Below are 72089 nucleotides of genomic sequence, written 5' to 3' on the forward strand. Positions count from 1 at the left end.
TATAACTGTGATGATTGTATTTTATTATATTGGATTTCAATTTATGCGTCTGAACATGATGTGATTTATGTGGAAAGTATGTGAATGTATGAGATATGTTGGATTCACTATGATAATATGATGATATCTGGTTATTCATGTCTTGGGTTAAGTTTCAAAATGACAGTATGGTTCATGGACGTAATTCCATGATCCTCAAGGATAGGATACATGGTGGTGATCTGGGGGTGTGTAGAATGATTGCATGGTAGCTCAGTTTTGGGGGTTATCCTGAAACTCCAATGATCTTTCTTCTCATTTAGAGAGGATTGAACCATGTGGTGAGGAGTAGCAGGAGGTCCTAGTCTTGGGTGCTTCAGTATGATCCAAGGTGAGTGATAACGGACTAACCTCGTGAGTGTGGTAGGGTGGGGGAGCCCAAGTTTCATAAGCCACCACGAGTGCAAGACCCGCCATAGCTCGGTAATCATTCTAGTCTGGACGAGTCGGTTTATAAAGTAACAAGTCTTGCGATGTCATTTTACCATGTGTATCAAAGTAATGGATGAGTATATATGATGTGATTGTTGTATGATAGTATGAGTGTGTCTGACATAATTATTATCTGAGGTTTGTTGAGTGCATCAAAGTAAATATGCATGTTTCATAAATGATTGGTTGCATGTTAGCTTACCCTACTTGTTTGTGTTTTGTGTTTGGGTATGTGCGATGATCGTATAATTCGTTATACGTGAGCAGATGAAGGAATATCGTCTGACTCAGTGCCAAAGAAGGAAAAGATAGAAGAATAAAGTAGAAGAACTCAAGTTATAATTATGATTTTTTTTACAACATGTATAAACTTATATCAACTAGAAAATTTTAAAGAGTGAGATTACGAGATGTTACCGTAAATGTAATGTTAATATATAAGAATTATGAATTATCAAGTGTGAAATATTTGGAATGTTACAACATTCAGTTTTGAACTTTGTGAATTGTTATGCGACTAATCGTTTTTATTATCCTCTATTTAGTCATTGATTTCGATTTCAGTTTCTATATAAATAAAAAGAAAAGGGAAATTACGCTTGATAAAAACCCTATCAACATTTAACCAGTGCAGTTTTTCCTTTTGAATTGGCAGTTACTTGTGTTTTTTTAAGGAAAATATTAATGTGTGATTTTTTTTTATAAGTCTTTCTTCAACCATCTCAAATAAATAATAAATTGATAAGAATCTTTAATATTATGAATTTTTTTTATATAAGTGTATTTTAATCAATTCTTTTTTTCATAGTTCATTAACTGCATATAACATGTTCTGTAGAAAAATCAATTACTAAGACAAAAGAATTTACATAGTTTTCTCTTGAGAACTTTTATTTTAATTTATATACAATTATTATTATTTTAATTATTTATAATTGTATTTGTAATGTAATTACTAAAAAAATTGTATTTTACAGAAGTATTTACTGAAGATTAATATAACTCTAAGAATGGATTTAAGTAAAAATAGATTTTTAAAGGTTTTTTAGAACCTCTTTTAAGTATCAAAGGTTTATTTATAAACCTCGGAAAATTAGTGTAGGTTTATTTCAAATCCCAACAAATGTATATAATTAAATATATTTTTGATTAATTTTATAAACAAATAATTAAAAAGAAACTATTCTATCTAATTTCTTCCGCCTCTTGCTTTGTTCTTTCACTCGCTTTCTTCTTTAAACCCTTTCTAATAATCCTCAGGGTGTGATTACATTTGAAGATAGATTTGAGAGATAATAAATGGATTTGAAGATATTTAAAAGTAAAATGTTTGTTTTATTTAAGAATTTGAAGTTGATAGATAATGAATGGATTGAAAAGTAAATTTTGTAAGTAATTTGATTGATATTATTAATTAAAAAATATTTTAAAGATAAAAAATAAAGATTACCAAGTTGTTAATATAAAATAATATTTACGAGTTACATATGTTTTGAAAAAATGATTTGAAATATTAAAATGAAAAAAAAAAAAAATAATACAATAATTAAATTACTAAACATACGTCCTTAATCACAATACTACAAATTACTATATCTTTTTACAAAAGCTTCGTACATAAATCTAAACCCATAAATTAAATAACTAAGCTAATTTTCTTTACTTAATTCATGCATGCATTATGAAGTTCTTTTCTGTCCATACCTAGTGTTTGCAATACATTTGAATGAATTTCATTGAACTAATTAAAACCAAAATCATGAATACCAAAGTTGTAACATTCTGACAAACCAAGCAAGACGACACATACTCTGCTACATCCCTCTTCATTCCATCCTACCAAAATATTCTTTTAAATTCTTATATATCTTAATCATACCAGGGGGTAAACTAAGCAACTCTTATGCCCTTCCTTCAATATCATCCTTCTCAAATCTAGTTTCGCCGGAACGCAGACCCTATTCTTGAACCGAAGAATACCATATATCCCTAAGACAAATTCCTTGGCCTGATCGTACCCAATAATTCCACAGTATCATGAATACCAAAGTACCGACAGTCCAACAACCAGGAAAATTACATTTTTTTCATAATAACGTGTCCATAAGTGAAGTTTCCACAACCACTGACACTTTCGCGCTAAACCAAATGCCCAAAGCATAGCTGCAGATAAAGACGAAATATAGCATACCAAAACCTAGAGCTGTCAGCTGAACCCCAACCCATGGGCTGGCCCTAGCCCCATTTAAAATTAAGCCCATTTTCTTTGGCCCATTTAATGGGGGGCTTTTCTGAAGCCCCAGCCCCAAAGCCCCTAGGAGGAGGGTTGGGTTTGGGATAGGGTGGGGCTGGCCCTCAATCCGAAATTCCTTCTTTTCACTCAACATCTTTCGTGGATTCTTCTCTTCCACGACTCGGTTTCGTGGATTCTTCTCTTCCACGACTCGGTTTCTTCGTTCTCTCCCTTCCGCAAGGCCAAGGGGCTCACTTCCTCCATCATTTTCTTGGCATTAATAACTAAAGAATTGATTCGCTATTCACAGCTATTGCGAACTCCCTTTCGTCCTTCAACGTTCTTTCACTGTGTTCTTCATTGTTGCAACAGGTTGGTCCTTTACCCTTGTTTTATTTTTCCTCTGAAATTTTGTATACCACTTTCTGATTTTGTATATACATTTGTGCAAATTTTTAATGATTTTGTATATACAAGTGCTCTGTGTATGCTAGTTGATGGGTAGAGTGGAAAACAGTGTTATTTAATACCATAATGTTTCTGTCTTCTGTCTATGCTCTGATTTGAATTTAAAGGTATGTAAACGGGTGGAATATATGTTTTTGTCTTCTGTTTTATGCCTTTCAAATATGCTAAATTTCTTTACTTGTCTCAACACTAATTACAAGTCTGTTTATTAGAATGAATGGTGGATTAAACTTTGCATGTCACTAGTTTTTCTCAGCCATTCTTTAGTTGATAATTTTTTAAACGCAAAGTTCTAACCCTTGGCTTCAATTTCATTGACTCTTCATATCTTTATCTAGGAAAAACGTTAAGCAAAAGAAGTTTAACTCTGCATAGAAGAATACACTCCATTTATTTTGGGTTTTATTTTTTAGGTGTGTGAGTAAAAAACTGAAAAACGAGGTGAAAAAAATAAGTGAGAAAATATAACTGTATTTGAAAATGTCTTTGAAAGACAAACAGGTACTATTGTAGTTGTCTGGGTGTGTGCTATTTTGTTGTATAAATGTTGTGGGAAGTTGAAACAATATATTGGCCACACTGATTTGTGATGACAAATAAAGATTACGATAGTATGAAAGATGTGGAGATCAGAGTACAGATGAAGATATGCTCTTTATTAATCTTAGAAAATGGGTAATGAAACTAGTGGCATACTTTTTCTTTTATAAAAAAGGTAGCAAATTCATTTTGAAAGAGGATCCTTTCAGCTTGCTTAAATGTGCAAAAGATGTTCTTAATTTATCTTGTTTTTAAAAAATTCATCCTTTTTTAAAGCCGAAATTTATTGAATATGATAAATCCTGCTTTAGGTGCTTGTAAATTGTGATATCTATCAGAGGCAATAAAATATGTTTACATTAAATTAGGTTTGTTTTTATCTGTATCTTTATTACAATTTACCCTATTTAATATCTGCTTGTAAAAATCAACATGGATCCACTAGAAAAGCAAGAATAACTTTTATGTGGTTAGGATAATCATTAGCTTATTGAAATATTTCACACTGGTTAAGTTTGCTTTATAAGGGGTTAATGACACCATGTGGTTAATTTTGTGAAGCAAGTAGTTAATAATATTGTTAATTTATAAGGAGCTTATGAGCAAGTTTCATTTTACATTTGATTCTGATTTTTATGCATTCTTGTTTGTATAGTTTTCCTCTTTGGTATTTTTTCCCTTTGAGAAGAAACGATTCTTCAGCTGGTTTCTTTGCTTGGTTTGTTTGCCATGCTGCAAGTTGTTCAAAGCTCGGTTTCAGATCCCCAATTGAAAGTAGACCACACAACAGAGTGTGTTCTGAGGAACCTAATTGCATTTGAGCAGTGTCACTATCCTGAAGAACCTTACATCTGCAACTATGTTTCTCTGATTGACTCTTTTATTCACTCCAAAGATGATGCAGAGTTGCTGGTTGAGAAAGAAATTATTGTCCATGAACTGGGAAGTGATCAAGAACTGGCAAATCTGGTTAATGATCTTTGCAAACATGTGACAAATTCAACATGCTACCACCAGATCATGGAAGATGTTAATGAACACTACAACAATGATTGGAAATGGGCAATGGGGACATTGAGGTGGGTTTACTTCAGAGACCCTTGGAGAAGCAGTTCTACTATAGTGGGGGTTGCTGTCCTAATATTCACTGCCTTCAACTTCTACCGTGTTACTGATCTACTCTTTTAGTAAATTGAGAATTATATTGATGGAATCACCTTTTCTGTATTACATCATCGTCCATGATTGCACACTAACTGTTACATTTCCCATTTTCTCGCAAATAAGTGGCCTGTTTATTATCAAACATATGAATTGATAACAAATAGCAGTTTCACATCCTTAACTCTAGGAGAGGAGTTAAAATTTTGTAAAAAGGAAAGCCCATGGGCTGGTCCTAACCCATAGGGCTTTGGGAGGTTTTTAGCCCTGTGGGCTTTTTTAGTGAAGGATTTTTTTTGGTCCTGTGGATTTTTTTGGCCCCAACCCACATGGGTTAGGGCCAAATCTTATTAAAGGGACTCACTTGACAGCTCTAACCCAAACCAGAAGCTCTGCCTCCTGCACTCCGTTGATGTAAGCCTTGATTAAGGGCTGATTGTATTTAGTTATTAGTAGCCTCTCCCCAGTGAATGATGCAACCTGCATTAGAGAGATAAAGGTGATTTATATATCAGCAATAACAAAAAGGAAAAACGAAGAGTTTGTTTTAGCCTGTGTGCGTCCGGATAGAGCCATGTGTCTGCTCTACTACACTTGAAGCTTTGGAATAAGCAGCTTGTCCCCTGGATGACGCTTTTGTAATAACCAGGCTCATCAGAGCCCAGACAAGACAAGAAGTGGAATACAAGATAGAATAGAAAATGCTCACACATCATGTGCATTTAGAACTACACAATAGCAATAATCTTTTTCGTTCAATAATGTCTCCCCCTTCAAACTTCAAAATGTTTCCCTAACGTTGATGTGTACAGACAGCTAGCATAAATGTAGATAAGGATATAAGGTTCTTTTATTACATCCAACAACTTAAACCAAAGTATTGTCAAAATAATTTATATTTTTTCAAATTAAACCTAATCAAATTAGTCTTGGTATAAATTTCAGTCTTTTCTTTTGTATGACTCTTATATTTTAAGAAACCCGTTTATCACTTTTTAATTGTGTGGTCGGTCTTTTATACAAAATTTTGAAAAAGAAATTAATAATTCTCTTTAAAAAAGTATGATCGAAACGTACTAATTTCTTTTACAATATTAAAATAATTAATATTATGTTCATAATATTAATAAAAAATAACTAATGCCAACATTCCTACAAAGTAGCTTTTTACATTCATAAGTACGAAAAATAAACAAATTATTAGTATGAATGATAAGGTTTACAGTTCAAACTTTCAGATTAAAATTTAAAAAAAAAAACTATTAATGTCAGTCATCGTGATCTTGTACATAAACTAATTATCAACAAAGTTGAAATATTAGTCATATAGTTGCAGAAAAAAAATGAACATAAAAATAGTGTTAGAAAGGATGGGATGGGATGGTGGCTAACACAAAGTAGTGTTCGAAAATTGAAGAGTTACATGTGAAAATATGTCTTCTTGTTTACCCAGTTTCCTATAAGCAGAGGTTTATGGTAGTTCGGTAGTGTTTAATAGGCATGCAAAATAAATTATGCAGTCAATCAGTCAAGTTAGCAAACATAATGTTTTGAAATTAAACGAAAGTATAAGCACATATATTATTTACTCATTTAGTTATATATATCCTCACTTGAGTGAACTGCTTGTAAAACATGTAGGATAGTAAGCAATTATACAAGACTGAATGCATGTTTCTGGTACTATATTACACATCGTTTATATGATATATTTCAAGCTAAATTTTATCACTTCTAATGAAAGAAATTGAATGTTTGATAAAGCTTAAACAGTTGAATGGAAAGGAACACCTTTGATCACAGCTGCCGGGCAATTGGGAGACACTTTCAATTCTCTGTTCAGATTTGCAAAGCAAAGAAAAAAGGATGGTGTTAAGATGTGGTCAAATATAGAACAACTGTCACAATTCAAGTAATAAGCCAGGTACAATAAAAGTATTGGGTTTATATAACCTTTATTATGTTCAGATGTTAAATATTCTTTTACATAACTTGAAGAAATCAGCCACTAAAATAAAATATCTACGCACAGAATTTAATATCATTTATATAATTCATTGACATTATATATAGCTTAAACATGACAAGTTGCAAAATCACAAGACTATCCCCAATCCACTTGAATTTTAGCATGCACGTTGCTGAATTATATGTTAAAAGAATGGTTTCACAAAAATTAAATCCGATCAAAGCCGGTGTGTGCCATACTGATCTAGTTCCAAAAGGAAGAATAAGCAAAAAGGAGTTTTGAATCCAAATGTTGGCCCAAAAAGAAAGTATGCAATATTTTTTTCAACACAACAGAAACTGTAAAAGTATTTGCAAGTCTTATTATCCCTGATTCACTGACCAAATACATTTTTCTCCCAAATCTTATTATCAATTAAGAAATCTGTTACTCACTGTTCCATAAGTTGGTGGACGGAGAATCCAACAAGAAAAAAATAATAAACATGAAGAATAAGAAAAGGGGAATGAAAATATTCACGGGGTTTTGTGAACTTGGAAAACAACCAATTCCAATGGCAGAGATGAAGAGGAAAAACAACAAAAGAAACCGTTTAGGAGAAAACAGCCAGGAATGGAAAGATGAACTACGCAGAGGAAGCACCTGGGATATGAAGATGTAGTAAGCATCCTCATAGAGGGCCCGCATGGCACCAACGGGCCTGACTTTTGGGTTTTTGGGCTTGAAAGGGACGCTGAGGCAAACGTACGCCTTGATTCTCTCTGGTCCAAACACCCATTGCAGGTTAGGGAGCTCCGATTGAACACCCATTGCAGGTTAGGGCACTATAATGAAGAAGAACACTGAAACCATGGAGCTCCGATTGAATACCATGGCAACGGAGAGTGAGGGGAGGCAGTTACTAGAGAGAGGGAGGAGAGGCAGTTGCGACGGAGAGTGATGAAAAGAGTGATGGAATCATGCATTCATGCATTGCATCTCAACTTAACCCAACTGCATAATTCATTTTATTGTAAAAGCCAGTTTGGTGCTGTTGCTGTCAAATTTAGTTTAACGTGTGATTGAGGAATTGGACTAATTGGTTTGATTTGATCATCATTTTACATAGTAGGTCATTTGCATGGTATAAAACATAGTATAATCATTTAACTTTTTAAGGCACTCCAAAATTTTCATCATAAAAAATATTCATAGTACGAATGAGATGCTTGTTGGTAGTGATATATAGACCATCTTTAAAGAAGGTGATAATAGTAAAATTGATTCTATTTATATTACAAATAAAGATATATGATGATAATTTTGAAAATTTTGCGAATTTATAAGTTGTGGTGGCAAAGAAACTGAAATCATCCATATATTTTGTTTCGATTTTCTTACAACTGAGATCTATAAATATGAGAAATTTTAAAATTTTTCAAATTTGCTGTTATTTTTTTAATTATTTCACCGTGGTGCAGAATTATAGGTTTCGGTTTCTTGAGAACTGAAACCATACATTGCTTTGCTTCCTCCTACATTCATTCTCCGTTGTGACTACAAAGAGCTCTCCACTTTTTGCTGCCACCTTCTTTGCCTTTTTTATTGCCTTTCTTTTAATGCCTTTCTTTGAAGGACCGCTTCTCGTCATTGCTGAAGCTCACTTCACGAGTCCTCCATTTTTGCCATCACTCATCTATGAATTGGTGAGTGATTTTTTTATTTTATTTTGCATTTTTCGTTGAGTTTGTTTCTTGCTTGAGTTCTTTGTTGATAATGTTTGGGTTTTCTAGGTGCCATTGTTATCCAGGTATTGTTGCATTGTTGACCAAATATTGTTGCACTTTTCAAAACGTGTTTAGAATAGTATCTCATTCCTAGTTTTCGCATTTCACGCTCTCAAATTTCTATTATTACCTTTAAAATTTATTTTAAATATGAGCCTATAATTATTTTTTGTAATGAAAAATTTTATTTTTTGTACGTTAAATATATGATTAATTATATGTTTAAAAATAATGATTTTGTTTTGTTTGATTTAAATTGTTGTTATGCTGAGTTAGTTGATTCAATATTTATTGTCTTCAAGTTTTCTGAAAAAATTATATTCTTAAAAAATGAATATAAGATAGAATACTAATAATATGTTTTAAAATGCTAGATGTAGAAGAAATATTCTCTCTACTGAAAATTAAAGTATAGGCCTAGTTAAGACAAATTCAATAAAGCAGATTTTTTCATACCCTAAATTGTATTTTTATATTACATCAGTTTAAGATCAAATAGGAAAGCAACACAAGTGAATATTGGATGAAGATAAATTGGCACGAAAAGATCTCGGTCCCTGGACAATACATAAGAAACATGGAAAAGGTGTATATATGTTTATAAATCGGGAGAAACAGAGGTGGTATAGTGGTAGAGAAGTGTGAAATGAGAATGTAGTTTAGGTTTTGGTAAATTGTTAAAAAGTTCTACCTTGAGGATGCATGTAATAAGGCACTATAATTCTGAACCAAAGCATAAAGGTGCAGACTGTGGTCAATTAATTCCCAAGTCATTCTAATGAAGAAAAGTCGATAGTGAAAAAGGAACGAAGAGAGATTTCAAAACTCAGAATCAAACAAGCTAGACAATGTTCTTTTCTAGTGTATACTTTGAACAGAAGAAGACTTACAGATTATGCTGGTATTGGTTTTAAAAGTACTCATGAATACTTTTATAGTTGCGAGCATCAAGAACAATTTTACAAAGATTGTTCTTTAAACAAATGATCTAAAATATAAAATCAAGTAAATTGTATTCTCGTAGTATACATCCAAATAAAATTATGCTCTAACATATTAGTTCAACTTAATAGTATGAGTCCAAAATAAATAAATAATCAGAATATATGTGTAAATTAATGTTTTAAAACAACTTTAATAAATAAATATAAATAAAAATACATAGTTTAAGATACATAAAACTAAATTTAATATAATTTTATTTTTAATGGGTACAAATACTTATGATTGAGTAATATGACGTGTCCCTCTACCTCAATCCTTGTGGCTACTGATTCATTATCTATTTGTAATGAACTTTATCCATGCCCTTTTTTTTCTACCTTATTCACGACGAACATTTAATACTAAAAGATTCTTTCCAACAAAAAAATACACTCTTGCAAATATTTACTTATTCTTTTTATCAACAAAATCAAATAAATTAAATTGAGAGAATTAGTTCTTACACCCTTATACAAGTATCAAAAACGAAATATGCAACCCCTCCTAGTATGCTATAACAGGGCAATTTATCTTCCATAACCAATATTTTCCCTCTTTGCAAACACCCATAAGGAACAACTAAATATTAATGGACTTATAGGTCGAGTTTTTTTTTTTCGAGGCTAAAATTTGGTCACAATACTCGAGTGCTTCAGGTTTTGAAATTCAGTCATGGCCAGTTCAAAGTAGATATTTTTCATCTTAAATATGTTATTAGTACATTTGTCATTTTGGCCAGTTCACTTGGTCTTGACTTGTGGATTAAGGGTAAAACGGTTAATTGGACAAAAAAAATCTATATAAGGAGAGGTCCACAAATGGTAACAAAAGTCTTATGGGTCAAAGTTTGTGGAAATTAGTCATAATCAAACTTAAGCAAGTAGAGCATTTTGGTTTGGCCCAAGTCAAACCGCATCCAATCAAACCAAGCTTGATATAATTCACATCGTGTTAAGTTGAATTGAGTCTACATTGAATAAAGTTTAGTAGGACTCATAAAAGGCCAAGTCAAGTCAAACTCATGTAAAATCATTGAGTTTTACACACCTTGAATCAAGGTGATTGTTTATTCGAGACTAATTAAGTAAGTCAAGTTAGACATATATTGGATATAATTAAGTTTGGTCCCATGTAAACCTAGTCAAGTTGGGTTCACACCTAAATAAAGTAAAGTTGGACACACATTAAAAAGAATCATTTTAAGCCCACATTAGATCCATGTCAAACCAACTGAAATTAGGTCTACATTGAATTAGTTAAGTCGACGTGAGGACGAGTTAAGTCAGACTTACATCGAGAACTAATTTCAAATCATGTTCAAATCATCTTATGCTAATACAAGTTGAGACAAGGTCGACTAAGTTTGGACCAAAGTCAAACAACGTCAAGCCGAACCCATGTTAGATTAGGTCGGTCTAGTTGGACAAGTTGGTTTGGACTTTAACTTTCATGTTAAGTTTCAAATAGTAAAAATGAAAAAAGAACCAATTTATAATAAATATAAAATATGATGGATCAATTTGTGATTTAAAATATGTTAAAGACTCTATCAACAATATTTAGAGGTTAGTTAAAGTCTTATAATGAGATCAAGCTCACTTTTATCTTGATTCTAACTCATTTTAAGTGAGAGCTTTAAGAACTGAGGTTTTTTTTAATGGTAAATCATAGAAAGGAGACTTATTTAGGATTATATTAAATTTGACTCATGATTCATAGTTCAAATTCACATCTTTAATTATTTGGATAAAGTTGGGGTGATTTTTAATAAAACAAATATCATCTTTAGTGACATAATTTGTTTACATGTCTTTAAAGAAACCCTGAACCCTAACAATAACTCATCTTACTAATCAAACCATTCAATCCAATAAAAAATTATATTAGATTAGGTTAATTTTTTAAATTAAATATGTTTTTAGTTTTTAAACTTTGATACAAAATTAAAATTTCTCTATGTTCCAAACTTTAATGTATTTTGGTTACAAACTTATTTGATGTATTTTGATTACAAACTTAAAAATCACCCAAGCATGTTATTTTTTAGTTTTTTACGTGTAAACAATTAAACTTTAGCTTGAAGCATCATTTGATTCACAAAAAATATTTAACGTAGTCAAGTTAGAAACAATATATCTATTAATTTTTAAAATTTTCATATCAAATTAAATCAAAGTTTAAAACATGAATATAGTCAAGTTAGAAACAATATATCTATTAATTTTTAAAGTTTTCATATCAAATTAAATCAGTATGACCATTCAGTTGGTCAACGAACCAGGCGGTGGATCGACCATCAACCCAGTAACCACTTAAGGTAATTAATGGATAATTAACAAGGATAATAAAAGTCAATGATTGGTGATTAATAAGTATAATAAAGACTATTAATGAACAATTAATAATATCTAAATTTAGGAATCACACATATATTTAACCTTTTTAGTTTTATTTTTTATCATACGGTTTTTGGCACCAAAAGAATCTAAACAAATCACAAAAACCGTGCCAAATTGTAATTTTATTAAGAGAAGAGGTGTGAATGCCACAATTTTCTCACATGTTTTCGTGGTATTGGAAACCTGGATGTAGCTTATGTAAAATTGCCCAACCCTACACTAATTCTCCCGTTAGCATTCCGATATTGTTTATAAGAAGGAATAATCAACCTTACATATTCAAAAACTAATGTATTTTCGGTAGTCCATTCTACTTCCTTGAACAAAAACAAAAGGCATTGTTACTATAGGTTTATAGCCGACCGATCAGATACGATGACGAGGTGAATGATGAGAACAGAGCGGGTAACGTGTGAGAAAGCGTCACAAAGTCGCTCGGTTCCGATAATAGTTAAACAAAATTAATGGGCAGCTAAAATTACAACGACTACTAATGAGTGATTAAAGTTTGCATTAATGACCATTAAGAAGTAAATTAATTAATCAGATTCATCTAAACCCTATAAATAAGGATTTAATTTCGAAGTAAAACTCACTTTTGACTAGTTATTGAATTACTAAAAGACATAAAAGAGAAAGATTTTGACCTGAACAAGGAACAAGACGAACTTTTGACACGCAGAAATTTCATCCTCATCCCATTTCCGCACATACGCTCTGACAGAACCCATTTGATAGATATCATAGAACATACACTCTGCTCATGCATTTTTTATTTCCTCCAGCCTTACAAGTCTTATTCTAACAAGTATTTCTAGCTCTGGCTGAATAAAGATTCAAAAATTGATAGCATTTGTAGTTATTGAACAAATTCAATTACCATGCATTACACAGGTCTGATTGATACCTCACCAAACCAACCCATTCAATGGGTATGATCTTCCTCCCCTTTCCTTTTAGATTCTTACTTAGTCTTCACAAGGATATGAGATAACTACATTAACACCTAATTCTATTCACAGCCTCAAGTTATCAAACGTTTGGTCGTTCTCACCACTTTATAACTACAGTACATTGACTGAAGTTACTTAGTCGCAGTCACCCTCACTCTCACGCAGGTCTATTTGAAACCTGATAGAGATATGTCTCTCTGTGATGAAATACAATTATATCCCTGCCCACCCCTTCCAAAGCCATGCCCAAAAATATACAAAGAATATAAAACTTAAAAATAACAGGGGTAGCAAATTAAAAATAAAGGACTAAATTCCTAAAAGCAGTAAATAATGGATGATCTTAAAGTCTCAATTCAAACACATTTTTCTTAAGGGATGGCAGAGATGACATTGTTACGAAGTTCAATCTTCATAGTATTTTAAGTTCAAGACTAACATGCATACAGAATATAACTAACTTAATCCCATATAATAGATGGCCGTGTAGGTCCACGTTATTTGTGTTTGAAGCATTTCAAAACAACAAGAAAGAGATTTAGAATAAACTTTTGTTCATGATATTTGTATCATCATTGTTCCCTCCGCCTCTGAGAATGCAATGCGGAAATCACAGCTAACCTAACAAAAAAATATAAATAAAAGCACAATTATATGTACAGAAGTTTAATTAATTTGTTTCAAATAAAGTAATCAAATTCATGCAATGACAAGAAATGAGAATGATATTCAACCATTCTGATGGGGTACACAGTGCCTTGTAAATAGTTATGATACTTACAGTGATCCATGTGTAGTTGGCCACCTAATTTATTCAAATGAAATCGTAAGTATTTTAAAAAGAATTCTTTTTTGTTGTATTGACATTTAAAGATCTTATATTTTAATGTGTCTCCACTTATTAAATAAGAGAGACAATTAAGAGAAATGAATAACACAAGTACGGGTCTCCATACTTTACTTTTCATACAACGAAATTCATCAGACTTATCTTTTGCTTATTTTAAACTAGTTATTATAAAAACCCACCGCTTGACACACTGATTGTCACATTTATTCACACATATTGGGTCCCTAAATTACCATGTCCCCTTCTCCTCACCTCAATCTACTTCCCACCCAATTGAATGCTACTAAGTCCTATGATCAAATATCAGGTTTGGATTTTAATAAAACTTTTAGTCCTATGATCAGATATCAAGTCTTCTATACTATAAGAGTTGTTCTCACCTATATGTTGTTTCAGCTAAATGGCCTATTCATCAACTTGTCATAAATAATGCTTTTATTTATGGTATTTTACAAGAAGATGCTTACATGCAATGACCACATGGTTTTAATTTTTCATGATCCTATATAAATTTCATAAAGCTATATATGGATTAAAACAAGCTCCAAAATCATGGTTTAATAAACTCAATCAAACTTTAACGGCATTTCGTTTTCACTCCACTACAATTGACTCATCTCTTTTTATCAAATTATGGGACAATTCTACTTTCTTTGTACTTGTTTACGTAGATGCATCATCTGTAATTCGGTAAGCCATAAACATTACCTCAAAATTAATATCCTTTAAAAGATATCGAGCTTTTACACTATTTTCTTAAAGTTGAAGTGTGTCAAAATTTGTAAGTAATTATGAGAGATATATCTGTAGGTAATTGCTTATAATTTTGGTCTTGATTATAAGTAATGATTTTTTTTTAGTATTTTACACTCTTTTAACTCCGTCTCATTATAAACATTTCTAATTAAGTTCATTAAACATGGAATGTTTATGATATATTTGAGACAAAAGTAATTTAACAATATAATGAATATGGCTTTGAAAGATATATACAAATGGAAGGTTTCAAAGAGCACAAAGAAACATATAAGTTGTTACTTTTGGTAAATATAGTCTTGTAATTAATGAATTGTCGCCAGAAAATGATTTTAAAAGATTAATCATTTGGTGATGTTGAAATAAAAAGAAAGAGAGAGATTAAGAGTTTCGAGATACACAAATTTATAGTGAACGAATTTTATTGTATTAGTTTTAATATATAACTGTAATTAAATTAGAACAAAAATAAAAAAATCTCACACAATGATAATAATAGAATTAATAGTATAGTTATACCTAAATAAATATAACTGCTATTTTCAAATTTATGTATAAAGAATATATAATTTTGGGTGTGGCATTAAATGGTAACTGCTCTCCAACTTGGACGTGTAAAATACATTAGTATCTTTGCAAGATATTATGGAAAATATAACATTGGCAGTTTTGAACTTTGTGAATCGTTGAATGCGACTAATCTTTCCATTCTGATTTATTTAGTCATTAATTTCAATTCTAGTGTTGTATATGAATATGAAGAAAGGGATATTACGCTGAATAAAATATCAAACACTATTAAGATTTAAAAGGAAAGTGAATTTATTAAAGTATAATGCAAATTCTAGAAGAATATAGAAAATCTTAAGATAGAAGTATTAAAATATAATAAAAGTTTTAGAATATTGTAGAAAAATTTAAGATAGGAAGAAAAAAATCAAGAATAGGTAAAAATCTAGAACATTTCACATAAGTTTTAGATAGCATGTTCTAGAATAATCTATAGATCTATAAATACTCATGTACTCTATCATTTGATGTAAGACAACATTTACCACAACTAAAGACAACTACAACACTTCTTCCAACTACTACTTCTACATTCCACTATCTTTACATTTTCTCTACATTTCACTATCTACATTTTCTCTACATTCCACTATTTACATTTTCTTCCATCATAAAGGAAAGATTCATTATTCCAGAAGATACCTCCACTCTTACCGCAACTCATAAGGAGGAGTTGAAGAAAAAAAAAAACAGAAGGATTCAAGGGCTTTATTTGCCCTTCAACAAGCAGTTGATGAAACAATTTTTCCAAGAATAATTGGTGTCACAAGTGCAAAGCAAGCTAGGAATTCCATATAAGTTGTGGCAAACATGTTCTAGAATAATCTATGCGTTTATAAATACTCATGTATTCTACCATTTGATGTAAGACAATATCTATCACAACTAAAACAACTACAACACTTCTTCCATTTACTACTTCCACATTTCACTATCTCCACATTTTCTCTACATTCCACTATCTCTATATTTTCTCTACATTCCACTATCTCTACATTTTTTCTACTCCATTAACTATTTATTTCACAACTTCAAAATACTACAGAATTTGCAGTGTGGTTGACATGCAGGAATAAGAACTTCAAATGCAGGAATACATATATACTTACCAAATGGTACAGGAAGAAGAACTCCAAACGTTCGTTACAGTCATCGTGACTGATGGATTACCTGAATATATGAAAAAAACGTGAGTTGATAGGAGAAACTTTATATAAAAGATTCAGGTTTTTTTTAAGCTAAAAGACTTTATAAAAAACCTGAGATTTACTATGAAAGTTTTGATATTGTATTGAAAAAGACACTTTCAATTTCAATTTAATAAAGTGCTAGGAATACAGTGTTTGACACTATCTTCTGAATGCTCCCTGTTCTAGCATAATGAAGGGAGATTACTTTAAGAAGCTCGCTACCTTCCTTTCTATTTTGTTTTTTCTCTGAACAACACACACTATATCTGAAATTTATTGAGTATTGCAAATGACAATTGCATCAAAATAACGGACAAGCACCAATGAGTTTCATTCTAAAAGTATCAAGAGTGAAGAAAAGACTTAGGATATATAACATCATTCTATTACTAAAATATTATTAATGAGTTCTTACCTGATTGTGAAACAACTTTTGGATCGTTGTGTTAAGATCGCCGTCAAATATTGAATCAGAATTTTTTGATGTCTGAATCTCCAAAAACATTGACACTTTAATGACTCCTTGAGAGAAAGTTTTCATATTGGGACATTCAGCTACCATCACGTTTTTCAAATATGAGCATTGCAAAGTGGCGTTCCCAGAATAAAAGCTTACTAGCTTTGGTAACGAATTCAGCTTAATTGATCTGAGCCGTCCAAATACTATCTCATCACAACCATCTTCATCATCATTTTTTACAATTTCTTTGATTGATTCACACTTCTTTATACTTAGAGTCTTAAGTTTCACCAAACTTTTGAGTGTTGCAAATGTGAATAAATATTCCATTTTTTCACAGGACTTCACAGATAACCCTGTAAGATTGATGAATGGTTGTACCCACGGGTGCTCTAAACCTATAGACTCTAACTCACTTAATTCCGACAAATATAATCGTTTCAATCTAGCAAGTACTTTGTTGTGAACTTGAAGCTTTCGAGAGGGAAATATCTCCTTCAGACCAGAGAATTTCTGTACTGTAAGAGATTCTAAATTGGGTAGCTTGTGAAAGAAATCAAAAGGCAAACTATCTTTCCCATTGTTATCATCCTCAAAGGATAGTATAAGATATTTTAATTTACAAAGAAGGTCTTGTGGCAAACGTGCATCACTCATAAGCTTAATGTTTTCCTTATTGAGTGTCAATCCCACCGGTTTGGGAGAAACCTGACAATAAAACCAAAGAAATTCAAAAGGTAAAGTGTTGATGTTAGTTAGATACTATAAGAGAAAAATATATAGTGAAAAGAAAAGGAAGCACAGAAAGATTAAATTTGAATGTTTTGTTACCTTTTGAATCGAGAACAAAAGTTGTTGTAGCAAGGTTATTGGAGCCTCTAAAATTCCTTCTTTTTTACTATCATCATCAAAGCTTGATTTGAATAGCTTCAGCTTAGGACAACATGCCACATATAACTTGTCTAACAAGGGACATTCTAGATGATGCTTTCCAGGGTAAAAGCAACTCAACAGTGGCATCTTTTCAAGAACTAGATATGTGAAACAAGGGAATTCAAACATTATTGTCGTCCCGTGTTCCATTTCATCTTCCCTTCCAACTATTTCTACCATTTTCTCACACTTCTGTATATCAAGTGTCTCCAACTTCCCAATATTTTTGGCAAGTGATAAAGGGAACAATGTTACTAGGCTTCCACAATCATCAACCTCCACTTCTTGCAAATTGGAAAAGCTGACAATTCCTTCTAGATTTTCCTTCCACACACATTTTAAATTTGACAAGTGTTTTAATGTAAGTTTTTCCAAACCAAAGATTATTTCCTTTGTCTCAACCTCAATCTCATCAGTGCCAAATATTACTTGCACTACATCGGAGTTATGCACATTCAATTCTTCTAAGTTCTTCAAGTAAGGAAGTACATGAGATGGAATTAAAATAGTTCTATTGCATGTTGCATCAAATTCTAATTTCTTGAAACTACCAAAAAAATTGTCTGAAACAATAGGTTTTCTGTGGTGAACTCCAGACATCCCAAGATAATAATCAAGAATCATAAGCTTTGAGTAGTTGAAAATATCCTTACAAGACAAGAAACTCATTGTCAGGATAATCGACAAGTTTCATATGTTTTATATTTGATTAAGATCACATGAATTTGAATCAATACTTAAGTCACATTTCATTTATTTATTTATTTTTATAATAGGAGCCAATTATCGAAGATATAAAAGGAGAAAAATGAGAATAAAAGATGGCTAAAGGTTTTCCGACCAAAATGAAAAAAAAAATTATAAAAAGACAATGGAGTGATAACAAGTAACTTTGTTTTGAGAAATAGACCGACCACTTGAAGAGAAAAATCTGTTAACTCATTTAGTGTTTGGCCTTTTAGAATTACAAACTAAATCTCCAATCGAATGGATAAAAACTGGAAAACTCGAACAAAATCAGCTTCAAAAATTACAGTTTTGTCTTGAAGAATCAATTCGAATTTTGTTAAAATATTTTTGTAAATTTTATTTTGAAAATTGAAGGTAATTCTCAATTCATTTTTTTTTCACTACTACGTGTAAAGTTTGGTTTCGTATTTATATAAGAAGCCACCAAAAAATTCTTTGGCATATTTTCCACAAAAAATACTCTTCAAATTATAAAAAACTAGTGTAGTTCTTCAAATTTCAAAGGTTTAATGTCTCAATAGGTCCCTATTTTTCTTCAGAATTTGAAATAGGTCCCTTTGTTTTTTGGCGTCTCAATTAGGTCCTTATTTTTGTTAATTTGATGCAAATAAATCCTTTCCGTCAATTTCATCGCGTTAATGAATGTGTGACGTGGCCTTACACGTGTCAATACTGTCCTCAGGCCACGTCACACATTCATTAATGCCGTTTGATGAAATTGACGGAAAGGATTTATTTGCATCAAATTAACAAAAATAAGGACCCAATTGAGACGCCAAAAAATAAAGGGACGTATTTCAAATTCTGAACAAAAATAGGGACCTATTGAGACATTAAACCAATTTCAAAAGTATGATTTTAGTACTTAAACAATAACTTTGAGGGTTAAAATCATTTTAAACCACTAAATTTAGAGTCCGGAAATTAAAATAATATTTTTTCAAATATTAAAGATTAATTATTTCTTAAATTTAAAAGTCCAAAGCCACATTTATCTTAAATTTCTATTAATAAAAGCATAATTAGACATTTTTTATTGAGAGAGACTCAAAGATTAAAAATATCAAAAAAGAACAACACAATCTCATTAATATTTAGGATAGTTTTTAGAGAAAAAAATGTGTTGTTTAGGCTCCGTAAAAGAGTGAGCAAATATATATGAAAAAAAGAGAAAAAAAAATTACAATATATAAACCAAGTAAGAAAGAGAAAGCAAAATATATGTGTTGAATTTCGACAGAAAATGTAAATGAGGAGAAAAGGAAGCTGAAGAAGAGGAAGCAAAGTAAACATGGGATAATTATAAAGTCAATAGGGTGACTAATATAACAACTTAATCTTTTAAAATTTACTATAATAGGAAAAATAATTAACTTTTAATATTTTATTGTCAAAGGTAACTTAGTCAAAACTAATTCATAAATTAATTATATTTTATATTAAGAGTGAGTTATCTCGAAGCTAATTAACTTTTAAATTTATCTGAGTGTGATTATATTAAGTCTCCTGAGAGTTTATTTAAATGTTTTGTAACAATTTCTTTATGTTAAAATAAAGTTATTAACATTTACAATTTTAGAATCGATCTCTAGTGTTATTTGTAAAACTTTTTTCTTTTCTCAAAAAGTCAATACAGAACTCTCTTGCAACCACTCTCCAAACTCTTTCTCTTTTTTCTGGTTAAAAACAAAAACCCACTAGGCAGTTTCATCTCATATCTCTCCTTTCTCTTTGGCTAGGGTTTGAAGCACAATCAAAAGAGGATAACTTCTTAACTCCACTACTCACCTCATATTAGCCTAGATTCTGTTCGGTTCAATCAAGTGAGGGAAGCTAAGTTTTTCACAAGCATGTTGATTTTTTGTCAATTGTTGTTGCATGTGGATACTATTATTATGATGCATAATAGGTTTTTTGATCCATGAGTTGCTTGTTTTGGCACTATTGTATGTTTCTTCTTACTGGTTGGAATTTTCTTGTACGGAAGCTTGCACTATTGTATGTTTCTTTTTACTCTATTTTGTTGGTTGGAATTTTCTTGTACGGAAGCTTGACACACACATAGAACTCCACACATGATAAGATATTGTCCGCTTTGGGCCAAGCCCTCACGGGTTTGCTTTTGGTACCACTCCAAAAGGCCTCTAATCATTGGAGATATCTATGTGTATATAAACCCTTGACCAGTCCTTATTTCACTCAATGTGGGACTTTGTTTGCACTTCAACAGTATTTGGGGAAATTCATGAATTTTATGGATTGTTGAATGAAAGGAGTTTCAAATTGAGCAATTAGATTAATTGGGACTAGCTCACAATGTTTTGAACCATCTAAAAGTTTGTAAAAGTGAAGATTTCCAATTGGTGTATTTGAACAACTTGAAATTATGAAAACTAAGGTTTATGCCTCTATTGCGTTGTGCGGCAACAGGCTAGGGTTGAGCGCTAGCTCCAAAAATTCCAAATCACATAGTTGTGTCGTGACATAGCGTTGAGCGAAGTTTTTCACCATTGAGGGCCACTGTTCCAGGGAGTTTCAGCGTTGTGGGCTAGCTTATGTCGTTGAGTCCTACTTGGACAGTGAGCCCCTGTCACGCTACCATTGGGCACACCTTCAGTGTCGCTGAGGGTCAATCTTGTTGTTGGTTCTATTTCTCTGTTTCCTGCATTTCTTTTACTAGTTTTGGTGGTTCAAAGTTTTGATACTGTGGTTATTTATGGAATTGTTGATTAATTTTGCTTGTGTATAATTATGTATGAAACTATGATAATGATGGACTTATTAATGGATATGAACATGTACGAAAATATTTGTTTGTTGTATCAGGGATATATTTTTCAAGCCAAAAGGATATATGATGGGTATTAATGTGTAATATATTTGTGTACCTAGTAAAATAATTATTTTTAAAATAATTATCCATCAAACCAAGCCTACTGCTAAATAATATAATATATTCTAATTGATATGAGGTTGAGAAGAGTATTTTATAATACAAGAAAAAAATAGTAAAGTAATACAAAAGAAGACTACTTAGAATATATAAAAAATAATAATTAGGATAAGTAATTCTGACCTTTTCATGCAATAAGCTTTCTACAGATGTGTTGAGATCTACGTGGAAAGTGAAATCAGAATCTTCGGATGTTTGAATCCCCGAAAACATTGCTAGTTTTATGACTCCTTTAGAGAAAGTTATCATGTTGGGACATTCAGTTACCATCACAGTTTGTAAAGATGGGCATTGCAAGGTGGCATTTCCTGAATAAAAGCTTATTAGCTTCGGTAAGTATTCCAGCTTAATTGATCTGAGTCGTCCAAATATTATCTCATCACAACCATCTTCCTCTTCATTTCTTGCAATTTCTTTGATTGATCCACAATTATCTATGATTAAGGTCTCAAGTTTTATCAAACTTTTGAGTGTACCAAATGTGAATAAATAATCCATCTCCTTACAAAACGTCACATGCAGCTCTTTAAGATTAATGAATGACACTGCACAAGAAACTATGTTTTCTATTTCAGAGCAAGTGTCAACCTTTAGTAGTTCAAGCTTTCTAGAGTATGGTTGCACCCACTCGTGCTCAAAACCTATGGACTCTAACTCACTTAGTTCGAACAAAATTAATTCTTTCAATCCAGTAAGTACTTTGTCGTGAACTTGAAGTTTTTGAGAGGGAAATATCTCCTTCAGACCAAAGCATTTTTCTACCATAAGATGTTCTAAATTGGGTAGCATGTGAAAGAAGTCAAAAGGCAAACTATCTTTCTCATTGTAATCATCCTCAAAGCACAAGCAAAGTCGACTTAGGTTGCAAAGAAGGTTTTGTGGCAAATTTGCTTCTCTAAATAGCATAATGTTTTCCTCACTGAATGCCAAGTTCTTCAGTTCGGCAGAAACCTAACAATTAAGGCCAATCAAATTTAAAAGAAAATGTAGTTGTAGTTAGCTAGAAGCTAATTAAAGAAGGAAAATATATGATTAAAGGAAAAAAGGGAAGCACAAAAATGTCAAAATGTTGATGCTTTGTTACCTTTTCAACCAAGAACAAAGGTTGTTGTAGCGGGCTAATTGGAGCCTCTATAACTTCTTCTTTATGACTGTCACCAGTATCTGATGAGAATAGCTTTAACTTAGGACAATAGACCACATATAATGCATCTAATATGGGGCATTCCAGATAATGTTTTCCAGGATAAAAGCAACTCAAGAGTGCATTTTTTTCAAGATATAACGTCGTCAAACAAGGAAATTCAAACGTTATGTCATTCCATGTTCCCTTTCATCTTCCTTTCTAACTATTTCTTCCAATTTTTCACACCTCTCCATTTGAAGTGTCTTAAGCTTTTCAAGACTTTTGGCCAGGGATGAAGACAAAAGTGTTACCAAGCTTCTACAACCAGTGACAATCACTTCTTCCAAATTGGGAAAGCTAACAATTCCTTCGAGATTTTCCTTCCATACACATTTCAAATTTGACAAGTTGTTTAAAGTAAGTGTTTTCAAACTAGAGACTATTCCCTTTGTCTTGTCCTCACTCTCATCAAAGTCAAATATTACCTTGACTGCATCAGAACTGTGCACATGCAACTTTTTTAGGTTCTTCAAGTAAGGGAGTACATGAAATGGAATTACGATAGTTCTTTTGCATGCACCATCGAATTCCAATTTCTTGAAACTACCAAAGAAATTGTCTGAAATAGCGGGTTTTATGTGCTGAACTCCCGTCATCTCAAGATATTCATCAAGAATCATGTGCTTTGAATGGTTGAAAAATTCCTAAAAAAAGCAAGAAATTCAATATCAGGGTATAATTAACAAGTTTTATACGTTTCGTAAATAATTAATAAGATCACTCATATTTACCTTTGATTGTAGAAAACTCTATACTTGGATTTGAATGAGTTATTTAAGTCTTAATTATTTGGTAATATGCCTACAACCCAATTATTTGTTATTACCATTATCATTATCATTATTATTATTTATTTTTATAATGAGTTCCAATTATGTAAGATATTATACAATCTGTCCTTGTAATATATAGTCGGTGTCCAACAACTTTGAAAAAAGGACACCCCTAAAGGAAATTAAATGGTTAATTATGATCCGACACTATTTCTCTAGCCTAATGAAATGTCGAACATAAAAAAAGAGGAGATGATTGTTGGATGGAAAAAAGAAGGACCGCGATATTCCAACAACGCATATTTAACACTGTTTTGACAACGCCACGTGTCGTTGTTTGATTGGTTTGTTTTAAAAATAAATTTTTTTTAAAACTTACGAAACTGAAGTCTGTAACCCTTATTTTTACTGAAATTCCGAAAATAGCCCTTTCTCTGTTACATTGGAAACGAAGGTGCGTTCTCTTGGAAGGTCGAAGGTCGCGTTTCGTGGCGCTTCACTTTGTTCTGTGTGCGTGGTGTTGTCTCCGTCCAGTTTCGTTTCCTGTTATCGTGCGGAATGGCAAGTTCCGGTGACGATTGTCCGACGACGAAGGTAAGTGGTTTTCCATTCCATGTCGTAGCCTAGTTATTCGGTTTGGGCATCTCGTATCATGCTTATTTGGTTTGGGTTAAGGTTTGGGGTTCGTATCCTTGTGTTGTGGTTCTTGGGTTATTGGGTTTCGTTGTTTTGATGAATTTATTTTGGTTTATGCAGTTGAGTGTTCGTCACTCTTTTTCGACAAAGTATATATGTACTTTGAACGAACGCTTGACAGACGAGAAAGGATGCTAAACCAAGAGGAAAGAAGAAACAAAAAAGAATTCGCAGAGAAACTTTTATGCGTGCCTTAGAGGAACAAGAATTTCTAATTGAAGAACTTAAAAGGAGGGTTTCAAATTTGGAGGCACAATTGGCTGAAGAGAATGCAAGAAGGCAAAATAAATCTGTGTATTTTAGTTGATGGAAAATGTTATTTGGAAAGTAATGATAATTGTAATAATTGTAAATAGATTAAGAAAACAAAGTTTAATGTATCCGATTTAGTGCAATGAAATAAAATTTGAGTTTTGGTTTGAATTGGTCTCATATTTTATTTATTCACTACCATTGTTATTATGAGTTGTGAGTTTGTGGATTTCAGAATGTGGTCATTTTTTTTGTCTCGTAAGTTGCAGGCTTGTTTGTAAGATGTTGGTGTTTGAGTGGTCATTTTGGATAACATGGTGACCAATGTCAAAACCAGTTAATTTGAAGGACAATTTCAGTGGTGGGAGAGGGTGGTTGGTGATGTGATGTGAGTTCAAGGAGTGTGGGGTGACCCCTGATCAGTTGGAGGAGCAAGCTCTGCAAGGGATCAGTGAGGGTGTTGAAAAAAGGGTCTGGTAATCGTTTACAGCATCCTTGTAAACGATTACCCGAGAGAAAACTGGATTTTGTACAGAAAGTCCAACACAGGTAGTCAGTCAGGTGAACAGGGGTCACCATTGGCCAAAAAGGTGAGTTTTAAGTACTTTTGCACTTTTCTTAGGCTGGTCCTAGTGTTTCAGTGGTGGGAAGTGACGTTTTGACACCCCATGATGGAGGAAAAAAACAATGTTTATGAGATGAGCAACTTGGGTGAGATAACATGCTGTCAACTTTGACCTTTGCTGGCTATTTTACTGATAACTTTTCCCACCGACCTCCAAATGATGTGATTCTTTTTTTATTAGAAACTAGACTCAAAAATTTTTCCAATGACTACTAATTTGTATTTTTTGGACATGTGAGTTGGTACAGTTTATTCTTTCAAGTTAGTGTTTCATATATTTTTGCCAACTCTTACCTTTGCTTGTTCTTTTGCTCATAACTTTCTCCACCGAACTCCAAATGAGTTGATTCTTGTTTTTGTTAGAATCTATACTCAAAGACCTTTCAAATTATGCCTTAGAAATCAAGTTTACACCTTTTTTGACACTGTAATCGATTACAAGGACACTGTAAACGATTACCCGAGACAAAACTGGATTTTGTACAGAAAGTCCAACACAGGTACTCAGTCAGGTGAACTGAAGTCACCATTGGCCAAAAAGGTGAGTTTTAAGCACTTTTGCACTTTTCTTAGGCTGGTCCTGGTGTTTCAATGGTGGGAAGTGATGTTTTGGCACCCCATGATGGAGGAAAAAAACAATGTTTATGAGATGAGCAACTTGGGTGAGATAACATGCTGTCAACTTTGACCTTTGCTGGCTATTTTACTGATAACTTTTCCCACCGACTTCCAAATGATGTGATTCTTTTTTTATTAGAAACTAGACTCAAAACTCTTTCCAATGACTACTAATTTGTAATTTTTGGACATCTGAGTTGGTACAGTTTATTCTTTCAAGTTAGCGTTTCATATATTTTTGCCAACTCTAACCTTTGCTTGTTCTTTTGCTCATGACTTTCTCCACCGAACTCCAAATGAGTTGATTCTTGTTTTGTTGGAATCTATACTCAAAGACCTTTCAAATTATGCCTTAGAAATCAAGTTTACACCTTTTTTGACACTGTAATCGATTACAAGGACACTGTAAACGATTACCCGAGACAAAACTGGATTTTGTAGAGAAAGTCCAACACAGGTACTCAGTCAGGTGAACTGGGGTCACCATTGGCCAAAAAGGTGAGTTTTAAGCACTTTTGCACTTTTCTTAGGCTGGTCCTGGTGTTTCAATGGTGGGAAGTGATGTTTTGGCACCCCATGATGGAGGAAAAAAACAATGTTTATGAGATGAGCAACTTGGGTGAGATAACATGCTGTCAACTTTGACCTTTGCTGGTTATTTTACTGATAACTTTTCCCACCGACTTCCAAATGATGTGATTCTTTTTTTATTAGAAACTAGACTCAAAACTCTTTCCAATGACTACTAATTTGTAATTTTTGGTCATCTGAGTTGGTACAGTTTATTCTTTCAAGTTAGCGTTTCATATATTTTTGCCAACTCTAACCTTTGCTTGTTCTTTTGCTCATGACTTTCTCCACCGAACTCCAAATGAGTTGATTCTTGTTTTGTTGGAATCTATACTCAAAGACCTTTCAAATTATGCCTTAGAAATCAAGTTTACACCTTTTTTGACACTGTAATCGATTACAAGGACACTGTAAACGATTACCCGAGACAAAACTGGATTTTGTACAGAAAGTCCAACACAGGTACTCAGTCAGGTGAACTGGGGTCACCATTGGCCAAAAAGGTGAGTTTTAAGCACTTTAGCACTTTTCTTAGGCTGGTCCTGGTGTTTCAATGGTGGGAAGTGATGTTTTGGCACCCCATGATGGAGGAAAAAAACAATGTTTATGGGATGAGCAACTTGGATGAGATAACATGCTGTCAACTTTGACCTTTGCTGGCTATTTTACTGATAACTTTTCCCACCGACTTCCAAATGATGTGATTCTTTTTTTATTAGAAACTAGACTCAAAACTCTTTCCAATGACTACTAATTTGTAATTTTTGGACATCTGAGTTGGTACAGTTTATTCTTTCAAGTTAGCGTTTCATATATTTTTGCCAACTCTAACCTTTGCTTGTTCTTTTGCTCATAACTTTCTCCACCGAACTCCAAATGAGTTGATTCTTGTTTTGTTGGAATCTATACTCAAAGACCTTTCAAATTATGCCTTAGAAATCAAGTTTACACCTTTTTTGACACTGTAATCGATTACAAGGACACTGTAAACGATTACCCGAGATAAAACTGGATTTTGTACAGAAAGTCCAACACAGGTACTCAGTCAGTTGAACTGGGGTCACCATTGGCCAAAAAGGTGAGTTTTAAGCACTTTTGCACTTTTCTTAGGCTGGTCCTGGTGTTTCAATGGTGGGAAGTGATGTTTTGGCACCCCATGATGGAGGAAAAAAACAATGTTTATGAGATGAGCAACTTGGGTGAGATAACATGCTGTCAACTTTGACCTTTGCTGGCTATTTTACTGATAACTTTTCCCACTGACTTCCAAATGATGTGATTCTTTTTTTATTAGAAACTAGACTCAAAACTCTTTCCAATGACTACTAATTTGTAATTTTTGGACATCTGAGTTGGTACAGTTTATTCTTTCAAGTTAGCGTTTCATATATTTTTGCCAACTCTAACCTTTGCTTGTTCTTTTGCTCATAACTTTCTCCACCGAACTCCAAATGAGTTGATTCTTGTTTTGTTGGAATCTATACTCAAAGACCTTTCAAATTATGCCTTAGAAATCATGTTTACACCTTTTTTGACACTGTAATCGATTACAAGGACACTGTAAACTATTACCATAGTGTTTTTTCTGCAGATTGGGTCTGCACTTGTCCAACTTGGTCCCTTCAGTAAGAATGGCTTCTTCCCCACTTCTTGGGGTCACCTCCCATCACCTACCACCCTCTACCACCAGTCAAACACCAACACCAAGTAAATACAAGTGGACTTGTGCTTTAAATTAACAGTTTTTGCCAATGATCACCCAGGACACTATAACTGACTACTTTAGTTCAACTTTCTGTACAAAACAGTGATTTCTCTCGTGTAATCCTTTACGAGGCCACTGTAAACGATTACGACAATGTTTTTTCTGCAGATTAGCTCTGCACTTGTCCAACTTGGTCCCCTCAGTAAGAATGACTTCTTCCCCACTTCTTGGGGTCATCAAACATAACCTCCCAACCAGTAATGACCCTTAAATTCACTTGTATGGTTTTTTGGTCAACAAATCCCTTGCAGAGCTTGCTCCTCCAACTGATGAGGGGTCACCCCACACTCCTTGGACTCACATCACATCACCAACCACCCTCTCCCACCACTGAAACACCTGGACCAGCCTCAGACAGGTGCACAACTACCTAAAACAGGTGCACAACTGCCTAAAACTCAGCTTTTTTTCCAATGGTGACCCCTGTTCACCTGGCTGACTACCTGTGTTGGACTTTATGTACAAAATCCAATTTTCTCTCGGGTAATCGTTTACCAGGATTCTGTAAACGATTACCAGACCATTTTTTCAACACTCTGACTCATCCCTTGCACTACTTCGTCCCCCTACTCATCACGGGTCACTCCACACTTCTTGCGTTTACATCAATGACCAACACCCATCTCCCCACTCAGAATTTGATCAACTCCTTCCCATTAATTACCATTAATTTTACTGAAAATGGTCTCGTACTTTTCAAATTCTTATTATAATGCTGCGTTCATTTTTCAATCACTACTTTTGTCATTATAAGTGAGATTAACACAAAGTAAAAATGATAGAGCGAGAGAGCGAGACAACGACAGGGAAGATGGAAGCTTCGAAGACGAACGACAGAGCGAGAGAGCGAGACACAAGATGGAAGGGTTGAACGAACTTCTTTCCCACCCTAAACCGCCCAAACCCAATTCTTTAAATTTTATCCTGGAAATCCCAAAATACCCCTCGCCCCGTAACCCTTTCTCTGTTTTATTTTCAAATCATTTATCCAATGCAGAGCTGACACGTGGCGTTGTTAAATGTGTGTCAAAATTTCGTTGTCCAAATAACATTTTCCAAAAAAGAATAAGTATTGAGCTCAAATATTAAATTCTCACCTGTTCGTGGAAGAATCTCTCGATCGTTGTATTGAGATCGTCGTCAAAGGTTAAATCAGAATCTTTCGATGATACATTAATCCCCGAAAACAATGGCATATTTATTGTTCCAAGAGAGAAAGTTATCATATTGGGACATTTAGCTACCATCACAGTTTTCAAACACAAGCATCGCAAAGTGGCATTCCCAGAATAAAACCTTAGTAGCTTTGGTAAGGAATACAGCTCAATTGATCTAAGTCGTCCAAATATCAATATTTTATCAAAATCATCTCCATCTTCACTTTTTGCAATTTCTTTGATTGATTCACAGTACTTTACAATTAAGGACTCAAGTTTCACTAAACTTTTGACTGTTGCAAGTGTGAATAAATACTCCATTTGGTCACAGAATGTCACTCTCAACTCTTTAAGATTAATGAAAGACACTGCACAAGAAACTATTTTTTGTAATTGAGGGCAGAAAAGAATCTTTAATGATTCAAGCTTTTCAGAGTATGGTTGTACCCACGTGTGCTCTAAACCTATCGACTCTAACTCTTCTAGTCTCAACAAGAATAATTGTTTCAATCCTGCAAGTACATTCTCGTGAACTTGAAGCTTTTGATAGGGAAATATCTCCCTCAGGCCAAAGAATTTTTCTACCATGAGATATGTTAAACTAGGTAGCCTGTGAAAGAAATCAAAAGGCAAACTATCTTTCTCATTGTTATCATCCTCAAAGTACAATCGAAGAACATTTAGATTGCAAAAGAGGTCTTTTGGCAATTGTGCATCTCTCAACAGCATAACATTTTCCTCATTGAGTGACAATCTCATCAGTTTGGGAGAAGCCTGCCAATTGAGGCCATAAAAATTCAAAAGAGAATACATAGTTAATTTTAGTTAGAAGGTATAGATGGACAATATATAATGAAAGAAAAGGAAGAAAAAAAGGGTCTAAATATACATTACCAATATTTCAAGCGAAAACAAAGGTTGTAGCTGCCTAATTGGAGCCTCTATAACTGTTGCTTTTTGATTATCATCAAATTCTGATGTGAATAGCTTTAGTTTAGGGCAAGAGCCCACAAATAAGCTATATAACAACGGACATTTCAGATAATGCTTTCCAGGGTAAAAGCAACTCAGTAGTGGCACATTATCAACATGTAGCCACGACAAACAAGGGAATTCAAAGATCATTGTCGTTCCATATTCCATTCCATCTTCCTTCCCAACTATTTCTACCAATTTCTCACACTCAGTTATTCCAAGTACCTCGAGCTTCTTAATATTTCTAGCAAGGGATAAAGGGAATAATGTTACCAAACTTCCACAACCAGTAATATCAACTCTATGCAAATTGGGAAAACTGACAATTCCTCCAGAGTTTACCTTCCATACACATTTTAAATTTGACAATTTGTTTAGATTAAGGTTTTTCAAACGAAAGATCATTCCCTTCATCTTGAGCTCACTCTCATCTATGTCAAATATTACTTGTGTTGGTTTACAGTTCTCTACATTCAATTCTTCTAAATTCTTCAAGTAAGGTAGTACATGAGAGGGAATCAAAATATTTCTTGTACATGCTTCACCAAATTCCAACTTCTTTATACAACCAAAAAAATTGTCGGGAAAAGCAGATTTTCCGAGTCGAACATCTTTCCTCTCAGGATAATCAACAAGTCTTGCATGCTTTGAATATTCAAAAGAAACCTTGAAAAGTCAAGAAACTAAATATCACAAACACAGGACAATCAATGATTGGTATAAAAAGCTTTTATAATAATCCTTAAGGTATATGTATCCCCTTTAGTACATTAATTGTGATAAAATAAATTTGGAATAGGAAGAAAAGTTAAAAATGTTTCAAATAATTTAAAGAGTATGATATAGGTCACCTTTTGTACACATTTGATTACAAAATTATGCTAATTAAACACGATTGGAATAATAAATTGATTTTATATTTTGGACCTATAAGATAAAAACACAAGATTAGAAAATGTCCAAATAGAATTCTAGAAATGTTTCTAGATAAGTCAATATAATGTCTAGAATCATAAGAATATTTTTAAAACTTTTAGAGAATGAATTATAATCCTTAGATATTATAGTGACAAGATTCTAACAATTGGTTGAGAAGGTGTCATATGTAATCACGCCAAAAATTAGATGCACTCAATATTACAACAAGCATTTCTCTTTCTCAAAATTTTCCAACATCTCTAAATTTTTAAATAATTCCTTTAAGCCTCTAAAGTTTTGTCCCAATAAAGTGTTATCAAGAGCAATAAGATCTTCATAACAATGGAAAATATCGAAGTTCCCTTTCGAGTGTCGATGCTCACCAAGAGCAACTACGACAATTTGAGGTTAAGGATCATAGCTCTCATTGGTGCACACGATGTGTGGGAGATGGTCGAGAAGGGAAACACCAAGCCAAAGAATGTAGATAGTCTTTCTCAAGCTCAAAAGGATAGTTTAAGAGACTCAAGGAAGAGAGATATGAGAGCTCTTTGCCTAACCTATCAAGGATTATATGAGGATACTTTTGGGAATATTTTTGAGTCAAGTCAGTCAAGGAAGCACGAGAGAAACTTAAGATCTCTTACAAAGGAACCGATCAAGTAAGAAAGGTATGTCTTTAATCTTTAAGAGGAGTATTTGAAGCTTTGCATATGAAGGAATGTGAACTTGCCTTGGATTACTTTTCATAAGTTATAACAGTTACTAATCACCTAAAAAGAAATGGTGAGAAGTTATATGCTTTAAGAATTATGATGAAAATTCTTAGATCATTAGATCTAAAGTTTGAACATATGGTCACCATTATGAAGAAACCAAAGACTTGGAGGTCATGTCAATATAGAAACTTCTTAGTTCGTTGCAAGCTTATGAAGAAAAGAAATAAAAGAAGGAAGATATCATAGAGCAAGTTGTCAAGGCACAAGTTAATTCAAAATAAAAGAAGAAAATGCATGCAACCAATCAAGATGAAGTTATAGTCAATAACAAGAACGAGAGCGTAGATATGGACATGGATAAAGATGGAGACCTAACAATAATAACCAAAGAGGAGAAAGCCCTATAAGAGGTCATGGGAAAGGAAATCTAAATTCAAGGTATGACAAATCATGCATCAAATGTTACAATTGGGATAAATTCGGGTATTATGCTTTTGAATGTAGAACCCCTAGTAGAAATAAAGTCAAAGAGAAAGTCAACTATGTTGAAGAAAGGTGCCAAGAAGATGGTACCTTGCCACTGTCTTACAAGGGCAAAGATAGAGGTGAAGATAATTAATGGTACCTTGACAGTGGAGCATGTAATCATATATGTGAAAAAAGAACCATGTTCGCGGAGCTTGATTATTGATGGAAAACATGGCTTTTGGAGATGAATCAAAGGTTGAAATGAAAGGTAAAGGTAATGTCCTCATCTGACTAAAGAATGGAGAACATCAATGTATATTATGTGCCAAGCATGAAGAGCAACATCTTAAGCTTAAGAAAACTCTTAAAGAAAGATTATGATATTCAACTTGAAAATAATAACCTTTCTATAAGAGATAATACAATTAAATTCATTACGAAGGTTCCAATGACAAGAAATAGAATGTTTATGCTCAAAATTCAAAGTGATAGCCCTCAGTGTCTCAAGATGTGCTACAAATACAAATCATGACTTTGGCATCTTCGATTTGACCATCTTAATATTAAAGAATTATAGTTGCTCTCCAAGAAGGCAATGGTGAGACGGTTTCCTTGTATTACTCACCTCAATCAAGTTTATGAAGGATGTGTCTACTTGGAAAACAATTCCGATTGAGTTTTCCAAATTAGTCGAACTCAAGAGCTCAACAGCCATTAAAACTCATATACACAGAAGTATATGGCCTAATCAAGGAAAGATCACTCAGTATGAGTGGTTATTTCCTTCTCTTCATTGACAATTTTCCAAGAAAAACATGAGTATATTTCTTAAAAGAAAAATCAGAGGTATTCAAGAACTTCAAGAAGTTTAAACCCTATGTTGAGAAGAAAAGTGACATTGTGATCAAAGCTTTAAGATCTGACCGTGGAGGAGAATTCACATCAAAAGAGTTTCAGAAGTATTATGAAGACAATGGAATTAGACAACAATTGATTGTACCAAATCCCCTCAACAAAATGGAGTGGAGGAAAAGAAGAATAGAATATAATCCTGGAGATGGCAAAGAGCATGCTTAAAAGCAAGAGACTCTCAAAGGAGTCTTGGGCTAAAGTTGTTGCATGTGAAATTTATCTTACCAACCGCTCTCCAACAAGAAACACGAGTGGAAAAACACCATAAGAAGCATGGAGTGAAGAAAGCCAGGTAATTCTCATCTTATAGTTTTTAGAAGCATAGCTTATGTCCATGTACCAGATAAGAACGAAGTAAGCTTGATGACAAAAGTGAAAAATATATCTTTACTAGTTATGACGCCAACACCAAAGGGTAAAAGCTCTATAGCTCTATACAAAGGAAACAATCATAAGTCGAAATGTAGTGTTTAATGAAGACGGATAATGAGACTGGTCAACAAATTGTAAGGACTATAACTTCTTCCTGTGTGTTGAAGTACATGAGGTGGAACAACCACAACAACCCGAAGAGGCACTTGCTACCCCACATACTTCACCAAATCCAACCCCTCAAGAAAAAGTAAGCTCAAGTGAAAGAACTCCATATTTTTTAAGTCTATAAGATATCTTTGAAGTAATTGAAAATCTAGACAATGTTATCCTATTATGTCAACTTGAAGATTATGAGCCCATGAACTTCCAAGAAGCATTAGAGAAATTCTATGGATGAAGAGATCAAGGCGATAAAGAAGAATGATACATGGGAGTTGGTTCAAAGTGTGTTTACGAGGCAAAGAAGAACTCCAAAGGAGAAGTTCAAAGATATAAGGAAAGATTAGTGGCAAAAGGCTATAGTAAAAAATCTGGCATCGACTATGACAAAGTATTCGTTCCAAAGGAGAACGCTCTTTATGGGTTGAAACAAGCCCTTAGAGCTTGGAATGTTCGATTTGACAAGTACTTCAAAGAAGCGAATTTCATCAAGTGTCTATATGAGCATGCACTCTATATCAAAGCTTGAAGAGGATATATCTTGATTATATGTCAATGACTTAATTTTCATATGGAACAATCCAAACATGTTTGAGGCATTCAAGATAGATATGACCATGGAATTTGAAATGACCGACATGGGGCTTATGGCATATTGTCTTGGAATAGAAGTAAAGCAAGGAGATGAAGGAATTTTCATCACTTAAAAAAGCTATGTTAAAGACCTCCTTAAGAAATTCAAGATGGATGATGTTAATCCAATAGTACTCCTATGGAATGCAACATCAAGTTGAGTAAGGATGAAGAGGGAGAAAAAATGGATCTAACTCTATAAAATTCTAGTTGGAAGTTTGCATTATTTAACTTGTACAAAACCAAACATTCTCTATCCCGTTAGAGTCATGAGTCGCTATATGGAAGCTCCAACAACAACTCACTTCAAGTCTGCAAAGAGGATTCTCTAATATATCAAAGGTACAATGAGTTTTGGCCTATACTACTCTATTTCTAATGACTACAAGCTTGTTGGATATAGTGTTAATGATTGGAGTGGAGATATGGATGATCGAAAGAGCACAAGTGGATTTGTGTTCTACATGGGAGACACAACCTTTACTTGGATGTCCAAGAAGCAACCTATTGTCACTCTTTCTACATGTGAAGCAGAGTTTGTAGTTGCTAATTCATGTGTTTGTCATGTTGTTTGGCTATGAAACCTATTGAAGGAGTTGAGCTTGCCACAATTGGAGCTAACAAATATTTTCATAGACAATAATTAGCTTTAGCAAGAAATCCAGTCTTCCATGATCGAAGTAAGCACATCCACACACGTTCATTAGATGCATGATCAAGTAAAATATATCTTCACCAAATCCCTAAAGAATGAAGTATTTAAGAAATTTACTTGAGTACAAAATCATATTTAAGAGGGAGTGTTGGAATGATAAATTGATTTTGTATTTTGAACCTATAAGATAAAAGCCCAAGATTAAAAAAATACTCAATTAGAATTCAAGAAATCTCTTATCTAGAAGGATTTTATAATGAAGTATAAAAGTATCTAGAGAGTACTTATTTATAAGATGTTTTTCTAGATAAGTCCATATAATGTCTAGAATCATAAAAATATTTTAGAAACTTATAGAGAATGAATTATAATCCTTAGATAAATGTTGTAGTGCCAAGATTCTAACCATTGGTTGATGAGGTCTCATTAGTATTAGTATAAACATGGGGGATGTGTTTGTAATTGCATCATATGTAATCAAGCCAAAAATTAGAAGCACTCAAAATTACAACAAGTCTTTCCCTTTCTCAATATTTTCTAACCTCTCAATTTTTAAACACTTCCTTCAAGCCTCTAAAGTTTCCTGCCAAGATATATCAAATTAAACTTGATGATTCAAACCACAAACCTTGGCCTTTGAAAGTAGGATATAAATCTACTTAAATCTATACAAAACGACATAATGTGCATGCTTCATATAGTTTCTCACAACAATAGAATTATCAGTTACCAACAATTCCAATGAAATGAAAATTAAATTATCTGTGGAGGTATGATACAATTAAAATTTGTGATGGTCCATAAATATTTTCAAGCATACCTGGTCTGAGAAATGTCTCTGTAGAGTGGCATTCAAATCTCCTTCCCAATACCATTTGTCTTTTTCTCCAGCTACAACATGTACCTTTTGTAGGTTTGGAACATTTTGATCTTCGGAGAATTTTGTCATTCGAGGACATTCACTCACTACTAATTTTTCTAATAATGGGAATTTTAACTCACATTTCTTGATAGTTGAGAAACTTGAGAGATTTTGTAGAGACACCAATTGTAATGATTTTAATTGTTTAAATTCAATCTCTTGTACCTTTTCCACTTTATTTTCTGCAAGGATTTCCACAATCATTGGGCAGGAGCATACCTTCAACGTTGTGAGTTGAACCAAGGTTTTAGCAGCTGAGCATGTCATTAAACTCCTCATTGATTTACAGTTCATCACTTCTAAATATGATAAGTAACTAAATGTTACCGAAGATGACACTAAATTTTTCAATTTTGTACAACGTTGAATGCTTAAGCGTTCCACCCTTTGAAGAAGCACCTCATGCTCAAAGCCAATCTCCTCTAAAGACCACATGCTTTCTAGTTTAAGCTCTCTAAGTTGCACAACACCACCAATTTTTTCAGGTGAAATAAGACTTTTAAGAGCCCAAATCTTTTTCAAGTGACAAAGTTCCAATGTTAACCTTTTCAAATTGGGAAGTCTATGAAGAAACCAAAAGAGAATTTCATTATTCTTCAACCCATACAAAGTAAGTTCTTCTAGTTTGTGCATTCTGTGAACATTAACAATGTATTTTTGCAACCACTCTGCTTCTTTTAAGCTCATTGACATATACTCCAAGTTGTATATCACCTAAATAAATAAACAAAAAGATTTATCAATATCAAAATATACCAATTAAACCATAATGTATTATTTTTCTTCAAAAGAAAAATAAAAGTCATAATCTCACATATCCTAATGAGGGGTTGCTAGTTCATGTTTTTCGTAAAAAACAAGGCATGTTCTATATTTCCAATAGAAAAGCTATAAAAAGTATATGACTTGAATCTAAACAAACTCTGTGTACCTTTCTTGTTGCTAAAGTAATCAGTTGATCTTGTGAATTTATGATTTCTAAAGTGAAGCCTTCGAGCATGCTACAATCAGCTATATCCAATTTCTTCAATGATGGCCACTCTAGAGTGTGAATTCCTGAGTAGAAACTTCTCAAATCATATAAGTCTATAAATGATAGTGTGTAGATGAGGGAACTTAAAGTTGATATCACTTTCACTTGAATGTTTGTCAGAAAAAACAATCTCTTTCATTACCCAGCACTTCCGCACCTCAAGGACTTCTAGTTTTTCTAGGTTATTGGCAACAAAAAGTGGAAAGAGGTATTTTAAATTTGGATTATCAGCAATTTTTATGCGTTGCAAATTATTATATTTAAGTACTGCATTGATGCCATCCTTCCAAACGTTCACCAATTTTGGCAGCTTTTCTAGAAGTATATTATCCAAGTTTGTTTCAATTGTATCGGAAGTTTGTGGAATATTTGCAAAATCAAATATGTTTTCCACTAACTTGCAATTTTTGATTGTCAAGCTTTGAAGGCTCTGAAATATTTTCATCATATAACCAGGGATTATCAGAAGAAGTTTGTGGCACTCTCTTATTATCAAGGAGTCTAAACTACAAAAGGAATGTAAACCAATATGGGATTTCCAAATGGTATTGAGCTTCTTCGTGTAGATGATCTCCATTTTCTTCAACTTAGGAAAAATGTCAACATACTGTTACAGTAAAAACCATTGATAGGTCTCAAATGTAGGATAGAATACTTTCTTATTATTTCTTATGAGGTTGTTAACCTCTATTTGTATACATAAGTCAGCAGCATATTTTAGGAAATATGGGCTGCTAATTCTAGTGGACAAATCGCTAACATTACAGGATCAATCAAACATAAATAGCCTATTAATGGCAGCACCCAGCAGTTACAGAAATACAGCACATTTAAATAAAAGACTTCCTAAAATACACTGTGCCAATTAATACCACTCCAATCACGGTTTTGACACTCCCCCTCAAGCTGGTGAATAGGTATTTTCCATTCCCAGCTTGGAGACAATTCCTTCAAAGTTAATGCAATTCAGTCCCTTGGTGAGTATGTCTGCAAGTTGGTTCTGAGTAGATACATATGGGGTGCAAATCATGCCACTGTCTAGCTTTTCCTTTATAAAGTGTCTATCAACTTCAATATGTTTGGTTCTATCATGCTGCACCGGGTTATGGGCTATGCTAATTGCAGATTTATTGTCACAATATAGCCTCATAGGTTCATCCCACTTTATCTTCAAGTCTTCCAATATAATCTTCAGCCATAAAAGTTCACATATTCCGTGGGCCATTGCTCGAAATTCGGCTTCAGCACTTGATCTAGCCACTACACTCTGTTTTTTACTCTTCCAAGTCACCAAGTTTCCACCAAGGAAGGTGCAGTATCCTGTGGTTGATCTCCTATCTACCACTGACCCAGCATAGTCTGCATCCGTATATGCTTCAAGGCTTACACTCTTGTTCCGTTTGAACAAAATCCCTCTTCCAGCGGTCCCTTTCAAGTACTGGACAATTCTAAGAGCAGCTTGTAGGTGTGCTTCCTTTGGTTGGTGCATAAACTGGCTGACTAGACTTACAGCAAACGCAATGTCTGGTCTAGTGTGCGATAAGTAAATAAGTCTGCCCACAAGTCTTTGATACATTTCCCTGTCCACAGCAATATCATCCTCCATACTTCCCAATTTTATATTTGGATCAACTGGAGTACTCGCTGGTCTACAGCCTGTCTTCCCTGTTTCTCTAAGCAAGTCTGTAATATATTTTTGTTGAGATATGAAGATTCCTTTCTTAGAATGAGCCACTTCGATTCCCAAAAAATATTTAAGCCTTCCTAGTGTCTTGATTTCAAATTCCTTGGCAAGACATTCGCTTAACACTTGTTGTTCCCTTTTGTCGTCCCCACTCACTATAATATCATCTACATACACTAATAGAATTGTTACTCCCCCTGAAGCTGAATGTTTGATAAATAATGTGTGATCCCCTTGGCTCTGTTTGTAGCCTAGACCTGTCATCACTTTGGTAAATCTTCCAAACCATGCTCTTGGAGATTGTTTCAGCCCATATAGAGCTTTTCTTAATTTGCAAACAGTTCCAGCAGCAACCTGTTCCTTGTAACCAGTGGGCAACTCCATGTATATTTCTTCTTCAAGGTCTCCATGTAAAAATGCATTCTTCACATCAAACTGTTGCAGATCCCAATCATTATTTGCTGCTAGTGATAATAATACTCTGACCGTGTTCATCTTAGCAACTGGGGCAAATGTCTCCAAGTAATCAACTCCATAGGTTTGAGTGAAGCCTTTGGCCACCAACCTTGCCTTGTACCGTTCAATTGTCCCATCAGCCCTATACTTTATTGCATATACCCACTTACATCCCACTGGTTTTTTTCCAGGAGGTAGGGTGACAAGTTCCCAGGTCCTATTCTTGTTTAACGCCTCCATTTCCACATCCATGGCATTTTTCCATTTCCTGTCAGACAATGCTTCAGATACAGAGGAAGGTGTGTGTGTGGAGTTGAGGTTAGTGAGAAAGGTTTTATGGGTAGGTGAGAATTTTTCAAAGGATACGAAATTTGATAGTGGGTAAAGTGGCTGTTGGGTGCAAGTTCTAGTTCCCTTTCTAAGGGCAATGGGTAGATCAAGGGTTTGGTCCACCCACTACAAGAAAATTGCATTTTACATACAGATTATTATATACGGATTTTAATCTGTATGTATTAAACATATTACATACAGATATTATATACGGATTTTTAATTAATTATTAACTAGAAAAATTTAGAAAAAACCTGGAACTTCTTGTAACTTTGAAAATAAAAACCCTAAGTACAACTCTCCTGAACAAATCCCTCACTCACTCAGTGACCCTTCCTTCTTCCTTCATTTCGGATAAAGAAAAACCCCACAAATCCTTTCTTCTTTCTTTCCTCGGATAGAAGAAACCCTCACATGTTTTTGTTTCCCTCCTTGTAGCCACGCGTTCTTCCTTTCCCACGTCTTCATTCAGACTCCATCATCAGCCACGTCCATTTTCTCTCTTACGCATTGGAGAGAGCAGCTTCATTCTCGCGTTCTTCTTCCGCAAGAGCATTTTCTTCTCGAGAGCTCACCATCAACCGTAAGCTTCCTTTCTCTTCACAAATTCATCATCTTATTTCATATTTCTTCGTTGCCTCAGCCTACTCAACAACAAATTTCCTCTTCCACCGATTATTTTCATCTCCTTCTAGGGTTTCGTCATCCTTTCACCTTTTTCTTGAAGTTTCACCGATTAAATCCTCTTTTACTCCGTTTAAAAGTTTTTCCTCCGATTGAAAACTCTTTTCCACCGTTCAATCTCGTTTTTGAACCGATTAATCGGTTCATTTTGAGTTTCCTCCCTTTCTTGGGTTCCTTCGGTCCAGATTAGGGTTCCTACTCTATTTAGGGTTTCTGTGAGTCCTATCTCTGATTTGGTTTGTTCTCCTTCAAATTCCCTCTTCTATTTGTGTCTAGGGTTAGTGCGAAGAAGACACGAGGCCACGAGATCGCTTGCAATGCGGAGAAGACACGAGGCCAGTTTTTATCAATTTTATTCACTGTCTCTGCATAAAGAAATTTCTTTTCCTGCTTTAAGAATATTGTTTAGTAGGATCCTGGAACTAAGGAAATTCACATGATATTCAATTTCTTTTGCAGGTTGGTGAGAGGGGATAGAACTATCCGGGGGACAAAAATAAAGGATTGCAATACCTCGTGCCATAGTTAAGAATCCATCAATCCTTTTACTAGATGAAGACATCAATGCTCTGGATGTGTTAGTTAGTTGTATGAACATTGAGGAATATTGAATCATCAATCTTTTCATCATATCAATCAGTGATACTGTTTTGGTTTAGGGTTCATTATCTACATAAAGTGATTTCTATGCTTTAAGTTTGAAATGTGGTTAAATTTGAGACATTATTTGCATCTATGTAGAATATATTGTTGTTGCGATGTGACTGGAGCATCTTTCTTGTTTTTAATTTTTTTCCCTTTTATTTCTTTGTGTGTCCATTTGTGTGATTTCTTCATGATGTTGGTTCGTATTGGTTGTATATGTGTGTTTAGGAGTTTATGAATTTGCAAAATTGTAGAAGACCTAAATCTGTTTAGTAGAAGTCTTGGGAGGTATTTTAAATTATTCAAATTTCTGGAACTCGTTGAGATGAAAGCAGTCATTTTAATTATATGAATTTTAATGTGTCTATTCAGACCCTGATGCTGAAGTTATGGCCTTGTCCCCCAAGAGTCTTCTGGCCATAAATAAGTTCATTTGTGAGATCCGCAACAAAGGATTTCAAAGAGATCAGAACCTGCAACATCACAGAAGAGGGCACAATTTTCTGTGGAAGCTGAAGCAGAGAACAAGCAAAGAGGTGAGGAAGAAGGTGTATGTGTGTTTAGAGCAAATTTGTGTGCATCATGACACCATTTATAATATATGGCCACGCATACACTTTCACACATTCCATATCCTTTCTTGCAAGATGATATGCGTTAGAACAATGGCATGTTTAACAACATTATTTTGGGTATCTACAAGGAATTTATTCATGAAATTTATGATGATCAACTCTTTATAAAGTTGAAAAAAGGGTTCAATTTTCCTGCCATGGATCTTTGGGTTGGTTAAGAGTCAATGATACATTGCATAGTTTGTGTTATGTGTTTTGACTTTTCTTAAAAAAATCCTTCATATTGTACCTGGAAGCATTTCCCTAAGTTTGAAGTATTTTGGATTATCATTTAATTTCAAATTTGTATATTGGCTAAATGGATAAAAGGATAACATGCAGGGACCATTTTTTTTAATTCATAAAATCCCACTGAATACTTGTCTTCCACTTCCTTTGCTAAAATTTAATGTCTTAACTTCAGCTGTATCTTTGTATAATGTTTTCCAAATTAGTTTTAATAAAGTTTTAACGAAAATCAATAACTAGTTTTAATACTTAAAGGGATAATGCCTTTCTAAATATGAATGTAGATATTGGCTTGGGATGAATGTAATTGATAGAATTTAATTATTTTATCCCTTACAGTAGTTCCAAAAGTACTTTTGCATTATATGTGTTTATCTTACTACACATTGATTTTCATCCATTTATTGAGCATTGATTATATCTTATACTCTTGTATGCTCTGTTTTGAAATTTTGGGTTTTTAATTGATTTCTCCTAAATCACATTTTAAATCATTAATACAACTTCAGAATACTAAGCTTTTTTTTTAGTTTACTATCATTAAGACGTGATCTTAGAAGAGGGATATGTTTGAAAGCTTCTTCGAGGAACTTGTAATCAAGGTGGGTTCCGCTACCTCATATTATAGAACCTTTGGGCATTTACTTTTTAGTAAATGTTTACTATATATGCCCATATTTGTTAATATTAAGTATTATGCAATTTTTGTATCTAGCACTACATTGGCGTATGAAATTTGGGGCAATTTTTTTAAAGTCACAGTTCATAATGAAGAACATCAAGTGGCTTTTATATAAATCAACAACTTTTATTTGTTTCAGAGTCCAAATGGTGTTTGGAACATTTTTGGTGGCAAGCTTTCATGGGACTTGAAGCAATTGTATGTGATGATCCAAATTTTGAGGGGCGTAGAAATCCTTCCAGTGGTATATTTATATTATATTTATTTATGTTTCAATTATAGCAACCATGTTAGCCTGTTGGTAGCATTTCAAGAGAAAGGAAGTAGAGATTTGTGGTTTGGGATAGTAGAAATTAAAGAAGATTTTGTCAGTGAACTTTTAATGGTTTCTGAAATTTGCTGAGATTTGTGGTTCAATTTGATTGATCTTTTTTATCCCCTAATTCTAAGCCATCATCTGTTAGAGAACTTTTAATGGTTTTTGAAATTTTCTTTAAATATTTTATTTGTCCATATATATTGAAATGTGTTTCAACTAAACTTTTGGTTAATTTTTGGTTCAGGCACTGCTTAAGGCTATAGGAGCTAGTGTTTACTTGGTCAGGAAACCGTTAGAAAATGTAAAATCATTCTTGTAATTGTCTTTATGAATAAGAGTTGTATTTTTTTAGTTCTATTTATAGAATTATCTAATAAAGTTTTCATATTTTAATTATTTGGTTCAAGCACAATCATATGTAAATTTGTTACATTTGTAATCTTGTAATTATATATTATACATTATATATTATGAATATATTTGGCAATTTTTCTGGCAATTTAACAGTTATGTTTGATTCTTATCAATTATATGAAATTTTTAGGTATTAGGTGTAAACGTGGAATTATCTAATTTTTTTTTTATAAAACTATAAAGTTATATACGGATTACATACGGATTATCCGTATATAATTATATAAAAATTATATACGGATTTGTCCGTACATAATTATATACAGGTAATTATATACAGAAATTATATACGAATTTTTTCGTATATAAATTATATACGGATTTTTCCGTATATAAATTATATACGGATTTTTCCGTATATAAATTATATACGGATATATCCGTATATAATTTAGCTACGATCATTTTATATACGGATTTTTGTTCGTATATAATCCGTATGTAACACTATTTTATATACGGATTTTAGGTCTTACATACGAATTTTGGTCGTATGTAATTGCGTTTTTTCTTGTAGTGACCTGTGCTTCTAGATTTTCAGAAACAAACTCATTAGAATTATCAGAATGGCCTTTTCTCTCCTTGAGTATACCTTTCCAAATTTGCCACCACCATCAGGTGTAGATCTCACGGGTTCAGCAGTCCCAGGTTCAGTAACAATGCTGCCATTTGTCCTAGTTTCAGGCCCAAACGTCATGTTTGGGAACATGAGAGTCTCATCTTCCTCTCTAACATTCTCCCCCTGAAGATGAGGCTGTTTGAAATAGCTTTCTTGTTCATTGAAGGTGACATCTCTGGACACATAGAATCGTTTTGAACCGGGTTGAAAACATTTGTACCCTTTTTGTGTGGTAGAGTATCCTAAGAAAACACATTTGACAGCTCTAGGATCCAATTTCCCCCTCTCATTACTATGAACATGTACAAAGGATACACACCCAAATATTCTAGGTTGAAGTTTATTTGTAGGGTCAAGGTGTGGGTAGAATGAGGATAGAACTTCCATGGGACTTTTTGAGTTTAAAACTCTAGTAGGTAGTCTATTGATTAGATAAGTGGCGGTAAGAAGGGCTTCCCCCCAAAATCTTTTAGGAACATGATTTTGAAAAAGTAAAGCTCTAGTTTGATCTAAAAGGTGACCATTTTTCCTTTCTACAACCCATTCTGTTGAGGTGTGTTCACACATGAGGACTCATGGATTATCCCTTCCTTTTGGCAAAAAGAGTTTAGTACAAGATTAAAGTAGTCCTTGGCATTATCAGACCTCATTCTTTTGATACTGACCCCAAATTGATTTTTAATCATAGAGACAAACTGGACAAACACAGAGCTAACTTCAGATTTTTGTTTCAATAAAAAAACCCAAGTCACCCGGGTACAATCATCAATGAATGTTAAAAACCATTTAGCACCGGAAATATTAGGAACATAAGCAGGACCCCATACATCAGTATGAACAAGAGAAAATGGGAAAGGACTCATCTTATTGCTCATGGGAAACGGTACACGTTTATGTTTTGCTAACTCACACACCTCACAATGAAGACTCTCCACACTTAAATTTTTAAACAAGGAAGGAAAGAGTACTTTCACAACTCGAAATGACGGATGTCCTAAACGGCAATGATAAAGTTGAACCTTCTCTTTATTGGTCATGGTGGATTTAGAAATGAGACTCTTGGTAGGCAGATTAGGATCCTCCATGTAGTATAGGCCATTCCATTCTCTAGCATGTCCAATCGTCCTCCCCGAGTTCTTGTCCTGCAATATACAAGTGTTGCTATAAAAAACAACATTACATGCAAGATCTTTAGTGAGTTTTTGTATAGAAATTAGGTTGGTGGATAATTTAGGGACATGAAGGACATTTTTTAAGGTTATGGATGGGCTTATTTGGACTTCTCCTTGTCCGGCTGCAGTTATGAGGGTTCCATCTGCTGTGGAAATTTTCTTGTTACTAGGACATGGGGAATATGTGGAGAAGTATTTAGGTAATGGGGTCATATGGTCAGTGGCTCCAAAGTCTAATATCCAGTAATGTGTAAATGGTGTATCTGAAACATTAAGTCCAAATTGTAATGGAAACTTACCAGAATATGTCAAGGAGCACGTACCTGTAGGCTTCTCCAATTTACTGAGGATGGATCTTACCCGTTCTATCTCTTCATGATTCAACTGGACAGATTCTGCACCTTGTCCATTAGCAATGTATGCTTGCCCTCCTCCTTTTTTCTGTGGGCCTCCCTTCCATCCCCATTCTCGGCCTGAGGTTTTCCCATCTTCTCCTTTCGGCCCCCATTCTTTGCTTGAGGTCCTCCCATCTTTCAGCCCCCATTCTCGGCTTGGGGGCTTTCCATGTAATTTCCAGCACTTTTCCTTTGTGTGGCGTGGCTTGTTACAATGGGTACACCAAATCTCCTCATGTCTCTTCTCCATACTAGGACCCCAGTTTTTCTTCTGGTTGGCAACCATACTTGTTCCTCCTTCAGCTATCATTGCAGAGCTTTCGGTGGTTGAGGTTTCCAGCATCAGCCCTCTTCTGCTTTCTTCACTCCGAATAATGGCTACCACTTCATTTAGCCCTGGGACTTTCTCCTTTCCCAAGATTTGAATTCGGACCTGGTCATATTCAGGATTTAAACCCACCAAAAAGTCATAGACCCTATCTTGTTCAATAAACTCTTTTAGAATTGCTGAGTCTTCTGAACACTTTGCTTTTATAACCCGATAGTGATCCAATTCCATCCATAGGGACTTAAGTTGATTGGCATATTCCGTTACAGATTTACCTCCCTGTTTGGCAGCCACGGTTTTCACCTTTACATCATAAATTTGAGCAGCATCCTTGGCCTTAGAGTAAGTTTGTTCTACTGCCTCCCAGATTTCCCTTGCTGATTTTAGAAACATGCAGGTATCACTGATTTATGGAGACATTGAATTCCACAGCCACGCCATGATCATGGAGTCTTCTTCATCCCATGACTTGAATTTGGGATCCATCTCATCCGGTGCATTACCAGTCAGGTGACTGATCTTCCCTTTTCCTTTCAGTATGGTCCTAATAATTTGAGACCATTTGAGGTAGTTTTTTCCATCTAACCTATAAGCGGAATGGATATTTTGTAGTTCTCCAGCCGTCTGGATTCTGTCCCCAGTTTCCAAGTTCACCACTTCCGCCATGACTAGGTGCACTCACGATAAGCAATGAAGGCTTGACGGTGGCACAGCAATAAAGGCTGGTGCAGTTTTAGGTTAAAGGTCAAGCAGCAATAAAGGCTGCGATTCAGAATAAATAACACGGTCAGAGACTCCCAAGAATCGGGAGCTCTGATACCATCTCAAATGTAGGATAGAATACTTTCTTATTATTTCTTATGAGGTTGTTAACCTCTATTTGTATACATAAGTCAGCAGCATATTTTAGGAAATATGGGCTGCTAATTCTAGTGGACAAATCCCTAACATTACGGGATCAATCAAACATAAATAGCCTATTAATGGCAGCACCCAGCAGTTACAGAAATACAGCACATTTAAATAAAAGACTTCCTAAAATACACTGTGCCAATTAATACCACTCCAATCACGGTTTTGACAATAGGTGAGCAAGTGAATGACCTAAATAGTAATACATTATCTAGAAACAAATGATAGCATTAATCAAACTCAATATTAAATGAATCCACACCTCTTCATCATCTGGACGAAATATATCCTCCATCATTTCACAGTCCCTTACAGAAAGGCTTTGAAGATTCACCAAACTTCTAGCCACGGAGAATGACAATAAATACTTTAAATTACCACAATCTGTCACATTCAATGTAAGCAAATTTTGAAAATAATGGTTACATTGGTCACTCCATATCTTATGAATGTTGATGGAGGATAACTCCAACCATTCTAATTTGGGAGTTGAGACCTGTAAGAACACATAAAATGTCACTTCATTTCCAAAGACTTTTCCCTCAAGAGAAATGACAAAACTTAGACAAATAGATTTTTTATATTTCTATTAAGGGAAGAACAACATAGAAATTAAAAATTACACATGTAATTATGATAAGGTTCTCACGTACCTTTTCATTGAAGAGTGGAAGACAAGAATTGGTGTTCCTGTGCTCTACCTCAATAACAATATCTTTGTTTCTTTGTTGGAATACTTGGTCTTGCAACGAGTGTGCACTAACAGGAATCTTGTCAACATTATATAAATGAATAAATGTTGCTAGATACTTCAATGTTAAAAGTCGTAACTGGGGAAACTCAATCTTATCGTCGCTGATAGTATGAGTTTGAATTTCTTTTGAAACTATTTCCTTCAAAGAATCACAATCGCACACTTCAATTGTTTCAAGCACAGTGAGGAGTCTAACCATAGAAAATAGGAAAAGGTTTACCAATTTAATGCATGTTTGAATCTTGATAACCTTTAAATTGCGGAAAGAGGTCCGTACAAGCTGATTGGCACATATTATTTCCAAATTATCCAATTTGTAAAGCCACATGGACTCTAATTTTGGAAAAGCGACTAAAGTGTGAAACCGCTCCCTTGGATTGATAATATACTTAATGCCAAAATTGTTTACAATGGATAAATGTTTCAAATTTGGAAATCCTTCAACATTTAATTCATAGAAAATATCTTCAACATCATTGAGTTCTCCCAACAACAAACATTCAACACTTTTGAACAACATTTTAATCCATTTTTCAGAATGAATATCAATACCTTCTTTTAGGTTTAATGCCAAAAATTTCACCTCCTCATACTTGTCAGGGACTTTGAATTCTCCCACTTTAAGCAAGTTAAACAAGTTGAATTCACCAATAACAATCTTGTAACTATTCAACCTATCAAAAAACAAATTCTGCGGAAAATGTGAAGAACTGTGGATGTGTATGTCAAGATTTTGTAATTGATTCAAGCGCCTCAACTCAGAGAGACTAGCACTTTCACTTTTCATATTCTCTTCAGCCTCCCATATAATCAAGTTGTCTCTGATATAAAACTCCTCTAAAATGGCCATCCTCGGTATGATATTGGAAGTTATCTGTCTTAGTTTTAGGCAATTGCTTATGTCAAGAAATTGAAGCTTATCCAATTGCCCAAGTTCAAGAGGCAAATTTTCTATATTAGATCCTGAAAAAGTAAGGATTCTTAAATTCTTCAACTCACCAATGATTGATAGGTTCTCTCCTAAAGTGCATTGCTCCAAACAAAGCATTCTCAACTTTTTTAGGCATTTAATTGATGAAGGTAAGCAAGATAAATTAATACCAGTCAGTATCAACACTCTGAGTCGAACCATAGATTTAAAAAATTCATCTGGTATTTCAAAAGATTCATTTTTATTGTCAATATGTAAGACTTCAAGTCGAGGACAATGTATACTCTCAGGAAGCTCATCATTGATGTCACACAAGTGTACAAAAATGGCAGGGTACCTTTCAAAGTCATTTTCGTGAGGCCACTCATCAAGTATTGCATTTTTCATATAAAGCACATGTTTTTCCTTGGATGATATTGAAAGAGCAACATCTCGCACAATGTCATGCATGTTGAAGCGGTCAATAGAATAACTTTTCACCAACAAACTCGACTCTTCTAGCTCTTGTATCATCTCCTTTACTCTTTTCCTAGCATCTGTAATTGTGTGCACTCCTGGAAGCAAATTCAAACCAACACAAAATTTCACCAAGTCCATAATCAAAGCATCATTTCCCATTCTTGCACAGTGTAAGAAAATACACTTAAGCTCCTCATTTTTTAGATGATCATAGCTCAACTTTATCGAGAAGTCCGTAAATCCCCATTCTGATGTAAAATTTTGTCTTTTAATTTGTTGACAAACATCTTCCCATGTGGATAAGCTTTTATTCTTTAGTGTCCTTCCTATGGAAACTAAGGCTATTGGAAACCCAGCACTCCATTTGGCAATTTCAGTAGCATTCTTATCAAACTCAGAATTTTTCACACCAGCAACTTTCTTAAGCAAAGTCTCTGATTCCTTTTCATCAAGGACTCCTACCGAAAAAATTGACCTTTGTTGCACATCCATTTCATTACATAATACTTGTTTATTTCTAGATGTTAGAAGAATTTTCCCTCCTCTATAATCCTTAGACAACTTTTCCTTTTTCATCTTATCCAAATCAACTTTTGACAACTCTTTCATTTCTGTCTTATTATATCCATAATCAGATATGTCATTGTTCGAACCCAAATCAGATATGTCATTGTTGGAACCAAAATCAGACATGTCATTGACTTCTTGTTGGCTTGCATCATCATTACATGGAATCCCAAGTTTATTAAAGTCCAATCCACCCCAAAGATCATCAAGGATAATAAGGGTGTTCTCCTTTTCATTCTTTAACCTCTTTCGAATACGATCTACTCTTGCAATCTCACTTTCCTCTTCTAATTTCATTCCTAGCATACCAGCAATTTGCTCTTGAATTTTTTTGAAGTCAGGATTTCCTGTAATATTCGCTATGATCACTATCTTGAACAACTTCTTTTCTCGTGCTTTGTTAGCAATTTCTTTGAGTAAAGTAGTCTTACCCACACCACCAGGCCCATAAACTCCAATCATACCAACTGTAGAGTCTTGCAGTGCTTTCATGATCATCTCCATAGTTTTATTTCTTGATGCAAAACTTTCATAACCATTGTTTGAAAAAGTAGCGTCAATGGATGGAAATTCTTGGTACGAAACATTGTCAAAAGAAGTTTTCCAAAGCTCATCTCCTATGATTTCCTCAACCATCTTTGTAGCCTTTCTACCCAATTGATACCTCAGTCGGAAATTATTTGGAAAGAAACCAATTGAGCAAATTGTCTTTGCATGACATTCATCATTAATATAACTTTTATATTCTTTTATCTTCTCATCAATGAGCGTTAAGCAATGTTGAACGTCATTTTCAATTTCTTCTCCACTCCTTAGTGCACTATCAACTTGATGTTGTAGTCTCTCCTTATTATGTTCCAACTTCTCAATGTAAGATTCCAACTCTTTAAATTTGTCTTTGTAATTAAAAAAGTAACCCACTTGTCGTTTGACCATACTTGCTGTAATATTAAGTGCACTTTCAGTAGTTGTAGAGACAATTGTATCCATGATGCCTTGATAATGGACGCTTCCGTCTTAATTGTTTTCTTACGATTAGTCCTTTTTTACCTAAATGATAATAGATAAAACATTCAAACAAAGAGAACATAAATGTTTATAAATATTAGAATAATTTATAAATAACCACAACATTAAAAGCACATCATCATAAGGTTGTTAATGAAAAATGAAGAAGTTAGTTTATAGTCACATTTATAGTTGGTGGAGTGGCGTCTATTATTTCCAATGTCACTTGTATATTCAAAGGAGTGGTATCTAGGAATGACAAAAATATTGCGTGTGGAGATAAATTTCGCTTTGGATAGTCGGTAGAGTGGCGTCTATTATTTATTTATATTTTATTTTAGAAATTTATAAATATCATTTTTTAAATATTTATGAATATCTAAAAAAATCCGTGAATTTTTTAAAATTATATATTTTTTAAAAAGTATCATCTAAAGAGACATGAAACGAGTTGGATTTTTTGTGTTACATTGAGTTTTTTTTTGTGGCTTTTATTTAAAAAATAAAAACTAGTTGTAAGCATGGATTCTTGACGTCAACTTATAGCATAGACATAATTTATTTTCTTGTGCTTAATTAGAGGTTTCGTAGTCTTTATATTTATATTTTTGTTATATATAAAATTACAAAGTAAACTTTGAGTGTAAATATTAGTATATTAAGAGATAAATTTTGATCTCTTATTCTTTTCTATTTTTTTTTTTGTATATTTTTAACTTAGTTAATTAAGTTTCTTTAATAAGTTATCTAATTAAGTAATAAAACTTTTAACACAATATTTTTAACTAAAAAAATATATAAATAAATATAAGATTCAATACAAATTTGATATAAAAATATATAATATTTATTTTAATTTGAAAACTCAGTTAGGTGTTTGTCCTTTGCTTATCCATAAATTCATTGCTTTCAAATTTGGTGATAGTGTTGTGTATGAAAAGTCCAGTTTAGTTAAACTCGTTTTCTCACGCGCTTAACCTAAGAGGAGAGAGATATTTTCAATCAAAAGAGAGTGTGAAAAAGTCTTAGTCTTTGGAAGAAGAAAAAGAGAGAAAATTTGTCAGCAAATTCACATGGTCATCTTATTGATAGTATGATTCTTGTTTCATTCGTCATTGGATCGAACTAAAAATTTTGCAACACGTTCATGACATATAGTTCCTTAGTTTGACCGTTGAGATTTCCAATTGAAAGTTTGTGGTTAGAGAAATTTGTCTCTCATGATTTCTCCTTTTATGTTTCTCTTTTTGTTGTTTATATTTGAGAGCATTTTTGCTTTGGAGTATTGGTCGATTGTAGGCATTTATTTATGTTTTTTTTACTTTATTATACCCATATTTGATCTTAATGAAGCATGATTGATTGGTTTATATCCGTGAGTTTTTACTTCTCACATTGAGAAGGTTTTTTCACGTTAAAAATATTGGTATTCTCTTTTGTGATTATTGTTGCAATTTTAATTATTGTTGCTCCTTATAAATTCTTGGAAGTTTGGGAGAATTATTTTTGCTGCATAATTTAGTATTTTTTTGTTGTTATGTGTTGTTTCCCCATCATAGTGGTTTCAAAGTCTAGTTTAGGGCTATATTTACTTATTTGAACGATGTAGGCAAATACAAATATGGTTGTTTTAAATAGTACAAATTATTGTTTGCAGAATATCAAGATTAAAGTCTTGTTGTGAAGAAATTGAACCTTCATGTCTTTGCTACATAAAAGTTATATTTTATGTTGGTGAAGAATAGAACTTTGAACACCAATAGGTATGTGGTTTTATTTGACAATACATAAAAAACAATGTTTATAATCACATTGCTAAAGAGACCCAAGCTAGAACTCTATGAGAAAAGATTGAGTCTTTGTATACTTTTAATTTAGGCAATAATAAATTGTGTTTTTTTAGTTGCTTGATAAATTTGAAGTACAAAGAGAGTTCTTCAATTACAAATCACATAGATGAGTTTCTAGGGCTTCTAAATCAATTGTGGGTAGTGTAGTCAAAATGAGTTGAAATCCGTGAGCCAACCCGGTCGACCACGGGTTTGGACCAGGTTAGGATGGGAAAAAATTGAAAATTTTAATACAGACTGTTACTATGGGCTTATAGTCGACCGAACGGTAAAGGTGCAAGAGAGCCTCTAAGTTATTTTGAGCTCATGGCCGACCGATGGTACCTCCTAGGCAAATGAACTGAGCGGACAAACAGTTAACCGCTTGGTAAAATGGGGTCGCAACCAACCGAACGATAAAGGGGCAGAAGAGTCGGCATACCGATGATACCTCTCAGGTCAATGAACCGATCGGTAAAAAGAGCCGTTAAGGTAATCAATAGTAATAACTGTCGTGGAGTTAATGAAAATAATTGTCATTTATTGACAATTAATATTGTGATTCATTTGTGGTTAATGAGTCAGACTTAACGGTAAGCTCATTATAATTTATAAATATATTTCTGGCAAAGGAGACAAGTAACTTTGACTTAAAACTGAACTTAGAGCTCTGATAACTAATTTTGATTACAAGATTACTACGCGAGGTCACTGACTTGAGCGTCGGAGTGTCTTTTGCAAGCACCCTCCCCCGCGGCTTGGACAAGGAGAAGAGAGAAGACAACACAATTGGACATTGGAGCAGACAACGTTGAATGTTTTGGATTAGGTTTCTAAATCCTACCGAAATACAGACCAATTTTGAACCCAACTCACTTGGATTAAACTTGCGGCGAGCGAGTTAGCTCACCAACCCACCTAACTTTTTTAATTTATTAGTTAACAATTTTCTTTTATTGTATTGTAAATGGGGATAAAGAAGAATATGCTTCAAGAAAACATAATATTGTGGATTTATCCATTCAAGATTTTAATCTTATTGATGGCTAAGTGATGCAAAAATTATCAATGTTAGATACTTATTTATTTTTCTTTTTGTGTTTGCTTTTGGATTGTGTTTGGAGTTTAAGATGATTTTGGATTGTATTTGGATTATATGGTTTTTTTTTGTCTTCAAAGTTTAACATCATTTTGGACTGAAATTTATTTAGATTTGAATTAGAAAATTTTTGTCATTCTTTTGGAATTGAAAAAAAAAACTTGTAATTAAGTGTGCTAGTAAGCCAACCCGTTTAACCTATCAACCTATGGTAGGCCAAGCCAGGTGGCCCGTTTTGACAACATTAATTGTGGGAATGAGTATCAACTTTGATGATGAAGTTTTAGGACTACGACAACTAAATACTCCATCAAAGTCTTTGGAGATATTTTCGATTTCAATTACAAACTCAGCCTCTAATGGTATTGTTTCTTTCCATATGACAAAGAGTGATGCTCTAATGAAGGAAGGTACATCGTTCATTTTCTGCTTGAGATGCTAGTTACCGAAATAAGGAGAGAAGTAAAAAAAGTGAATCAAAAGGTGGTGGAGAAAAATAGTAAGAGCAATTCCAAGTTAAGACACAAGAATATGGAATGTCATTAGGAGAACCCTAAAGCTTACAAACATGGAAGATGGAAGAAGAAGGAGACCCAAAGGAAGAGGAGGAGATGTTCCCACAAGCTCCTCACGCCCTCCATGAGCTCCAGCCGTGAAATCGCACCTCCAAAGAACCAAAGACCCATTCCCCTTCGCGTTTTGGGGTTAAATAGACACCTCTGCCACATCAGAAAAATCGCGCCTGGCGCCCTCTGTCAGTCGCGCCCGGGCGCGGGGCTCTCTGGAAAAGTCGCGCTCGAGCGCCCTCTCAGTCGCGCCCGGGCGTGAAACTCACTGGAAAAATCGAAAGTGGACGAGCGTCCTCTTCTCCTGGACGAGCGTCCTAAATCTTGGACGAGCGTCCTCTTATCGCGTCTTCTGGACGAGCGTCCTCTTCATAACGTCCTGACGAGCGTCCTCTTTTGCTTACAGGACGAGCGTCCACTTCTGACTTCGCCGGACGAGCGTCCGCTCTTCTCTTCTCTGGACGAGCGTCCACTGCGCATCTCTCAGGACGAGCGTCCTCTCCTGCCTGGCTGGACGAGCGTCTTCTTCTGCCTGGCTGGACGAGCGTCCACTTCTGCCTCTCTGGACGAGCGTCCTCTCGTGTGGGCGAGCGTGTTTTCTCCTGGGCGAGCGTCCTCTTGTGCGTCCTTGCCTGGCTGGACGAGCGTCCTGGCTTGGACGAGCGTCCACAGCGCCTGGCTTGGACGAGCGTTCGTTCTCCTTCGCAGGACGAACGTCCATTTCTGCTCTCTGAGCGAGCGTTCGTTCGCTGGCGACGGGCGTTTCTGCATGTGCTCACCTTGGTTCATCTCTATACATGGTTGGAGACTCTTCCAAGCTCATTTTTAGTTACAAAATAAGGGATTATTGATGAAAGTTCATCAAAGTAGCCAAAAACACAATTATTTAGAAAACAAGACAAAAGAATAGGATTAAGCAAGTTATAAGTTAGAAAGGAGTTGATTTTGCTACTAAAATGATGCTTAAAATATTGTAAAATTTAGCATTATCAGATATCAAAATTGTGTTTTTTGTAATACGAGATGTCTCCATGTAAGAAGTTAATATCTTACATTTTTTCAATTCAGTTCAGTTCATATATGTTGTTAAAATGTGATGAATTTGTTGGTTAGAGTTAGGTTTCATTTAAATTAGAAATACATGGAGTAAAAGTTTATTTATTATATACATATCTTAACTGAGAAATAATTGCATGATTTACTTTATTGAATAACTCTGAAATAGATATCCTAGGAATACAAGGTTCATGCTACATATTCCTCACATTACAAAACCTACAAAAATTGTCCACAATAAAGTAATAACAATTTAAACTGACCAATTCCATGTTGTAAAACCATGCTTGCCTCCAGTAAGGATTGATGTATAAAGCTCCAATGGTTGCTAACAATGCTAATGTGTATGATACAACAAAGCTCACACAAAAGACATACATGTCCACCAAACTATTATTGTCTTTATCAATACTTAAGTTCTTTGGAAAAATTGCAGAAGATGGATTGCAGCTCTTTAGTAGTGGAGGTCCACAAAGGAATGGGTTACCCTCGTAGCTACTTTCATCAAATGTGGCAAATTGGTTTGTCTGTTTAGGTATTGGGCCTGATAAGTTGTTGTGTGCCACACTTAATACTTCAAGTGAGGTTAGGACATTGAGCTCAGGAGGAATTTGGCCACTCAACTTGTTAAAAGAAAGATCTAAACTCTCTGTTTGCTTCAAATTTGAGAAAGAATTTGGAATTTGTCCAGTGAAATCATTATGAGACAAGTTCAGTGCTCGAATTCTTGTCAAGTTTCCAAGCTCATGTGGAATGTTTCCTTTCAGTTTATTTAGGGATAAATCAATTCCAGACATGTAACCAAGAATGCTTCCGGTGAAAGTAAGGGTACTTCTCTTTGTACTGAAACTTGCTTTCTCTTTCTTATGCTCTGATGGTAATGGTGCTTGACTATATTCTTCAACGAAGCTTCCATTTGATGCTTTCAATGATGGATCAAGGTTTTTATTATCAAAAGGCATTGTCCCCAAGCAATGGGGAATTTCTCCCAAAAAATTATTGTCTGAAAGATCCAACATGGTTAAATTTATCAACTGACATAATTGCTTAGGTATATCCCCACTAATGTGATTACCTTTTAAAAGGAGAAAATTCAACTTTGTAGAACTAAGGTCTTGCATCATATCTTGAATGTTGCCAGATATTTCATTGTAGCTAAGGTCTAACATCACTAAAGGAGAGTTTCCATTGAACATCTTTTTGGACAATCCTGTTAAACGATTATTGCTCAAATGGATAAATTTCACAGAAGAATTTAGAAATGATGGTACAAGACCAGTCAAATTATTTTGGGAGATATCTAAATATCTTAGATCTCTAAGTTGTTGTGTCAATTGTAATGGAATGGACCCTTCAAAGTGGTTATTGGACATACGAAGTTCCGATAAACTTGAAAAATTTGTCAACAGGCTTGGCATGTCTCCTACCAAATGATTATTGCTTACGTCCAATGAATTGATGGATGTGTTAAAAATATTGCTTGGAAGTTTACCACTAAATTTATTATCATTTAATGATAAAGACTCTAAATTAGCGGGTATTGTAAAAATGGGCCCCTCGAGCGTATTATTTGAAAGTATCAACAAAACGAGTTGTTGTGCAGCTTCAAATATGTCATCTGATATTTCTCCAGACAATTGGTTGTTTGAAAGATCCAACTTAGACAAATATTTCATTTGGCCAAACTCACGCGGAATTGAACCTTGGATGCGGTTTCTAGACATATTTAGATTTTTCAAATTTGGATAAATTGAACTGATATTCTTACTTGGAATTTCACCAATTATGGTATTGCTAGACACATCAATGCTCTCCAACTCAAGAAGGGGATGCAATGGTAATTGCATAGTACCAGTCATAGAACAATTTCTGAAAGTTACTTCAGTCAATTTTGTGTTGTTTTCTAACAACCAATGAGGAAACCTTCCTTCCAACTTCAAACTACTGAAATCTAGTGTAACTAAATCTTTTTGATAAAGAAGAAATCTCGGGAGCCGAAAAGAGCTAGTCTCAATTTTTGAAGACAAGCTAAGTTCACTTAATTGAAATTTTGGAATCCAAGTGCGCAAATTATGTTGTGAGTCCACTATGATTTTATTGCCTTTACCCCGGATGACTTTAAGGTTTGAATGATTGGCAAATGACGAAAAAGAAATAGAAACTTCAAATTGGTTTTCTTCGAAACCAAATTCTTCAAGTGATGGAAGTGTTGCAATGTTAGAATCAAACCTTCCAATGAAGTTATTTTGAGAAAGTTCCAATATCCGAAGAGATGTCATGTTAACAAAAGAATTGGGAAGAGATCCTTCAAATCCATTGTCTATTAGATTTAACTTTTCTAACTTCTTCATCTTAGACCAATCTGAATGAAAATTTGAAGAAACAAGAAAACATCTAACAAAGGTTATAATCAGAAAGGTATAAAGATTTCAATGAAACTAAGAAAAATGGTATATAACATCTATTTCATGAATAACGTTAAATAATAATATAATTACCAGCTTCAGGAAGGGTGTCATTTATATGACAGTGTGCAAGAGACAAAGCTTTCAAGGATGTCAAGTTTCCAATACTTTCGAAAAATTCATTCTCCATGTTATTATTTCCATCCAATGTCAAACGTTCTAGGTTACTTAAATCATGAAAATCTGCGCAGTAGAAAAATTATATATAAATCTTAATGTAACACAATTATGAAATTAATTTATCTTTGTGAAAATCATTAATATTACTACCTTCAGCTAAAATTGTTGCTGTGAAGTTATTGAAAGATATAGAAATCTCTCTAATGGATGATGATAAAGCTCGTAATGACTCTCTTAGTTTGTTTCCATCTATCATATTCCCATCTAAATCAAGGACATCCAATCTACTGAAACCATTTAAGCCTGAAAGATATGTCAATTAAATTAAAAACAAATGTAAATTAGCGTTACTAAATGAAATAGATAATATGCATTTAGGAAGGTGACAAATATATTTTGTGCAAAGTAAATATACCAACTTTGAGAAAATTATGGGATTCTACAATGTATTAGTATTATAAATTTATCTAATATATATTTTCTTTTGTCTCTAAACAATAAATTAAATCATTTTAAATCTATTTTTCTTTAATACCTTGATTGGTAACAAAACTATGGATATTATTATTGCTTAGATCAAGATTCGTCAAATTGGATAAAGTTGATAATCCTGCAAAAAAAAGTAATAAAAATCAACAAACATTAATGTGAAGAGTTATATTTTTCTTCGCCCAGAAGCATTACAAAACTAGTTTACTTTCAAATAACTAAAAGTATTATTTTTCTAAAAAGTTAGTCTAAGTTTAACCTCTAAAAGTTGACTATGATGAAAGATATTAATGTAAATTTTAACTTTTACTATATTTACTTACACCACTTTCATAGAAAAAAATAGAGCTAGAAATGATAGTTAGAAATGTTTCTAGCATGCATGATACATAAAAAAAGAGTTGCAATACTTTGACTAAGTATTTGATAAAGAAAGAAAGACTAGACAAATAACCATTGAAAAACACAGTTATTGATGATAACATTCATGAGAAATGCAGAGAATCTGAGTTGTGATGTCATGAGTGGGTAATTGGGCCTCACATTATGAAAACTTACCGTCTCTCATATGTAGGTAAATTGTTGCTATTAGAAATCTGTGTTCGTTATTCACGGCATGCAAGTAGTCATTATTGGATAAATTAACATTGGATATATTAGTTACTAATATTACCTATGTGTAAATTTTCACACACATTATTTACTTCCAAAACCAATTTTGTCAAGTAATTTATTAGTACGAAAAAAATAATCCATACAATCAAAATTATTTATCCCTTTGCTCTATATAATACATAATACAATATTATTTAATCATATATATAATAATTTAAATTAAATTTATTCAAACATGATTCATCAAATTGAATGATATTTAATACAAATCAAATTAAAACATAACACAATCCAATATTTAAATAAAATTGAAACATAATTTTAATGAAGTTTAGTTTCACCCATAATCCAAAACTTAAAAGATAAATAGTCCAAATATAATCTAAATATAATCCAAAGAAAGTTATCCTAATATGCTTTTCGTATAGTGAATAAATAACTATCGATAGTTTATATCTGTAATACTTTTTTTATAATACAAACGGTTGTGTTATAATTTAACTTTTCAAATATTAATTATCTTAAAAATAAAATTAACCATAATTTATTAATTGATTGATTAAATAGATTTTTTTGCGTACCTTAGCATTGGATAAATGTTAAAATGTTAAATTTCTCATAAAAAATTATCCACAAAATAAAATTTGTATATAAATTATTGTTATCTACGGATTATAATAGCAAAAAGCATATTGACTACGGGAAGAAAAAGGAGAATGAGATAATATACCTATGAATGAAACTGTCAAAATAAATTAAAATTCGTAAATCAATTTGACTCATCATATGTTCGAATCAAATTAAGTTAAATTCACTAAGAAATCAACTCACCTATGTTGAATCCGTGATGAGTTGGATTTGGCTTATCAAGTTACTCATAAATTCTAAATATTAAAAAACTAAAGTTCCTAAATGTTCTCTATCTATAAATAATTTGAATTGTATTGTCATTTTGAATTGTATTTAGAATTTAACATCATTTTAGATTGTATTTAGAATTTAACATCGTTATATTTAGATTGAATTTTATTTTGATTTTAATTAAAAAAATTGTAATTTTTTGGAATGGAAGAAAACAAAAATTATAATTAAATGAATCAACTCGTTCAGTCTACTGTTAGGTTGGATTAGTTAAGTGAAGGTCCAAAACCAAAAAGTCATGTAATCATATTCTTTTCACTCTGAATGTCCAATCCGAGCTTCATTTCTAATTTTAAACATTTCCTCTCAGTTAAAATCCTCCCTTTTGAACTCTTTTGGCATACACCAGAAATTATTGAGTGTCAAATTTGCCAACAAATTGGCATAAAGTTAAGAGAGCCTAAGTGTTTGAGTGAGAAAGAGACAGTGAGAGAGATGGTCAAGAAACTGCTTGATGCAGAGTATAAGCTTGCTGAGGTAAACAGAAAAAATGCAGAGCTGGGTATGAAATTGCAACAGATTGAGACTCGTGATAAAGTTTGCTTCAAAAGGAGCGTTTGTCTTTAGCTACTGATGGAGGATCATTTTATTCAACATTCTATAAAGAAAGGGAAGATTTGAGGGAAAAGAAGCTACATCAAAGAGAAAATATGCTATCCAATAGCCAAAGTATCATTTAGAAAGGAAAAAGAATAGTTGAAATATGCCCACAACTCGATTTTATCCATGGATCACGTGGTGCGAAATCATCCATGGACAATGCTCCATTAGTGTTACTGTTAGTATTTTAAGGTTGTGAAAGGAATTGTTGATGGGATAGAGAAAATGTAGAGATAGTTGAATGTAGAAGTAGTAGTTGAAAGAAGTGTTGTAGTTGTCTTTAGTTGTAGTAAATGTTGGTTCATACAAATGGTAGATATTGGCTACTTCTTGCATCAAATGATAGAGTTCATGGGTATTTATAAATCCATAGATTATTCTAGAACATACTAGCCACAACTTATGTGGAATGTTCTAGATTTTTACCTATGTAGAATATTCTTGATTTTTCTTTCTATCTTTGGCTTTTCTACAATATTCTAGAACTTGTATTACATTTCAATTCTTCTATCTAAGGAGCTTCTACATTATTCTTCTAGAATTTGCATTACACTTTATCACTCCTCCTTAATGCAAATTCGATAACTCCCAACATAGTGCGTAGTAGTTCAAATATTGGTCTTGGTAACATGTCTTCAATTTGATCTTCTTCCTCCATTGCCTTAACCATAGTTCTTGCTTTGAGACTTCTTCATAACAGTTAGGCTTAATCATGGCCATATTGCAAGTTTCGTATATGTCTACCAAAGATCTTACACTTCTTGGACTAAATTTAGGTGAAGAATCTTGTTGTTGTGGAGGTGGAGAAAGCATACCTGAATTTTCTGCCTCTTCTTGAATTTCTTCTTGAGATTGTTGCACTGGAAGTAAAATTTTGCTTTTAACAACTTTTTCTTCTTCCCAATTCCAAGAAGCAATTTCATCAACTTCAACATCTCGAATGATGATGAGTTGTTTTGTTTGTAGGTTGTAGACTCGATAGCCTTTTGACTGTGTGCTATATCCCAAAAATATTCCTCGTATAGTCTTGTCTTCAAGCTTGTGCCTCTTTTGATCAAGAACATGTATGTAGCAGATAGATCCAAATACTCGTAGGTGTTTAGCTGATGGCTTTCTTCCACTCCAAGTTTCAATAGGAATCTTGGCTTGGACTGCCTTAGTTGGACATCTGTTTAGAATGTAAACTACAGTGTAGACTGCTTCAACCCAAAAAGTATTAGGCATACTTTTCTCTTTCATCATTGATCTTGCCATCTCCATAACTGTGCGATTCTTTCTCTCTGACAGACCATTTTGTTGTGGAGTATATGCAACTGTAAGTTGTCGCTCTATGCCTTCATCTTCACAGAATTTGTCAAACTCGCGAGATGTGTACTCCTTGCCACAATCACTTCTAAGTACTTTTGTCTGTTTTCCACTTTGCTTCTCAACAAGGGCCTTAAATTTCTTGAATACTCCGAAGACTTCTGACTTTGCCTTTAAGAAATAGACCCATGTTATTCTAAGATTCTCTTTAAGATTTGGAACTAGTAAAACATCCTTGATGAATTTCATACCTTTCTTTGTCTCCACCATGACAGTTCCTTTGCCTCAAGACTCCACTGTGGTGTCATTTCCTAGCCGAACTTTGACATTGACAAATTTATCAATTTCTTTAAAGATGCTTTGATCTTTTGTCATGTGATTGCTACATCCACTATCCAAGTACCAACTTCCTTCTCTATCAGGAGATTCTTGATTGGCATAGAATAAGAGTTTCTTTCGATTATCTTTTTCCGCAAAGTTTGCTTGATGTCTATTTTTATTACGACAATATTTCTCTATGTGACTAAACTTCTTGCAATACTTGCATTGAGGTTTTCCATGATGCTAACAATCTTTTTCCAAGTGACTTGTCTTTTTATAGATGCCACATGGAGGATATTTTCCTTGACGAGTCATATAGAAGCTTCTAGAATTTTCTTTATTTCTAGAAATTTCTTTCCTAATTTTATTTCCTTCATATTCTTTATTATGAGACCGTAATTTTAGTTTTGATTGAAAGGCATTTTCAACCGAGTCTTATTCATGCCTTTTCAATCTTTGTTCATAAGCTTCAAGAGAGCCCATTAGTTGTGTGATTGACAATGTAGCCAAATCTTTTGTTTGTTCAATCGCTGTTGCGATTGCATCATATTTTTGGGGAATAGAAATTAAAATTTTCTCAACGATCTTTTTGTCAAGAATGCTTTTCCCATAGGCTCTCATCTGACTAACTATTTCTTTTATTCTAGAATAGTAGTCTTTAATGGTCTCAGATTATTTCATTCTTAATAATTCAAACTCTCGTCTTAGAGAATGAATTTTAACATTGCGTACCTCGTCACTTCCTTGAAACTCCTCTTGTATTGTGTTCCAAGCTTGTTTTGCACTTGTGGCACCAATTATCCTTGGAAAAATTGTGTCATCAACTGCTTGTTGAAGAACAAATAAAGCCCTTGAATCCTTCTGCTTGTTTTCCTTCAACTCCTTCTTTTGAGTTGCAGTAAGAGTGGAAGTGTCTTCTGGAATAGCGAATCCTTCTTCTATGATGTCCCATAAATCTTGAGAACGAAAGAATGTCTTCATTTTGACACTCCAGAAATCATAATTTTCTCCTATGAAAATAGGTACTGGAGTTGATGATGTTTGATTGGTAGTAGCCATGAGTTGAGAAAATATTTTGGAGATAGTTTTGTTTAAGGTAGTTGAAAATTTTTATCTACGCCCATTAGATGACCGAACGTAGCTCTGATACCAATGTTAGTATTTTAAGGTTGTGAAAGGAATAATTGATGGGATAGAGAAAATGTAGAGATAGTTGAATGTAGAAGTAGTAGTTGGAAGAAGTGTTGTAGTTGTCTTTAGTTGTAGTAGATGTTGGTTCATACAAATGGTAGATATTGGCTACTTCTTGCATCAAATGATAGAGTTCATGGGTATTTATAGATCCATAGATTATTCTAGAACATACTAGCCACAACTTATGTGGAATGTTCTAGATTTTTACCTATGTAGAATATTCTTGATTTTTCTTTCTATCTTTGGCTTTTCTACAATATTCTAGAACTTGTATTACATTTCAATTCCTCTATCTAAGGAGCTTGTACATTCTTCTAGAATTTGCATTACACTTTATCAGTTACCACATTAGTGTTAAACTCAATCAATCAATAAATAAATAAATATATATATATATATATATATATATATATAACTATTTAGGTTGAAGAATATTGAGAATAAAATTCCATATTTGAGAGTGGTTCAACATGAGTTCGATTACGGTGACACATGAAAAGAATACATATGTTGAAATATGTTGTATTGTGTAGTTGTATTGTTGTCTTGGGCTGTTGTGTGCTGGTCTATTTGCTCCTTATATAGGGCATTTGGTGTAATAGGAAATGTATACAATGGAATAATACTTCTATCTCTATATTTTTCTCTCCCAAATTTAACATGGTATCTAGAGCAGGTTAGGGTTTGCAGCCACCCACTGCTGTCCACTCGAAGAGCGCAACCCATCCCTGGTGGTCACTACCTCATCTTCCTCTCGACGCACCGTCACGCGCCGTCTCTGTGCGATCTCTCTCGGGCGCGTGGGCTTCATGCGCCGCCTCTCTAGTGTTGGAACTTCATCGCGCCAGTGCTGGTCGTTTCGCCGCCGTCTCCTGAGTGTATTGTGGTCTCTGATTTGCTGTTCCGTTGAGCTTTTCTCCGTTTAGGGTTTCTTCCCACAATCCTTGCTCCGTTTAGGTGTTTTCCTCTTTTCTTGTTTGGTTTTACGATGGCTGGTCCTGGAACACCGTCTCTCTCTGCTACTCCAACATTACTTCTGCAAAACTCAATTGGAAAAACTATCTATCTTGGTCTTCTTCTGTGGAGTTATGGTTTCTTGGTCAAGGACACCATGACCATCTTGAACAAGATGTTTCCACCGTTCCTGAAGAAGAGAAATCTCAATGGCAGAAGCTTGATTTCCAACTATGTGTTGTCCTATGGCAATCTGTTGAACCAGAAGTCTTAGAAATTTTGAGACCTTACAAAACGTGTTCCTTCTTTTGGAGAAAAGCTCAGGATATCTTTGCTAACGATGTACAACGCCTCTTTGATGCAACTCAAAGGGTGACTTCCCTCAAACAAAACAATCATGATATGGTTACTTACATAGGAACGGCCCGTGCTGCTGTAGAAGAATTGAAGAATTTCTTTGTGGCCGATTCTTTAAAAGGTCTAAACAAGAAGCTTGATAAGTTTTATATGGTCTTAATTTTAAGAGGTCTACATTCAGATTTTGGTCATGTTCGTGATCAAATGTTGGTTGGTGATCAAGTTCCATCAATGGACAGCTTAGTTACTCGACTTCTTCGGGTACCTTCATTAGTTAAAGATGAAAGTTCAATTGGTGGTATTGAAACATCAGCCATGGTAGCACCACAAGGAAGAGGAGGAGGCAAAGGCAACCGGGGAGGACGTGGTGGCCGTGGTATGCCTCCTCAGTGCACATATTGTAAGAGGATAGGCCATACTTGAGAGAAATGTTATGTCTTACATGGATATCCAGACAAGGGCATTCATGTTTTGAAATCTGATGAACCCAAAATTTCGAATGAAGAATATCAAGAATTTTTGAAGTATAAGTCTGGAAAATCTTCTAATCTTGACCAATCCTCTTCCATGTCCAATGCGTCAACTACCGGTATATCTCAATCTGTGGAAGGTCACAATCCATGGATCCTTGACTCAGGTGCCTCTGACCATATCTCTGGTACTATTTCTTCATTTTCTTCCATGTCCTCTCAGAAAATCCCTAATTTCATTACTATTGCCAATGGATCCAAAGTTGCATCTCAGGGAATTGGCAGAGTTTCCTTATCTCCTTCACTAAATTTAAATTCCGTTTTGTACATTCCTCATTGCCCCTACAATTTAATCTCTTTGAGCCAATTGACTCGTTCCTTAAATTGTTCTGTAACCTTTACTGCTAATTCCTTTCTTATACAGGAACATGGTACAGATCGCCTGATTGGAGAAGGACATGAGTCTCGAGGACTTTATTTTTTGAAACATAGCTCTTCAGTTTCTTGTTTTACCACTTCATCCCCAAAGCTTTTGCATGATCGGTTGGGCCATCCAAGTTTATTCAAGTTGAAGATGATGGTTCCAAGTCTCAAGAACATTCAAGTCTTAGATTGTGAGTCGTGTCAATTAGGAAAACATGTTAGATCTTCTCATCCTAAAAAGTCTGAGACACTATGTAATTCTCCTTTCTCAACTATTTACTCTGATATTTGGGGACCAAGTCGTGTTACGTCTTTTGGTTTTAACTATTTTGTAACCTTTATTGATGAATTCTCTCGATGTACTTGGGTTTATTTAATGAAAGAGAAATCTGAACTTTTGTCCATATTTGTGTCCTTTACTAATGAAATCAAGAACCAATTTGGGAAGACAATTAAAATCCTTCGTAGTGATAATGCTAAGGAATATTTTTCTTCAGCGTTTTCTTCATTCTTATCTTCCCAAGGAATTTTACATCAGTCAACATGTCCTCACACTCCAAAAAAATGGTGTTGCAGAGAGGAAGAATAGACATCTCATTGAAACTGCACGCTCCTTGATGTTGAATACTAATATTCCTGTACATCACTAGGGAGATGCAGTCCTCACTGCCTGTTTTCAAATCAATAGGATGTCGTCTTCCTCTCTTGAGAATAAAGTTCCTCATTCTGTCATTTTTCCAAATGACGCCTTATATCATATTCCCCTACGTGTATTTGGGTGTACATGTTTTGTCCATAATGTTTCTCCAGGTCTTGATAAGCTATCCGCCAAGGCTATTAAGTGTGTCTTCTTGGGATATTCTCGTCTTTAGAAAGGATATAAATGTTATTCTCCCTCCACCAAGAGATATTATATGTCGGCTGATGTCACATTCTTTGAGGATACACCGTTTTTCTCATCCTCTGTGGAGGATCGTTCATCTGTTCAACAAATGTTTCCTCTACCATCGTGTGATCCCTTGGTTATTCCTGCATCTATACCTCAAACTCAAAATGTGAATGACATTGTTCCTCCACCTATTCTCACATATCAGCGTCGGAGACAACCTCAAGCTCAGAACAATAAAGATCCTCTAGACTCATCTCCTCCTCCATCAGCTCACTAGACCATGGATCCTTCATCCTCCTCGTCTTCTCCTAACTCAGATGATGATTTGCCCATTTCCCTTCGGAAAGGTATTCGTTCTACTCGTAATTCATATCCTGTTTATAATTTTTTGAGTTATCATTGTTTGTCTCCTACCTATTTCTCTTTTGTTTCCTCCTTGTCCTCCCTTAAGACTCCTAATAATGTTTATGAGGCACTTGATCATCCTGGATGGCGTCAAGCCATGATTGATGAAATGCAAGCACTTGACCACAATGGTACTTGGGATCTTGTTCCTCTTCCTCCTGGTAAGAAGCATGTTGGTTGTCGATGGGTTTATGCTATTAAGGTTGGTCCTACTGGTGAAATTGATCGTCTAAAAGCTCGCCTAGTAGCTAAGGGATATACTCAAGTTTATGGCATTGATTATTGTGATACCTTTTCTCCTGTGGCTAAAACCAGTACCGTTCGTATTTTACTTGCTATGGCTGCCATTCGTCATTGGCCACTTTACCAGTTGGACATTAAAAATGTCTTTCTTCATGGTAATCTGGAAGAGGAGATATACATGGAGCAACCTCCTGGGTTTGTTGCTCAGGGGGATTCTGGGTTAGTTTGTAAATTACGCCATTCCCTCTATGGCTTGAAACAATCACCTTGTGCTTGGTTTGGTAAATTTAGTCGGGTTGTGCAAAATTTTGGGTTGAAACGATGTGAGGCGGATCACTCAGTGTTTTATGGTCATTTTTCTCCTGACAAATGTGTTTATCTCATGGTGTATGTTGATGATATTGTTATTACAGGGAATGACAACACTAAAATTACTCAATTAAAAAATCATTTGTTCAACCACTTTCAGACTAAAGATCTAGGTCGTCTAAAATACTTCCTTAGTATTGAAGTGGCACAGTCAAAAGAAGGTGTCATCATTTCACAAAGGAAATATGCTCTTGATATTTTAGAAGAAACAGGTTTGACAAATTGCAAGCCTATTGATAGTCCTATGGACTCAAATCAAAAGCTAATGAGAGATCAAGGTGAACCTTTCTCAGATCCAGAGAGATATAGAAGGCTGGTTGGAAAACTCATATATCTTACAATAACAAGACCTGATCTTTCTTATCTAGTGGGAGTTGTGAGTCAATTTATGCAGAATCCACATGTTGACCATTGGAATGCAGTAATTCGAATTCTCAAATACATAAAAGGAAATCCAGGACAAGGATTGTTGTATGAGGACAAGGGAAGCACTCAGATTGAAGGATATTGTGATGCAGATTGGGTTGGTTCTCCAATTGATTGAAGATCTAATACAGGATATTGTGTTCTACTTGGAGGGAACCTTATATCTTGGAAAAGTAAGAAACAAAGTGTTGTTGCTAGATCTAGTGCTGAAGTTGAATACCGATCTATGGCTTTGACTACATGCGAGATTGTGTGGATCAAGCAACTTCTCCAAGAGTTAAAATTTGGTGGAAATGAGTCGTTGAAACTGTACTGTGACAACCAAGCAGCCCTTCATATTGCCTCCAATCCGGTGTTTCATGAGAGAACAAAACATATAGAAATTGATTGTCATTTTATTAGAGAGAAGTTGTTGACTAAGGAACTTGTTACGGAGTTTGTCAATTCTAATGAACAACTCAGAGACATTATGACCAAATCTCTAAGGGGGCCTAGGATTCAATTTATATGTTCCAAGCTTGGTGCATATGATCTATATGCTCTAGCTTGAGGGGAAGTGTTGAAATATGTTGTATTGTGTAATTGTACTGTTGTCTTGGACTGTTGTGTGCTGGTCTATTTGCTCCTTATATAGGGCATTTGGTGCAATAGAAAATGTATACAATAGAATAATACTTCTATCTCTATATTTTTCTCTCCCAAATTTAACAACATAAATACATATTTTTTTTACCAATAATTAAACAAATTTTATCTACTCTTAAAAACTACAAGGGTCAACTTATCTGTAATCACTATAAATAAAAATAAGGAGCATGCATATTGGAAAGGAGTCACGTCTACTTAAATAAAAGTGTATTTTTTTACAATATTTTATAATATGAACTATTATATATACGGTAGTTTGTGGATACTTTTAATCTTAATTATCTTAACATGAAATTAATTATGACTTGTAATCAAGTGTATGTATGTTTATTAATTCTAAAATATTATAATATAATATCTGAATTTTTTTAATGTTTTAATAAAATAAAAAATAAAAATACTGACCACTTATATCTACAGCTCCTTCTAATTGATTGTAGCTTAAATCAAGATATCGAAGATGTGGAAGGTTCTTCATAGATGAAAGAAATTCGTTGCTCAAACTGTTTCCACCCAGTTCTAGATGTTGTAAATTGGTTGGCCATTTAAATGTCTCATTCTCTGATAAAAATAAAATTGAAAACATCAACTTATCAATATTCACTAAGGATAAGGAGTATGCATAGATCTTTATGTTTATTATTACTAAACATATTGATTATATAGAAATGATAATGGATTATAAGTATATTTTATGCTTAATAGTTGAGAAAGTTAAGGCTAAAATGTTATTTTGATATATCTTAGATGAAAGTAATTCAATAGTAATTTTTTTGTGCGACTTCTTTAGTATGAAAATGGAATTGTTGAGATGAAGTGTTATTGATGTAAAACGAATATGTTTACATGAATATAAAGTATATTTCTATTGATATGGATGTTTATATTAATTTACCCTAATATATATATATAATGTTGTACCATTATGCAAAGTAAATGAATAATTAAATATTCATTCTAAAACATTAGAATAAATAATGAATGTCCTAAAATAATAAAAAATACCTACCTCTTATATCTAGTGCTCCTTCTAATTGATTTTGACTTAAATCAAGATATTGGAGATGTGGAAGGTTCTTCAAAGATGAAAGAAATTCGTTGCTCAAACTGTTTTCACCCAGTTCTAGATTTTGTAAATTGGTTGGCCATTTAAATGTCTCATTCTCTGATAAAAACAAAATTGAAAGCATGTGTTATGAGTCAACTCACTCAAAATAAAACAAAACTGAAAGCATATATAATCATTTTTTTAATGTTGTAATAAAATAAAGGATGAAACTACTGACCGCTTATATCTAGCGCTCCTTGTAATTGATTGTACCTTAAATCAAGATATTGGAGATGTGGAAGGTTCTTCAAAGATGAAAGAAATTCGTTGCTCAAACTGTTTCCACCCAGTTCTAGATTTTGTAAATTGGTTGGCCATTTAAATGTCTCATTCTCTGATAAAAACAAAATTGAAAGCATGTGTTATGAGTCAACTCACTCAAAATAAAACAAAACTGAAAGCATATATAATCATTTTTTTAATGTTGTAATAAAATAAAGGATGAAACTACTGACCGCTTATATCTAGCGCTCCTTGTAATTGATTGTACCTTAAATCAAGATATTGGAGATGTGGAAGGTTCTTCAAAGATGAAAGAAATTCGTTGCTCAAACTGTTTCCACCCAGTTCTAGATTTTGTAAATTGGTTGGCCATTTAAATGTCTCATTCTCTGATAAAAACAAAATTGAAAGCATGTGTTATGAGTCAACTCACTCAAAATAAAACAAAACTGAAAGCATATATAATCATTTTTTTAATGTTGTAATAAAATAAAGGATGAAACTACTGACCGCTTATATCTAGCGCTCCTTGTAATTGATTGTACCTTAAATCAAGATATTGGAGATGTGGAAGGTTCTTCAAAGATGAAAGAAATTCGTTGCTCAAACTGTTTCCACCCAGTTCTAGATTTTGTAAATTGGTTGGCCATTTAAATGTCTCATTCTCTGATAAAAACAAAATTGAAAGCATGTGTTATGAGTCAACTCACTCAAAATAAAACAAAACTGAAAGCATATATAATCATTTTTTTAATGTTGTAATAAAATAAAGGATGAAACTACTGACCGCTTATATCTAGCGCTCCTTGTAATTGATTGTACCTTAAATCAAGATATTGGAGATGTGGAAGGTTCTTCAAAGATGAAAGAAATTCGTTGCTCAAACTGTTTCCACCCAGTTCTAGATTTTGTAAATTGGTTGGCCATTTAAATGTCTCATTCTCTGATAAAAACAAAATTGAAAGCATGTGTTATGAGTCAACTCACTCAAAATAAAACAAAACTGAAAGCATATATAATCATTTTTTTAATGTTGTAATAAAATAAAGGATGAAACTACTGACCGCTTATATCTAGCGCTCCTTGTAATTGATTGTACCTTAAATCAAGATATTGGAGATGTGAAAGGTTCTTCAAAGATGAAAGAAATTCGTTGCTCAAACTGTTTCCACCCAGTTCTAGATTTTGTAAATTGGTTGGCCATTTAAATGTCGCATTCTCTGATAAAAACAAAATTGAAAGCATCAACTTATCAGTAATCACTAATTAATAATAAGGAGGATGCATATGCTAATGTTCAAAGTAAGTGATATCTTGTTTAAATATAAAATAATATCAAATACTAATCACAACTAACCTGAATACCACAATATAATTTCAAACTCATTCAAGTAGTTCTCTCCCAAGGACATCCAAATAACTCAATTTTGAAATATCTAACCATAACTCATTCAAGTAGTTTTCTCCTAAGTCAAGGACCTCCAAATAACACAATTTTGAAATATCTAACCATTTATATAGGCTGTTAGATAGACTTTCTTATAAGAAAACAAACGATGAAGATTTGTAATATGGAAAGTATATGGGCCCTACTATTAATTGATTTCCAACTTAATCCACTGTGTCTTAAATATAAAGAGTTGAGGATGAGAGTCCACTAACACTTTTATATTTATTTATATATTATACATTGATTTTATTTCTAATCAATATTAAACTTTTAATACACCTTAATATATACATACTTATATATTAAGTATGAAATTAGATAATTAATTGTTTGATAATAGATAGGATAATTAATTTAACAAACATCAAATTTTAATAAGATAAATTTTAACTCATTATGTTATTATGTTGAAAATTTTTTAAATCTAATTCAATCTTATAAAATTTACTTATAAAATAAAATTTACAAATTAAATTATATATTATAAATCAAATTTATTTGTAATCGAGGTATAACTTTCAACGTTAACACAGATAGATGTTGAATAAACTTTTATGTGTGTGTCAGTAATTCAGACATTATGTAAGACTTACAATCTCTCGTATGTAGGTAAATTACTTGCTCCTGGTAGAAGTTTGTGGTCATTATGCCCGAGACGGTCATCATTGGATATAAATTAACATTGGACATATTAATTGCTAATACTACCTATGTGTAAAATTTCGCATTATTTACTTCCGAAACCAATTTCGTCAGTAATTAATTAGTACGAAAAAATTATTCAGACCATATTATTTATCTCTTTGCACTATATAATATCTAATACAATGCTATCTAGTCATATATAATAATTTAGATTAAATTTAAACATAAGTCAAATAAAAAAATAAATTTATTCAAAACATAATTCATCAAATTGAATCAAACATAATTCAAAACCGAATTAAAACATAACAGAAATATTTAAAAAAAATCGAAACATAATTTTAATGAAATTTAGTTTCACTCATAATTCAAAATTTAAAAGATGAATGATCCAAATATAATAAAAATATAGTCCATATAAAGTGGAAACGCAATCCTAATATAAGCTTTTCTTATAATGAATAAATAAATCGATAGTTTATATAAGAGTGTAATACTTTGTTTTATGATATAAACAGTTGTGTTGTAATTTATGGACTTTTGAAATATTGATTATCTTAAAAATAAAATAAACCATGATATATCACTTGATCGATTAAATAGATTTTCTTACGTACGTTAGCATTGTATAAATGTTAAACTCAATAAAGAGCAACTACTTTATATATTGATTCTAAGATTTGTTTAGATGTTTAGTAGAAATGGATTTAAAAATAACAAAAATCAAAGTTCTAATTATGTTAAGTATATAAATTTCCGAATTTTACTATCTCTCTATAATTTTTTTTTTCTTCATCTAATTTCTAAACTTTTTTTCTTTCAACTATTAATCTTTTTCCACTCAAAAGTGATCTTCTA

The 72089-nt window shown here is 33.5% G+C and overlaps 4 protein-coding genes and 1 pseudogene across 9 annotated transcripts in view; 2 read left to right on the top strand and 3 right to left on the bottom strand.

Annotated features, from left to right (window-relative positions):
• Positions 1-3652: 3652 nt before the first annotated feature.
• LOC148197312 (putative UPF0481 protein At3g02645) lies at positions 3653-5018 on the top strand (annotated as a pseudogene).
• An 8481-nt stretch (positions 5019-13499) lies between these two features.
• On the bottom strand, positions 13500-18372 carry LOC148197313 (uncharacterized). The gene is made up of 3 exons (XM_088093661.1): positions 17602-18372; positions 16726-17478; positions 13500-13565 (listed from the first exon to the last, which is right to left on the bottom strand). Exons 1-3 carry the CDS (start codon positions 18370-18372, stop codon positions 13500-13502), a joined length of 1590 nt encoding a protein of 529 aa, XP_087949787.1.
• Positions 18373-20957: 2585 nt separating this feature from the next.
• On the bottom strand, positions 20958-50034 carry LOC124835626 (uncharacterized). Its single transcript, XM_088093662.1, is given in 12 exon segments — positions 20958-21115; positions 21487-22357; positions 22491-22720; positions 22723-23236; positions 28989-29822; positions 29943-30689; positions 35683-36498; positions 36716-36884; positions 36886-37424; positions 38392-38397; positions 46586-46819; positions 46977-50034. Coding segments are annotated over 12 exon segments (8166 nt in total). The 5' UTR covers positions 50025-50034.
• Positions 40494-42970, top strand: LOC148197314 (zinc finger protein GAI-ASSOCIATED FACTOR 1-like). 2 transcript variants are annotated; one of them, XR_015780442.1, is made up of 4 exons: positions 41071-41155; positions 42013-42084; positions 42304-42408; positions 42728-42970. XR_015780442.1 is itself a non-coding variant. In XM_088093385.1 (3 exons), the coding sequence occupies exons 1-3, from the start codon at positions 41009-41011 to the stop codon at positions 42800-42802; spliced, it is 327 nt and encodes a 108-aa protein (XP_087949511.1). In that variant the 5' UTR covers positions 40494-41008; the 3' UTR covers positions 42803-42970. The 2 variants fall into 2 exon arrangements, 1 of the variants encoding a protein (XP_087949511.1); XM_088093385.1 differs by lacking the exon at positions 42013-42084 and having other exon boundaries at positions 40494-41155.
• Positions 50035-54710: 4676 nt separating the features above from the next.
• LOC148197315 (cuscuta receptor 1-like) overlaps positions 54711-72089 on the bottom strand; it is a 20762-nt gene continuing 3383 nt past the window's right edge. The window contains exons 7-18 of one of the 5 annotated variants that reach the window (XM_088092393.1): positions 70201-70356; positions 69924-70079; positions 69647-69802; positions 69370-69525; positions 69093-69248; positions 68816-68971; positions 68212-68367; positions 57713-57787; positions 57328-57480; positions 57091-57240; positions 55668-56954; positions 54711-55595 (exon numbers count right to left, since the gene is read on the bottom strand). In XM_088092393.1, coding sequence (XP_087948519.1) covers positions 54787-55595; positions 55668-56954; positions 57091-57240; positions 57328-57480; positions 57713-57787; positions 68212-68367; positions 68816-68971; positions 69093-69248; positions 69370-69525; positions 69647-69802; positions 69924-70079; positions 70201-70356 — 3566 coding nt within the window. In that variant the 3' untranslated portion in view covers positions 54711-54786. Of the gene's footprint in view, positions 56955-57090; positions 57241-57327; positions 57481-57712; positions 57788-68211; positions 68368-68815; positions 68972-69092; positions 69249-69369; positions 69526-69646; positions 69803-69923; positions 70080-70200; positions 70357-72089 lie in introns of all 5 variants that reach the window. The other 4 variants (XM_088092392.1, XM_088092394.1, XM_088092395.1 and 1 more) reach the window with 4 other exon arrangements.

The sequence above is a fragment of the Vigna umbellata genome, chromosome 6 (assembly GCF_029865625.1).
Source record: "Vigna umbellata cultivar VRB3 chromosome 6, Vumbellata_1.0, whole genome shotgun sequence".
Taxonomy (NCBI): domain Eukaryota; kingdom Viridiplantae; phylum Streptophyta; class Magnoliopsida; order Fabales; family Fabaceae; genus Vigna; species Vigna umbellata.

Excerpts from the sequence above, each read along its gene's own strand:
- LOC148197313 (XM_088093661.1), bottom strand. The coding sequence starts at position 18,372 with ATGAGTTTCTTGTCTTGTAAGGATATTTTCAACTACTCAAAGCTTATG. Across the intron at positions 17,479-17,601 it reads TTTTGTTCTCGATTCAAAAG|GTTTCTCCCAAACCGGTGGG; the intron begins GTAACAAAACAT and ends TTTTATTGTCAG. Across the intron at positions 13,566-16,725 it reads AAAAGTTGTTTCACAATCAG|GTTAGCTGTGATTTCCGCAT; the intron begins GTAAGAACTCAT and ends TTTTTTTGTTAG.
- LOC148197314 (XM_088093385.1), top strand. The coding sequence starts at position 41,009 with ATGGCCTTGTCCCCCAAGAGTCTTCTGGCCATAAATAAGTTCATTTGT. Across the intron at positions 41,156-42,303 it reads AGCAGAGAACAAGCAAAGAG|AGTCCAAATGGTGTTTGGAA; the intron begins GTGAGGAAGAAG and ends TATTTGTTTCAG. Across the intron at positions 42,409-42,727 it reads GCGTAGAAATCCTTCCAGTG|GCACTGCTTAAGGCTATAGG; the intron begins GTATATTTATAT and ends TTTTTGGTTCAG.